Source organism: Myotis yumanensis, unplaced genomic scaffold (assembly GCF_028538775.1).
Source record: "Myotis yumanensis isolate MYYU_CA2020_CCGP unplaced genomic scaffold, mMyoYum1.0.hap1 SCAF_3, whole genome shotgun sequence".
NCBI lineage: Eukaryota > Metazoa > Chordata > Mammalia > Chiroptera > Vespertilionidae > Myotis > Myotis yumanensis.
The window spans coordinates 141,693,914-141,766,002 of NW_027223754.1; the positions used below are offsets into that span (position 1 = coordinate 141,693,914).

General features: G+C 39.9%; 2 protein-coding genes across 4 annotated transcripts; both read left to right on the forward strand.

The window, feature by feature from the left end:
- The first annotated feature begins 15,280 nt into the window (after positions 1–15,280).
- NAP1L1 (nucleosome assembly protein 1 like 1) lies at positions 15,281–50,398 on the forward strand. 3 transcript variants are annotated; one of them, XM_070409690.1, is made up of 16 exons: positions 15,281–15,385; positions 27,612–27,649; positions 31,975–32,060; positions 33,473–33,575; positions 40,186–40,327; positions 40,769–40,849; positions 41,699–41,827; positions 42,877–42,948; positions 43,986–44,125; positions 44,568–44,713; positions 44,810–44,829; positions 45,483–45,605; positions 46,248–46,277; positions 46,786–46,833; positions 48,099–48,168; positions 48,833–50,398. In XM_070409690.1, exons 2-15 carry the CDS (start codon positions 27,633–27,635, stop codon positions 48,132–48,134), a joined length of 1,173 nt encoding a protein of 390 aa, XP_070265791.1. In that variant the 5' UTR covers positions 15,281–15,385; positions 27,612–27,632; the 3' UTR covers positions 48,135–48,168; positions 48,833–50,398. The 3 variants fall into 3 exon arrangements, with proteins under 3 accessions (XP_070265791.1, XP_070265792.1, XP_070265793.1); XM_070409691.1 differs by lacking the exons at positions 46,786–46,833; positions 48,099–48,168; positions 48,833–50,398 and adding an exon at positions 46,509–46,604; XM_070409692.1 differs by lacking the exons at positions 31,975–32,060; positions 33,473–33,575; positions 48,833–50,398 and having other exon boundaries at positions 48,099–48,453.
- A 15,060-nt stretch (positions 50,399–65,458) lies between these two features.
- On the forward strand, positions 65,459–67,928 carry PHLDA1 (pleckstrin homology like domain family A member 1). Its single transcript, XM_070409693.1, has 2 exons — positions 65,459–66,666; positions 67,092–67,928. Exon 1 carries the CDS (start codon positions 65,474–65,476, stop codon positions 66,638–66,640), a length of 1,167 nt encoding a protein of 388 aa, XP_070265794.1. The 5' UTR covers positions 65,459–65,473; the 3' UTR covers positions 66,641–66,666; positions 67,092–67,928.
- Positions 67,929–72,089: the final 4,161 nt, after the last annotated feature.

Below are 72,089 nucleotides of genomic sequence, written 5' to 3' on the forward strand. Positions count from 1 at the left end.
CTGTGGACTAAAGTTTGCAGACCCGTGGTCTAGACTAACGCTGTCCCATAAAAATGTCATGCAAGCTATAAATATTATTTCAAAATTTTAGCAGCCATGCTTAAAAAAATATAAAAAGAAACAGGTGAAATTAATTTTAATAATTTTTTATTTGCCGAAACCCGTTTGGCTCAGTGGATAGAGCGTCGGCCTGCGGACTCAAGGGTCCCAGGTTCGATTCCGGTCAAGGGCATGTACCTGGGTTGCGGGCACATCCCCAGTGGGAGATGTGCAGGAGGCAGCTGATCGATGTTTCTCTCTCATCGATGTTTCTAACTCTCTATCCCTCTCCCTTCCTCTCTGTAAAAAATCAATAAAATATATTTAAAAAAATAAATAAATAATTTTTTATTTAACCCAATATGTCCAAAATATCATTTCAACATGTCATTAACATTAAAATTATTAATAAAGTATCTTAAGTTCTTTCTTTGTGCTGGCTTTGGAATCTGATGTGTATGCTACACTTTCAGTGCTCCTTAATGCAGACCAGCCACATTTTAAGTGTTCAGTAGCTGCATGCAGGTAGTAGCTATTGCATTGAATGGAGCAGCTCTAGACTCTTTGCAGGTATTGCTAGTTCCTCATCTGTTTCCCCTCTTCTCATACCTACTCATCCTCTACCTACAGAGCTTGTCCAAGGATTCGTGTTCCTTCCCCTGAATTTCAGTTATTTAGACAGAACAGCATTCGGAAACCGCCTTTGGCTGCCAGTGATGACCTTGGTCACTCCAAGGCCTATAGGTGTATATCTGTGGGGTGGGGTTGGTGATCTCTGTCTTAGTCTGTTCAGGCTGCTGGAACAAAAACACCATCTAGCATGTGAATTAAACAATAGTTCTGGAGACTTAGAAGTCTAAGATATGGTGCTGGTAGATTTGGTGTCTGATGGGGATCGGCTTCCTCATAGACTGCCATCTTCTTGCTGCTCTCACGTGGATGAGGGGACAAGGGAGCTCTCCAGGTTTGTCTCCTTCATAAGGGCACTAATACCATTCATGAGGGCTCCAATATCGTGACCTACTCACCTCCTAAAGGCTCCCACTGCCTATTACCATCAAACTGGAGGTTGGGTTTGCATGTATGAATTTGGGGGGAAGCAAACAGTCTATAGTCGTGTCCCACTGATTGCAGAGAATGTTCCAGCAATCCAGGTTCTGAAGGGCAGCCAAAATGTGTGTACACACTCCAAATGCATACCTTTTGAGGTTTTCCCACCAGCTAATTCCAGGCCCTCCTCTTTATTTCTTTGTCCAGTTATCCAGACAGTAACTATTGGATGTGAAATCCCTCTGGCCTTTTCTCTCTTTCTCTGTCTTTGTCTTGCTGGGTCTCTGTGCCTCTGTGTTGCTCTCTCTCTCTCTCCCACCTCCAAATACTGGTGCCCCCTCCACACTCACATCCACATGAAGGGAAAATATTAGTTCTTGAAGACTGTGTCATCTAGCATATTTGTAAAGAAGAAGAGAAACCTCTTTTTTTCCTAATTGGCCCATCATTTGCAATGCTACCTCATTTACTTTGGATCTGTGGCTGAAAGAGGCCACATGCTAACCTGACAAGCTCAGGGAAGGCCTGCATGGAAGTCTTGCAAACTCTAAGACTTGTTATTTAATTTCTTGTTATTTAACTTCACAAGGATGGTCTGAAATTAAAACTTTAACTAAAAGCAGTTTATGGTGGGTAGTCATGTCCTCGGCCAGTATCTTCCCTGACAAGGTCAATCTTTACCTTCACTGAGCCTATTGTCTTTTTGCATCTATGAAAGCATATCCTTGAAATGTCAGGGTAACTGGTAACTTCCCTTTTTCTGGACCCCTCAGGGCACAACCAAACGCCCTGGGTGCCAGCACAGATACCACAAATTGTTATTCCTTCATTGTTACTTTTTTTAAATTTTTTTATTGATTAAGTTATTACATATGTGTCCTTATCCCCATGTTACTCCCTATCCCCCCCACTCATGCCCTCACCCCCCTGTTGTCTGTGTCCATTGGTTAGGCCTATATGCTTGCATATAAGTCCTTTGGTTGACTTCTCCCTCTTACCCCCACCCTCCCCTACCTTACCTCTGAGGTTTGACGGTCTGATCGATGCTTCTCTGTCTCTGGATCTGTTTTTCTTCATCAGTTTATGTTGTTCATTATATTCCACAAATGAGTGAGATCATGTGATATTTATCTTTCTCTGACTAGCTTATTTCACTAAGCATAATGCTCTCCAGTTCCATCCATGCTGTTGCAATGGTAAGAACTCCTTCTTTTTTACCACAGCGTAGTATTTCATTGTGTAGATGTACCACAGTTTTTTAATCCACTCATCTGCTGATGGGCACTTAAGCTGTTTCCATCCTTCATTGTTATTGTTATCATTTTAATTGTTGACTGTTAACTATCCTGTACCCACTTAAGTAAAAGAAGTGTATCTACCATTTTAGTTTTTTTAAAAAAGATATTTTATTGATTTTTTGCAGAGAGGAAGGGAGAGGGATAGAGAGTTAGAAGCATCAATGAGAGAGAAACATCATGAGAGAGAAACTTTGATCAGCTGCCTCCTGCACACGTGCCACTGGGGATGTGCCCGCAACCCAGGTACATGCCCTTGACCGGAATCGAACCTGGGACCCTTCAGTCCACAGGCCAACGTTCCATCCACTGAGCCAAACTGGTTAGGGCTATCATTTTAGTTTTTATCCAATCCCAGAGGTTTTCCTGCTTTGCTTTCTCCCGCCTCTCTAATCTATCACCGATGGATTTCATGTAACTCACTTATGTCTCCTCCTTTGAATGTAATGTATAAAACAAGGTGAAAAACCACCATTCTCCAGAGCATTATCCCAATATGTTGAGATTTTGCTTTCTGGCAATTGTCAACAGTTTGGCTCAAATAAACTCACGAAAATTCGTTACAGGTTTGAATGGTTTTACGTTAACAGATCAATGTTTTATAATAGCTTAAAGAGTGGTGTTAGTTCCTTTCCTTCATCTTTTTACTTCCCAGTTTCTAGTTTTATCTGCATAGACCTTCCAGAGATAAACAGATTCATCACTGAGCCACTTCTTATGGCCATGTTCCTACTTACACAAAAACACATCTTAAAGCTTGTAAAGGCCCAGCCGAATTCTTAGACCAGGGCTGTATTGGTTTGAATGAGATCAAAGTGCCATATAGAGACCCAACACTACAGCATCTTAAAGCAGGTAGAGTTTCTTTCTCTGTCATGCAGCCTGGATGGAGAAGGTGGTCTAGGGCAGCAAGGTAGCCGTTAGGTTTTTCCATCACCCCCTGCGGCATGTCCTCATCTTTTTTGTTGAAGAAGCTTAGCCTCTATGACAGGCTCTATAGCTGAAAGTCAATGAGAACATGGACAAGCATATCAAATGTCTTAAAGCCCAATCCTAGAGGCAGCACATGACATTTCTGCTTATGTCCTACTGGCAAAGACTTAGTTACACAGTCATACCTCAATGTGCAGAAAGCTAAGGGGTGTAGTCTAGGGGAGCAGCTGTATAACCAGGAAGGAAAGGAGAATGAATTTAAAGGGTAAATAATAGTCTCCGTCAAGGCTACCTGGTCTGTGGGTATGGAGGTCATTCTTCTCATTTCAACTTCGTTATCTTGTACAATGATTTTCACAGTTTTATGGGATCAAACATGTTATTTCTGTTTTACAGGTGAAATAATTGAGGCATTAGGTTTTGTAACTTTCATAGACTATTGTCCTTTGTGATAGTACATTCTTTCTTCTATTATATTTATTTGGGATATATTCTCAACTAGATCATAAAATTGTGTCTCTACCATTACAAAATTCAACATCTAAGCATAGCAATTACTTAATAAATCTTTGTTAGTTGAATGACTGACTAATGATCAATATATATTTATGTGCTATTGCTAGAAGCAGACTCCTTGCTATACAGGTAAATTATTTTAATAAAAACTAATGTTTTAAAAATTCAGGTACTCAAGACAGCTACTGAGGGTTAACAGAGATGGCTAGTGCTTTTTTCTTTAATGATGAATCATGGAATCATATTTATTTAATTAGTCATTTAACCAAGTATTAACAAAAATACAAACTAGCCCAAAAAGCCAACTTTTCCATGGTTCAGTCAAAAGGTTTATTCACATAAAAACCACTTGATAAGAAGATACAGGCTTCGGTAGGTAGGGTCATTCCCTGCATTAGAACAAGAACAAGGAACTAACACTGAATAAATTGTGGGATAGGTCGTTTATATAATTTTCACAAAACCCTATTAGGTAAAGAACATATCATTATTCACAGATTCAGAAGGAGGTTATCAGGAGGGAAACTTTTCCTCTGCCCTCTTAGGTTCAGGGCATGCTGGCCTGGGAATGAAACTAACAAAAGACATTAACAGGAGGAAAGGCTTGCAATTGTTATTAATACTTAGCGTGCACAGGAGCTTACAGAAAATAAGTGAAACTCAAAGCAACAGTTATACTTAGGAGCTTAAACAAGGGAGAGGATTTTGGCTTCAAGGGATGATAAATTGTGGGGAAATGACTAGGAAATATGTGGGAGAAACTAATGGAAGCTAAGGGCTATTTCGTAAGGCCTGTTTATGCAAGTTCCTCTTGCCTGTCTTTGATGATAGGCATCCCTCTTCTCTCCCTAATAGGAGGCCACCTTCCTCAAGGGGAAATTTATAACCTGCTTTGAGGCAATAAGGGGAGGGCAGAGAACTCTTCCTGCCTCTGTTGACTTCCAATTGCTTTCCCCTCAAAATAACCTTTATGCCAAAGTGGCATATTTGGGGGTGGCATATTCTGATCCTCTTCAAGGTAGTGAGTGGAGGGCTCTGGGATTTAAATCCACCTCTGCTAGGCTCTAAAGCATCTGCTTTTTAAATGTAAACATTCAGAAAAACAGTCTGGTTTCCCTATTTTATTTACGATTATTGAAATAACTAGGGGCCTAGTGCATGAAGATTCATGCACTGGGGGTGGGTCCCTCAGCCCAACCTGCACCCTCTCCATTCTGGAAGCCCTCAGAGAAGCCCTCTCCAATCCGGGAGTTTCTGTCTGTCTTTGCAATCATATGAGCGAATTGTCTGAGACCCCCCAACCCAGTTTGGTTTGTTGCTCACAGAATAATGGAGGCATTTTTTTTTCTTTGCTTCATTGATGGAGATTTCCAGGAAGTTTTAGGATATCTTCCCTTTAATTTTTCCTAGACACTCTGATTTTACTTATGTCTCTCACCTTTGCTTTCCCTCCATCCCCCACCACAACAGTAACTTGCTCCGTGCTCACTTTGCTCTAGTGTCTAGGACAGCAGTTCTCAACCTGTGGGTCATGACCCCTTTGGGGGTCGAACGACCCTTTCACAAGGGTCGCCTAAGACCATTGGAAAACACATATATAATTACATATTGTTTTTGTGATCAATCACTATGCTTTAATTATGTTCAATTTGTAACAATGAAATTGGGGGTCACCACAACATGAGGAACTGTATTAAAGGGTCTCTGCATTAGGAAGGTTGAGAACCACTGGTCTAGGGTTATTGAAATAACTAGGAGATCTGCCTGCCACCATAACTACGATTCCCAACATTCCTGGTGCTCCCCGTGCTCTTGGTTTTCCCTTCCTGCTCACGGCCTCCCACTCTGCCAAGTCCTCCAAGCCACCAGCTCTCCCTCTCTGCTTTCCATCTGGTGGCGTGGGGAGCCAAGTTCCCCAAGCTGCTCCACTCTCTGCTGGCTCTTCCGCTCTGCTCTCTGCTTGGTGCCTGTGTATGCAAATTAACCTGCCATCTTTTGTCGGGTTAATTTGCATACTCACTCCTGATTGGCTGGTGAGCATAGCAGAGGGACGGTCAATTTACATGTTTCTAGTTTATTATATAGAACTAGAGACCCGGTGCACAAAAATTTGTGCAGGGGGGGGGGGGGGTCTCCTAGCCCGGCCTGTGCCCTCTCACAGTCTTGGACCCCTTGGGAGGTAACAACCTGCTGGCTTAGGCCTGCTCCCGGGTGGCAGAGGGCAGGCCCAATCCCTAAGTGCAACCCCTGATCTGGTTCAGAGCAGGGCCGATTGGGGAGTTGGGGCGCCACCCCGTCATGCACAGAGCAGGGCGGATCGGGAGGTTGCAATGCCACCCTCAGTCACTTTCAGGGTAGACTGATTGGGGGGTTGGGGCACCGCCCCCTGTTACACTCAAGGCAGGGTCGATGGGGAGGTTGCGGCGCCACCCCCTGTCACGCACAGAGCAGGGCCGATCAGGGGGTTGGGGCGCTGCTCCCTGTCACTCACAGAGCAGGGCCGATCAGGGGGTTGGGCCGCTGCCCCCTGTCACTCACAGAGCAGGGCCCATCAGGGGGGTTGGGGGGCTGCCCCCTGTCACTCACAGATCAGGGCCCATCAGGGGGTTGAGGAGCTCCCCCCTGTCACTCACAGAGTAGGGCCGATAGGGGAGCTGGGGCACCGCCTCCTGTCACACACAGAGCAGGGAAGATCAGGGGGTTGGGGTGCTGCATCCTGTCACACTCAGGGCAGGGCCAATGGGGAGGTTATGGCTCTACCCTGTCACACACAGAGCAAGGCCCGTGGAGGGGGGTTGGGGCGCCACCCTCTATTACCCACAGAGCAGGGCTGATCAGGGGGTTGGGGCACCACCACTGTCACACTCAGGGCAGGGCCAATGGAGAGGTTATGGCTCTACCCTGTCACACACAGAGCAGGGCCCATGAGGGCAGGGGGTTGGGGCACCGCACCCTGTCACACACAGAGCTCCAGGGCAATCAGAGGGTTGGGAGCTCCCCCCCAGCAGGCACAGAGCAGGGCCCGTGGAGGGGGGGGGGGTTGGTGGGCTGCACCCAGTCACACACAGAGCAGGGCCAATCAGGGGGTTGGTGCGTTGCACCCTGTCAAACACAGAGCTGCAGGGCAATTGGGGGATTGGGGAGCTTCCCCCATCAGGCACAGAGCAGGGCTGATCAGGGGATTTGGGCTCTGCCCCCTGTCATGCTGATCCCGGTGCCTGGAGGCCTCGCTGCTCCACTGATCCCGGTGCCGGGAGGCATATTACCCTTTTACTATATAGGATAGAGGCCTGGTGCATGGGTGGGGGCCGGCTGGTTTGCCCTGAAGGGTGTCCTGGATCAGGGTGGGGGTCCCCACTGGGGTGCCTGGCCAGTCTGGCTGAGGGGCTGAAGGCTGTTTTCCCACTGGCAGGTGACTAAAAGCTCCCAACCGCTCCTTGTTTTCTTCTTTTTATTCTGGGCCAGCTTTAGCTCTGAGGCTTCGCTGCTGAAAACATGGATACAATGTTGCGGTCCGGGGCTGACTGAAAGCCGGTTTTGTTCAGCTTCTTATTTGCAACATAGTAATAGTTGCTTAGAGTTGCAGTTGAGAGGCTGGCAAGTGAGGCGGGGAAAGTTGGAGTCTGCAGTCCCTGGAGGAAGCAAGCCTCCCTGCTCACTTCAGTGCATGGCTGCCAGCCGCCATCTTGGCTGACAGTTAATTTGCATAAGGATACGCTGATTAGCCAATGGGAAGGGTAGCGGTCGTACGCCAATTACCATGTTTCTCTTTTATTAGTGTAGATGGTTTCATCCCAAATAATAACTGTCTTTTTTTTTTTTTTTTTACTATAACATGATGCTGGTTCAAAGTGCTTTTATGTATTAGCGCATTTGATCCTCTAGTCTAGGTAGTAGAATGGCAGGATTTGCTAAACTGGTTTTACAGATGAACAAACTAAGTAATAAGGAATGTAATGACTTGACCACGGCCAAGCAACGAGTTGGTAACCCTGTTGCAACCTTGTCTAAATCTCCTGAATCCCAGAAGGTGCCTTTTTTGCCTCTTCCCTAACTGCCCAGGTTTTCCTGAATGAATTTAAATGGGATTACTTCATTTAACCACACACCTCTGGGGCTAGTATGGTGGTCACTTTTCTGAAATCCTATGACATGGGTCTGGGTCCAGGATTAGCTAGCTATGTGGATGAACTGGGAAGAAGAGAAGGTAGTAGAGACTATTATAGAGGGGCCTCCATTTCCCTGACCAGAGGCTTCTGTATGAGTTTACTCTTTACTCTTTCCCTCTGAATTTTTTATCCCCAGGGCAGAAAGAGTGATGTGTCTGATTGGGGCGCACGCCTGGGAGAAAGAACTGGGCAGGTCTGCATTCTGCCTCACTGTGGGCACAGAGGGGTCTGTGCTGTTAGTCAGAGATGAAGCCACTGCACCTACTATATCTGCAAGAAAGGTGCTCTTTATTTTTTAATATATTTTTATTGATTTCAGAGAGAAAGGAAAAGGGAGAGAGAGATAGAAACATCGATGATGAGAGAGAATCACTGATTGGCTGCCTCCTGCATGCCCCCTATTGGGGATCAAGCCCACAACCCAGGGATGTGTACTTGACTGGAATCAAACCTGGGACCCTTCAGTCCCCAGGCCAATGCTCTATCCACTTAGCCAAAGCAGCTGGGACAAAAGTGCTATTTTTGATTTCCATTTGCCTGCTTCCTTTCAATTGATCTGAAACTCAGGCAGGGAAAATAGGTTTTATTTAGAACCCAACAAGTAAATAGATTCCTTTGCTTTCCTTGTCATAAAGGAAGGTGTCCAAAATTCACCAAAAAATTGTATCTCAGCAAAGTTATAAATAATTTGATATGTGAACCAAGTTTTAACTTGTAGATGTGAAAAATGCTATGTCATTATAAATCAAAATGGGCTTGCCCACAAAAATCAGTGTTTGTTATTGGTGATTCTGGTGAAATTTGATAAGTATTTCAGAAGCTTAAAAATGTCATAAGAGCAAACTGAATATAAAAACAAAAACACCCACACCTGAACAAGTGAAATAATTATTATTCTAATAAAATATCACTAAAATTGGGGAAATGAAAGTAAAATACCTCTTTCTACCTTTTACTAGTACATTAGAGCCATTAAAGTGATTAGCAGCAGAAAAGAGCTAGGATTCTCCTCTAGTGCTCATTTTTGATACTGAAAAGACAAAGCCCACTTGGACTTTCAAACATTATTATTTGAACTGGTTATAACTCTTATTATTGAAGTCTTGGAACTCTTCTATCTGAGGGAATCAATACATCAACTTGTGTGCAATCACCACATTTCACTATCAATTCTCCCAATAATGGACACTCCAATTGTCTCCAAATAATACCCGAAAGTATTCTTGCATAGGTTAGATTGTCAAATTTTCTCTATGAAACATAGATTCCATGATAAATGTAGTATTTTCAACAGAGGATTTCTCCCTCCCTCCCCCTACCCCAATGCTTTCTTCCTTGCTTTTTTCCTTTCATTTCATTCTTTCAAATAAATATTTATTGAAGGCCTTGCCCTGCTTAGTCACTGTCTAAGTCAGGGGTATACAAAAAAAGGACACTTACCTATAGCAATTAATAATCTAGTATAGTATATGCTGAAGGAGAAGGAAACATGGAAACACACACACATACATACATACATACATATATACATAAAAAAGTTGCCTGAAAACAGATAAAAGTGTGTAGCCAGCTATGCCTTTATGTGTTAGGGTAGGTTCCCCAGAGAAGATAAAAATTTGAACTAGGTGTCTAAGGATAAGTAGAAGAGCAGAGGGCATAAAAACACTTGGCATGTTAAGGGTCTGGTGAATAGTTCAAAGTCATAAAAAGTGGGTTCATGACAATGGGTAGTGGGATTACGTGGCTAGAAAAATAAGATGGCTTCAGACTGGAATGGGCTTTATAGACCTTATATTGTCATGTAGACAAAGTGCCATTGTAGGTTTTCTTAAAAAGTAGACTTGATTAGACTTGTATTTTATTTTATTTTTTTAGATTTTTATTGTTGACACTATTGTTATAGAGACTTTTTTAAGTTATTATTATTATTTTTTAATCCTCACCCAAGGATATTTTCCCATTAATTTTTAGAAAGAGGGGAAGACAGCCGAAACCGGTTTGGCTCAGTGGATAGAGCGTCGGCTTGCGGACTGAAAGGTCCCAGGTTCGATTCCTGTCAAGGGCATGTACCTGGGTTGCGGGCACATCCCCAGTGAGGAGTGTGCAGGAGGCAGCTGATCGATGTTTCCCTCTCATCGATGTTTCTAACTTTCTATCTCTCTCCCTTCCTGTCTGTAAAAAATCAATAAAATATATTTAAAAAAAAAAAAGAAAGAGGGGAAGACAGAGAGAAATATAGAAATATCCATGTCAGAAAAACACATCGACTAGTTGCCTCCTGCAGGCACCCTGACCAGGGCCAGGCCGGGGGTTGGGGGGGGGGGGGGGGGTGGCGGGGGAGAGCCTGCAACAGAGGTATAAGCCCTTGACTGGAATCAAACACGGGACCCTTCTGTCTGCAGGCCAACACTCTATCCACTGAGCCAAAACAGATAGGGCTAGACTTGTATTTTAGAACCATAACTTTGGCAATATAGATTAGAGAGGAATAAAAGATTGATATTAGGGAGACTAAAGGCAAGGCTATTGCAAATAGTTCAGGTAAGAAATACTGAAAATCCACACTGAGGAATGACCTATTCTGCGCCTAAGTGGTCTATTTGTGAGAAACAAGGAAAAAAGTAAAATCTGGGACAGTAGGACCATATCTGGCATATAAATTAGGGAAAAACCCCCAATCATCATAAAAGGGCAACGTCAGAGATTCTTGTGGTGATGGGATGGTTCTGTATCTTGCTTGTCATGACAGATACACAAACTTATCATGTGATAACATTATATAGAACTAAACACACACACATATGTGGATCCAAGTGAAACTGGGGAAATCTGAATAAGGTTGTGGATTGTTGTTACCATTGTAAATTGGGTAAAATTTAGGTGGATCTCTCTGTGTTATGTTGTACAATGGCATGTGAATCCTCAATTGTTTAAATAAAATTTTCAATAAAAAATGACAGCAAAATAAAGATATGTTCAAATTTAAAAAAAACCTATTTATCCTTCTTTGGATATAGAGGGAGAAATTTAAGGCAACTTTTTCACAATTCTCCACTGGAATTTAGGTTGATTTTATAATTTTATGAGTTTAGATTGATTGCATTTATATAACAATTTGGAAAAAATAAAACCAACTAGGTTCAAAACTACGATATCAGTTATTTAAATATACTTGTGTCGTTTTTAGATTACAATTATTGTTCTTGCAATTAGACATTTTGCATACTTATTTATTGGGAGGGGAGAAAATAAACATTTATTCAGTACTATAAGTGAAAGTCATTGCTCTGGAGGCTTACATATTTCTCTGTTTCATGTTAATGAAGAGGCAGCCGTTATTAGAATTATTAATGCACTTTATAAATGGGGAAACCCAAGGTCAGAGTGCATAAGTACTTATGTAAGGTCACAGAGTGTTGGGATGAATGTATGCCTGTCTGACTTTCAACCCTATGTACTTTCCTATTATTTAGGGGCTGAAATACAGACACAAGCACATTTAAAATATTGTCTTTGTTATTGACTTGTCTGGTTGATCTCTTCAGTATCTGTATCCAATTTAGAAATTTAGGTTATACTCCTTTGTGGTAATTGATGTAGATTCTTTCAGCTCAGGAAAATGTTTAAAAATTTGTGGCCCTAGCCAGTTTGGCTCAGTGGATAGAGTGTTGGCCTGCAGACTGAAGGGTCCCGGGTTCGATTCTAGTCAAGGGCACATGCCCAGGTTGCAGGCTCTATCCCCAGCAGGGGGCGTGCAGGAGGCAGCCAATCAATAATTCTCTCTCATCACTGATGTTTCTATCTCTCTGTCTCTCTCCCCTCCTCTCTGAAATCAATTAAAAATAAATAAAAATTTGTGAAAAGATAGCTTTTGATAAAATATTTCACAAAAACAGTGTTAGATACTATTAGAAGACTTCAGGGAAGGTCCCTCAACCTTTAAATAAAGCAAAAACAAATACAGTAACCTTAGTAAGAGGTTGATAATGTTTAACTCTTAGTGTTTATTATATCAGGTACCATGTTATGCAACTTACGTATTGTTTAAAATTTCACATATTGTTTACATATTGTTTTACATATTGTTTAAAAACCTGGGCTGTTTGACTCTCAAAGCCATACTTCTAATTGACTAGGTTACAATGCTGTAAAAAAAAATCTATCAAGTGAAAATAATGGGGGATGAAAAAAAAGGAACTTTAAACCAAAAGTTTAGCATAGCCCAAGATCAGTGACCAGGGCCACCATTAATAGTAATTACACGAGTTAACTACGTTGTGTGACTTGGGGATCTAAGAGGGGTCAATGTACAAAGCTTACTTTAGGTTATTCATCTTCTACCCCTTTGTCTCATTTTATTTTCTTCATAGCTCTTTCACTTACTAATATCTACAATTATTTCATTACTTGTCTGCCACTTGCCCAACTTCACTAAAACATAAGCTCACTAAAAATCAAGAATCTTGTCTTTCTTGTTCAATGCTGTATTTCCAGTGTCTCAAGTTATTCCTGACATAAATATTTGTTTAACGAATGCATAAATGCTTGGCCTTCCCTGGACTTAAATGGCAGAGGTTTAGACTTACAAACTGTGGTTCAAAAGATCACATTAAAAGGCATGATTAGCAATTTGCTATTGTTTAATTTTTTTAGATTGACTAGGAAACATTGAAAGAAAGGGAGGAGGAAGCTGGGGGAGGATGCTGGAGAAGAGGGGGAAATATATATATATATAGACTATTAATGATAAGCTCTTAAACCTGGGGTTGGGAGTTGAAGCATCAGAAATTTGGGGAACTAGGTCAGTGCCTGAAATTGGTGGGGGCCCCCTGGAGTGGGATAGAAACCATCATGAAGGCTAACTACTCAGTTTGGTCTCAGACGTTGTTCTACCACCAAAAAGGTTTATGGAAAGGAAGAGAAAGCTATTTAGTTCATTTTTAATATGTGCATTACCTTGCATTGTGCATAGCTTTGATTAAAATGCAGTGCTCTTGAGACCTCCACTGAAAATAGTGCCAAATGTATGTACATATTGGGCACTGGTCCATCTAGTTTATGTATTGTGGATTCTTCATGAGGAGTCATTACTGATGTCATTATAATCCTTGTTAGCCTTACATCATTGTTGAGTAGGATGTACATAAAGAAGGTTGAAAAAAAGGTTAAAACAATAAAAATAAAGATTGAGAAAAAACAAAAGAATCACATGTGAAAAACCAAAATGAGTGGATAAACTGAGGCACCTGTAGCATAGAGTGGGAAAAGCAACTAATTTCAATGGGATTGGGGAGTGTCAAGAGAAAAAAAACCTGTATACTCTCAAATGGAATAGAGATAGTTGCTAACTGTGAGGCTTACAATAGATAACTCTGGGCAGTTTGAAGTTTCAAGGAATGCAATATTTAAAGAAGAGGTTCTCAAACATTTTGGTTTCAGGACCCTTTACACTTAAAAACCGAGGACCCCAAAGAACTTTTATGTGCATTACAGATACTGATATTTATCACATTAGAAATTAAAACAAAGACATTTTAAGAATAGTTATTTCTTATTTAAAACAATAAACCAATTAAAAATGAAAGAATCTTTTGTAGGAAAAGTGTTGACCCTAAAAAAGAAGATACTACTAAGTGCTCCCGGTGACTGACTGGGCTCAAATTTAAAAGCAGAGCGTAGCAGTGGTTTCTAAACAGGGGCTCCCTCAGGCAAACCCCAGCTCAACTGCCTGCCTCCAGCACTGACATGCCTGCCTCCAGTTCTGAGCCAACTCTGACAAAGTTCCCATTTCAATCTATAGGACTGAAGCTTCCCTTCCACAGTCAGAGCGGCGCTGCTCTATCCTCACTGGCCAATCAGAGCAGCTCCATTCTGACCAATCACACTGAGGAGTTGGAGCCTCATTTACATGAGGGTGGCCCAATCAGGGGCCAGGGGCAGGGACTTCTATAAATAAGATCCCCCGTGGCTTGGACCGCACACCTTTCCTCCCACCAAAGACTCAGGCTGAGGTTCTTCGCTGCAGAGCAGGCGCAGCCGAGGGCACCTGCCCGGGGCACCACAGCGCTGCCCGGCTGGAGAGGCCTCGCCGGGGCTGTTTCATAATTGAGCTGCTCCAATGCTGTCACAATTGAGCTGTTGGCACAAAGTTTCCCTCTTCACCAACCCCACACTGGAGTTCCTGTTGGCTTGAATGAGCCCCAACTATCATTAGTTGACAAAAGTAACCACTTTACAGAACATTGTTGCACATTTCTGCAAATCTCTCGAATGTCTGTTTTCACAGCAGATGACTGCGTGGTAACATTTGCTTGTTTTCAATGTTTCCATATCACGTGTCAGGTAACCTCTGGGAAACTCCACTGTGAGAATAAACGTGCAAAAAGCAACTGACTTTTTACTAAGCGTTTTTACATCTGACCTCCCCCCTAGAAAGCGTCTGGGAACCCGGACCACACTTTGAGAACCACTGCTTCATGAGCGACTCTTGGCCAATCCAACATCAGTGGAAAAATAGCCCCAGCCGTTCGGCAGTCTTGAGCATTTACAGGGGATCTCCTTTTTCAGAAAGATGAACCAAGTCTGTTCTCATTAGAAAGCATCCAGAGAAAACACAAACGCGTGCCTCTTTCCTCCACCAAAAGAACTGAAGCAAATATGAGGGACCACCAGTCAAGTGAAAGGATGCTGAAGTTGGGATGAGGGGCACCCGTGGAAGCCACCGAGATCCACTCTCAGGAGACGCAAAACCGGTAGAAGCCGCCGCTGAGGGGGTCAGGAGGGAAGCGCTGTTGTTCTTTGGGGGGGAGGAGAAAATGGTTACCCGGGAAAGGGAGACGCAGGAATTAGGAACCAAAATGCGCTCCCATCACGTTGGGGCGAGCCGGGAACCACACGGCTGGCGGCCCTCCTCCCTCCCCTTCACCCTCTGCCAGCATCACGCCAAGGGGAGCGAGGCGCCTAGGGACGAGACGCGAAGTTCGAGGCCTTCCCCGTGAACGAAAAGGGCTGAAATGTCCTTTTCCAGAGCAGCGGATAAAACGCCACACGGCCCGGGGTGTAGTAGGGGGCGGAAGCGGGAGCGGGGGAACCCGAGCTGCTCGCCGAGGGCTGGGAGGTCGTTAGCAAAGAAGGACGGTTCTGTTGCTAAGCGACTCGTCCTGGGCCCGCCTCCCGCTCGCGTTGCTAGGCGACGGCGAGGCCAGGGGGAGGGCGGCGGAGTGGCCCTACGTGCTGACGCTAATTGTATATGAGCGCGAGCGGCGGGCTCTCGGGTCTTTTTTAGCGCCATCTGCTCGCAGCGCCGCCTCCTGCTCCTCCCGCCGCTGCCCTGAGTCACGGACTGCGCAGCTCCGGCCGCCGGGCGCCCCGTGCTCGCCATCGGTAACGGATGGGGGCCTGAACGAGAAGGGGGGACGGGATGTCGGCCGGGCGGTCGGCGCGGAGGGGAGGATCGGAGGGACGGGGGCCTGAGCGGGGCTGCGGGGGGCAGTCCGCGGCTCCCGGCTCGTTCTGCGAGGCCAGAGCCGGGGCCGTCCGCCGAGTGTCGACCCCATCGCCCGAGAGGGCCCCGGGATCAGCCTGCGCCTCTTTTCGGGGACGGCTGAGGAGGCGCGGGGGTTGGTGCGGCCTGCGAGGGTCGGGGGCCGTGCCTGGCGGCGCCGCGGGACCCCGAGCGCCACCGGCTTCTCCGCGTGGCCGGGGGCGAGGCCGCGGCGTCGGTCGGGCGCCGGGAGGGGGCGAGGACGACGCCGCCGGCTCCCGGATCGCCGGCCCGGCTCGGGTGCAGAGCCGACGGCCGGGCTCGACGTCCCGGTTTCCTCAAAATTAATACCCGGCGGAGGCCGCTGGGGGATGGAAAGAGCGGCGGAGGCTGCGAATTCCGATGGGAGGGAGGGAGGGGCCGTGAAGGGATGAGGCCCCGGGGCGGGGAGGCTGCGGGCTCCCGGGCGCTCCGCCCCCTGGAGGGGGTGACGGCGTGGGGCGGGGAGGCCCCGGCGGTTCCCGCACACGTGGCCGCCACCTGGGGCGGGTCGGAGACCCCAGCTCCAGCAGCCCGTTCTTGCTGGAAGTTGCAGAAAGGGTGGGATGGAAGCATGAGCAGTGAACAATGAGTCCAGCCCTGGGGTGTCCGGCTCTTGACCTGCCTCTGTTTGGTCTTCATCTCTCTATGGATACAGGAGGAAAGATGAATGTCAGGTGATGGGTGGCAGGGTCTCAGGATATTTTTGTGTAACTCAGGTAGAGCTGGAATTTGGGTGGGTGTCTCGGCCAGGCTTTTCTGTTGGGGGAGGGTTGATCCTAACTCATGTAGTCCTTTAACGGCTCTAAAGGGGCAATACCACAGGCTCGCAGTGTCTTTCATTCTAGGACTTGCATTGCTTTCTCTTATTGAAGTTCCCAGAAGAGAGAGGTTCTTTGACTTGAAGCAAAACTGTGTGCTGTACAAGGAAACCAGATTACTGTAGGCTAATTAATATAAACACAAGTTAAGTTCCTGCACCACCTACCCAACTTTATAATGAAACAACATTGAGGGGAACCACCATATCCGAGGACCTGCTGTATTTAGGATTATTTAGAACTTGGGGGGGGAGGGGGGGGGAGCAGGTAGTTCAGTTGGTTAAGAGTGTTGACCTGTTATGTCAAGGTTGTGGGTTGATCCCTATCAGGGCAAATACAGGAATCAATGAATGCATAAATGGAACAACAAAATCAGTGTTTCTCCCTTTATAAAATCAATAATTTTTAAAAACTGACTGGAGGTAAAAGGTTTACAACGATCCTCTGGGAGTATTAATGAGTATCAAATGCTTGTTCAAAAATGGGCCCCATTTATACGTGCGTTTGTTTTTTAGGAAGCCTGAAGGATAGACAGAACTAAACATATAATAATCTTGACTTCATAGATTGTTTTTCTTACTTGATTTATAGCATTTAAAAATTTTGCCTGTACCAACACTTAATACAAAATGCTATTGATCATTTAAAAAATAATTAATTATACAGGACCATTGACTTTGTAAATGTTTTATTTTTTAGAGGGAGCAAAAGAGAGGGCTAGAGAGATGGAAACATCTATGAGAGACATCCATCTATTGCTTCCTGGTTGCCCCCTACTGGGGGATCTAGCACACAGCCTGGGCAATGTGCCCTGACCAGGAATCAACTGGTGGCTTCTTGGTTCATGGGTTAGCGCCCAACCATCCAGCCACACCAGCCAGGCGCTTTTGCTCACTTTATTACATACGTAACTTGTCCATGTTATCTCCAGATTATTGATTTGATTCTAAACATTAATTACATAGTCCTTTTGTAGGAAAGGGGGCTAAAAGCAGCAGAATCTGTTTGATTTCAAGATGTTAAAGAACAAAATTAAGCCGAGTACATTTGAAGATCTAATTGGCTTTTTTAAAGGATGAGCAGCATCCCATCCACCCCTTGGAGGGGTTGTACCAAGTGGAAGCTTTTTATGGGAAGAAGGGTAGGGCAAAGTTGCTATTAACAAAAAGAAAACAGGGTTTTTTTCAGCAGGGAGGTTTCTTTTTTCTTTTTTTTTTTATTGATTTCAGAGGAAGGGAGAGGGACAGACAGATAGAAACATCAATGATGAGAAAGAATCGCTGATTGGCTGTCTCCTGCACACCCCCTACTGGAGATCAAGCCTGCAACCCCTGTGCCTTTGACTGGAATCAAATCAGGGACCCCTTCAGCCCTCAGCCGGATGCTCTTTCCACTGAGCCAAACCAGCTAGGGCTGGGAGGTTTCTATTATGCAATTGTCTCTTTCCAAGGGGGTGGAGGGGGGCAAGGAGATGGTCCATGGGAGAGATTACTTAATTGGTGTTGAGCAAAAAATTCCAGATTGATTAAGATTGTTTCTAGGAAACAGTCATCATTGATGTTTCTGTCTCTCCCTTCCTCTCTGAAATCAATAAAAACATATGTTTTTATTTCTTTTCTTTTTTTAAATATATTTTATTGATTTTTTACAGAGAGGAAGGGAGAGAGATAGAGAGGTAGATCGATGAGAGAGAAACATCGATCAGCCGCCTTCTGCACATCTCCCACTGGGGATGTGCCCGCAACCAAGGTACATGCCCTTGACCGGAATCGAACCTGGGACCTTTCAGTCCGCAGGCCAACACTCTATCCACTGAGCCAAACCGGTTTTGGCTATAAAAACATATGTTTTTAAAAAGATTGTTTTTGGGAGAGGATGAAACTCCAATTAGATCAGGTATTAAATCTAGGTTTGGTATCATGGGCTTTTAGCATGAGTGAGGCCATTTTGGGCCTGTGGTTTTCTCTTTAACAATGTCAAAATACCACTGCTTACTCTGTTCACTTTTTGCTTGGTTATAAATTTGAAATACTAATGAAAGAAAGGATTAGAGGGAATGGATTCTGATTAATTTAGAAAACTAATGATCTATTCAGATCCTCAAATCTGTGATTACTTGTATTCTTAGTTGATTCTTTGACTAAATATTTTAGCTCTTATTTGAATATACATCATACATTATGAACCAAAAAAGCAAATTGGTTTTTTAGAATTGTGATGATGGTGTGAAGAAAAAGATTGGGGGATGGAGTAGTATCTATAACATTCTTTACATGAAAGAACCTATAAGTCCCATTTCATACTAATTTCATCTGAATAAGAAGTTCTTTCATGTTGGGCAGAGTAGGGGTTAGAAGGTGAGTGCTGTCGTTTTCACTCATCCTTGTAAATTGTTTAGTGCATTGACAGCAGACCACCAGATCACATTACTGGGCTTGCCACAGAAGGTAACCCATATACTTCTGGTTATCAACTGCCTTTTACTGCTACATACTTGCTCTGAAGGTTACTATATTTTGATTTTTATTGGGAAAGGAGGCTGTAATTTTGAAGAGTTTATTAGGGTTATTTTCTAAGGTAAACCAGGTACAGAAGAACACAACAGTCAGCACTTATTGGGTAATTATTCAGTAACATTTTAAATTCTGCATGTATTATTAACTGATATAGTGCTCTTGGAGGTAGGTAGTATGACCCTTTTTTTTTATTTAAATTTTTTTTAAAGGGGAGAATGATGATTTTTATTTTAATATATTTTATTGATTTTTTTTACAGAGAGGAAGGGAGAGGGATAGAGAGTTAGAAACATCCATGAAAGAGAAACATCGATCAGCTGCCTCCTGCACACCCCCTACTGGGGATGTGCCCACAACCAAGGTACATGCCCTTGACCGGAATCGAACCTGGGACCCTTGAGTCCGCAGGCTGACACTCTATCCACTGAGCCAAACCGGTTAGGGCTATGACCATTTTATTGAGAAAATTGGATAGTTGAAAGAACTTAACCAAGGATGCATAACTGAGCAATGATGATTTATGAATAGGATTTTGTATTGCTTTAAAAGGGACAGTTACCTTGACTTAAATTATTATGCTGTACATCAGTTTGGAATTCAAAAGCCCTTTTGGATTTCACTATGCTCCAAAGAAAAGCTGTGGCACTTGATGGTTTTGAAGTTGTCTTCCAACATATGTCATATTTCAGATGAATAAATTTTTTGTTTATGTTTGCATGTATTTTCAAATATCAGTCCAATCCAGTACATTTCTTTGCCATTGGATCAGATAATACCTTAGGTAATGAGATCGCTTGAACAGAAGATAGTGTTCTCAAATAGGTGTTCATTTTGGTTGGGACTAAAGTACTGAGGCCCTGGACCACTGAAAATGTTAAGGGAGCAGCAATACTTGAAAGACAGATTTATTGAAGTGCATTTGGAATGAGGTCTGAGGTAAAGGGAAATCTTTTGTTTTAAAATGTGTAGTTTGTAGTGATTGGCATAATCCATGGGGCAGTAGGCTGATAGAGAAGGCACCTTGGTATTTGGAATGGTGGATTGGGCATGGGTTTTAAAAGTCAGATTTTAATTCCTAGTTTCTTCACTTAACCTCTGGTGTGTTGCTGAGCAAGTTGCTTACTATTTTATCTGTAAATAAGAGGAAAGCTTAATCCACTATAGAATAGGCCCTATAGCCCTAACCGGTTTAGCTCAGAGGATAGAGTGTCCGCCTGCGGAGTGAAAGGTCCCAGGTTCGATTCCGGTCAAGGGCATGTACCTTGGTTGCAGGCACATCCCCAGTAGGAGGTGTTCAGGAGGCGGCTGATCAATGTTTCTCTCTCATTGATGTTTCTGACTATCCCTCTCCCTTCCTCTCTGTAAAAAATCAATAAAATATTAAAAAACAAACAAAAATAGGCCCTATAAATGTTAACTTTCCTGCTCACTGAAAGTAAGGAGAACTTACTTAGAACCACGTTTATTGCATTGATAAGTTACTTGATAGCTCATGTCTGGACATCTAACTATTATAAGTACACAAAATAATCAATTTCTGGTCTGATTCTATCACTTGCTATCCTCTTTTTCTCCACTGAAAGGTTTTCTTTGCATTCAAGTTCTCAGGTTAACATATGCTTTCAGTCCTGATGAACCTTATCTTCCATTGAGATCTATATATTATGTATTTCGGATGAGAGAGAATCATTGATTGGCTGCCTCCTGCACTCCCCCTACTGGGGATGGAGCACACAACCCAGGCATGTGCCCCTGGGAATTGGACCTGGAACCCTTCAGTCCACAGGCCGATGCTCTATCCACTGAGCCAAACCAGCTAGGGTGAACCTTTCACCTTTTCATCTCTAGTAACTAGAGGCTCAATGCACGAAATTCGTGCAAGGGGCTCAGGCCCTTGAAGCCCCGGCTTCGTCCGGAAGGTCTTCCGGATGGTGGTCTGGACTGTCGTTCTGCTGTTTGGTCTAACTAGCATATTAGCTCTTTATTATATAGGATGCTTTTCCTTAAAGTTGGTTTTCTAATGTTAATACAGTGATACCAGTTTTATTTTTTGGTTAGGATTGTGTTTCATTGACAATTTTTAATGGGGGCCTTTAGTTTAAATACTTATTTAGAAACATTTGGATATCCTTTTTGCCCCTCATTTCTTATATCTTAGACCTTCCATTTGGGATCACTTGCCTTCTGCTTGAAGAAGGTTCGTATAGAATTTATTAGTGAGAGTGCTGGAGAAATTTTTGCCTAAAAGTTTGTTTTATCTTCATACTTAAAGGATGTTTTGGTTAGGCATAATATTCTAAAAATCCTTGTCTGGCTAGCGAGGCTTACTGGTTGAGCATTGACCCGTGAATCAAGAGGTTACTGGTTGGATTCCCCATCAGAGCACATACCCAGGTTGCAGGCTTGATCCCCAGTAGGGGCCATGGAGGAGGCAGTTGATCAGTGATTCTCATCATTGATGGTTCTATCTCTTCTGCTCTCTCTCTGAAATCAATTAAAAAATATATTTAAAATCCTTTGTTATTTTCAGCATGTTAAGCATAACAGCACATTCTGTTGTCTTTTGGTATTACTGAAAAGAACCGTCTTAATTATCCTGATTGGGATTTGTAGGACTATCAGTCATTAGTTCTAGAAAATTTTTTGCTCTTAATTTCTTCAAATATTCTGCCCATTCTCTCCTCTATTCCTAGAATATGTGTTAAATCTTAGATCTAACTTGTGTTAGACTTTATTGTATCCCAAAATGCCTTTGAACTATAGTGTTTCCCATCCTTTAGTTTCCGCCATATTTTGGAAGATTTCTTCTAAGCTTGCTTCCAGCTCATTTAATTCTCTTCCTAGCTGTGTTTAGTCTGCTGTTAATCCTACCTATTTTTTTTCTAGAAGTTCTATTTATTTCTTTGCCAAATTAGCTATATCACCTTTAATAGATGACTGATCCTTATAGATAACAGATGCAGGCATTGTATTTTCAAATACAGTTAACATGGTTGTTTTTGTCTATGTTTATAGTTATACATTTGTAGCCTTTTTGACAATATTTAAATCTTTATAGACTGGTTTCTATTGTGTTCTTTTCTGTTGTCCCTATTGCTCTTGAAAATTACTTTAATGAATTATTTCAGGTCTAGGATGAAGGTGCTTTTCGCTTATATTTGGATATGCTGTCCAAGACCACTTCAAGCTCCTAGTTTGGGGTTTTGAGGGCAACACTGATGAGATGAATTTGGGCTTTTATCCAGGATAACTGGTTTATTAACCCTGAAAATTTAGCACTTTGGGGTTACTGCTTAATTGAGGAGGGTTGTCATAAAGATTCCTCAACTTGAAAAGGTCCAGAGCTTTTGATTTCACCCTACAATAGCTTAAATTTGTGGACGGCAGTTGCCCTTATGCCAAAAGGGACTTCCTTCTACTTATCTTTTTGCTTCCTCTTTTGCCTTTTGTTTGGGGTTAGGAATTCCTTACTATCTCACCCGTATTTTTTTTTGCTTTTAGGATTTTAACAAATACTGTTTTTCTTTTTTTAAAAAACATTGTTGGGGTGTGGTAAGAGGTCAACCGAAGGACTTGTATGCATGCATATAAGCATAACCAGTGGACACAAGACACTGGAGGGGTGGGGGTGGGGTGGAGTGAGGGCATATGCGGAGGGAGGGAAGTAGGGGAGGCCGGGGGAAGGTCAATGCGGGGGGAAAAGGAGACATGTACTACCATTTGTAATCTTAAACAATAAAAAATATATATATATTTATATATATATATATTTATATATTTATATATATATATATTTTATTGTTTAAGATTACAAATGGTAGTACATATATATTTTTATTGATTTCAGAGAGGAAGGGAGAGGGGGAGAGAGATTGAAACATCAATAATGAGAATCGCCTTTAACCGGTTTGGCTCGTTGGATAGAGCGTTGGCCTGCGGACTGAGGGGTCCCCGGTTCGATTCTGGTCAAGGGCATGTACCTTGGTTGCGGGCACATCCCCAGTGGGAGGTGTGCAGGAGGCAGCTGATCGATGTTTCAAACTCTATCCCTCTCCCTTCCTCTCTGTAAAAAATCAATAAAATATATTTAAAAAAATAACGAGAATCATTGATCGGCTGCCTTCTGCACACCCCCTACTGGGGGTCAAGCCAGGTCAAGCCCGAAACCCAGGCATGTGCCTTTGACCGGAATCAACCTGGGACCCTTCAGTCCCCAGGCCGGTGCTCTGTCCACTGAACCAAACCAGCCAGGGCAACAAACACTGTTTTTCATTGGTAGAATTGATCTGTATGATCTAACTGCTCACTACCAGGAATGGAAATTCTTCAGTTTTCTTAGAAAGCATTGTCATGTAGGATTAATAAAATTCTCATTGACTTTAATTATTGGCTGCAGTAAAATAATTAATGTAGGCATTAACTTAAACTTGTGTTTCTCAGTGTGATCTGATTATCTTCAGATAGCCTACTTCAGAAGCTATGTTTCTTGTTTAGAATGTGGATTTTTGGGTCTGCTTCATCAGACTTGATGATTCAGAATCTCTGAATCTCTCTCTCTTTTTTTTTTTAAATAAACTATTGCCCCAGCTCAGTAGTTTTCAACCTTCTGGCCCTTTAAATACAGTTCCTCATGTTGTGACCCAACCATAAAATTATTTTCGTTGCTACTTCATAACTGTAATGTTGCTACTGTTATGAATCGTAATGTAAACATCTGATATGCAGGATGGACTTAGGCGACCCCTGTGAAAGGGTCATTCGATCGCCAAAGGGGTCGCAACCCACAGGATGAGAACCGCTGTCCTGGCTGGTTTGGTTCAGTGGATAGAGCATTGGCCTGCAGACTGAAGGGTTCCGGGTTCGATTCTGGTCAAGGGCACATGCCTGGGTTGCGGGCTTGATCCCCAGTAAGGGGCGTGCAGGAGGCAGCCGATCAATGATTCTCTCTCATCATTGATGTTTCTATCTATCTCTTTCCTCTCCGAAATCAATAAAAAAACATTAAAAATAATAAACTATTTGTAATTTTAGATTTATGGAGGAGTTGTAGAGATAGTTCAGAGAATTCCTATATACCTCTTAACCAGTTTCCCCTAATGTTACATCTTATATTACAGTGGTATATTTATTAGTCGTTCTGTACATTTGTCAGAACTAAAAGAATCTGTTTTTTAACTGTCGTTCCAGCAAATTATTTAAGTCTTTTACATGAATTTGCTTCTTAATAAGATAAATCCAATGAGGAAAAGATTTTCTATCTAATTTTATAGATGATTAAATAAGGCCAGAAGTTTTTTTCCTAAGTGAGATTGTTACAAAGTTGATGTCAACCCAAGTGATCTGACTTCAAAATTAAGCCTACTTTAAAAAACAGAAAGTGTGGCCCTAGCCGGTTTGACTCATTGGGTAGAGCATCAGCCTGCAGACCAAAGGGTCCCAGGTGCAATTCTGGTCAAGGGCAGGTACCTTGGTTGCAGGCTCCTCCCTGCCCTGGGCCCTAGTTGGGCTCTGGTTGGGGCTCGTGCAGGAGGCAACGAACTGATGTCTTTCTCTGACATGGATGTTTCTCTGTTTTCCTCTCCCACTCTCCCTAAAAATCAATGGAAAAATATATACAGGTGAGGATTAACAAACAAAACAAAACAAAACAAAAAAAAACACAAAAAGTGTGTACAACCAAGAAATTTAATTTATTCAGAATGGACAGATTGGAGAAGGCATCTCTGAAGACATCCTGTTCTGTCTTGAATCCTTTTTAATAAAGAATCAAAAGAATTTTGTAGGACTTTGAATTCTAAGTGTAATACCACAAATTGGACACTGAGGGTTAGCAGTGTAGATGTAATATTAGATCTTGGCTGCTAAACTCAGTACCTCTTAACACTTTAAATAATAAGCATATAAGCATGTTGATATAAGGAATCATGCCTTACATCATTTTGTGAATTAAAGACTAAGGTTTTAACTTCTTAAAGATAAAAACTTCATTTTAATGTGGGGTTCTAAGCTTGATTAAAAATTTTTTTAATCTGCATTATCAGTGGCATTCAGCCGTTTTTCTGCCTTACTATAACACACTTTACCTTAAGTTTTAGTTTTCTAAAAGCAGGGTTTTTTTAAATTTGTTTTTGGTTAATCCTCACCCGAAGATATTTTACCATTGATTTTTTAGAGAGAGTGGGAAAGACAGAGAAACACATATCGATTGGTTGCCTCCTGCACGAGCCCCAACCAGGGCCCAGGCCGGGGAGGAGCCTGCAACCGAGGTACATGCCCTTGACTGGAATCAAACCCAGGTCAGTAGGCTGATGCTCTATCCATTGAACCAAACAGGCTAGGGCTTAAGTTAATACTAATCCTAAATGAGAAAGAACTTAGGCTGTGTTTTGATCAGTTCTAACAGTATTCAGGCTAACCAAGGGCATTGTTGACAGTGTTCCAGCAAGCATATCTAGGTTAGGCTAACGGGTGTGGTTGTTATCAGTGATATGACATGAAGTACATTTGAAGAGACAGGAAGGTTTAGCTGACATCGGTTGGGACCCAGACCTTTATTTAAAAAAAAATATATAAATATATATTTTATTGATTTTTTTTTTTTTTTACAGAGAGGAAGGGAGAGGGATAGAGAGTTAGAAACATCCATGAGAGAGAAACATCGATCAGCTGTCTCCTGCACACCCCCTACTGGGGATGTGCCCGCAACCAAGGTACATGCCCTTGACCGGAATCGAACCTGGGACTCTTCAGTCCACAGGCCGACGCTCTAGCCACTGAGCCAAACTGGTCAAGGTGGGACCCAGACCTTTAAACTATCTACACTAATAAAAGAGAAACATGGTAATTGGCGTACGACCGCTACCCTTCCCATTGGCTAATCAGCATATCCTTATGCAAATTAACTGTCAGCCAAGATGGCGGCCAGCAGCCATGCACTGAAGCGAGCAGGGAGGCTTGCTTCCTCCAGGGACTGCAGGCTCCAACGTTCCCCGCCTCACTTGCCGGCCTCTCAACTGCAACTCTAGGCAACTATTACTATGTTGCAAATAAGAAGCTAAACAAAACCGGCTTTCAGTCAGCCCCGGACTGCAACATTGTATCCATGTTTTCAGCAGCGAAGCCTCAGAGCTAAAGCTGGCCCAGAATAAAAAAAAAAGAAAGAAAACAAGGAGTGGTTGGGAGCTTTTAGTCAACCGCCAGCAGGAAAACAGCCCTCAGCCCCTCACCCAGACTGGCCAGGCACCCCAGTGGGGACCCCCACCCTGATCCAGGACACCCTTCAGGGCAAACCAGCCAGCCCCCACCCATGCACCAGGCCTCTATTCTATATAGTAAAAGGGTAATATGCCTCCCAGCACCGGGATCAGCGTGACAGGGTCAGTGCCCAAATCCCCTGATCAGCCCTGCTCTGTGCCTGATGGGGGGGAGCTCCCCAACCCCCTGATCGGCCCTGCTTTGTGCGTGACAGGGGGTGGCGCCGCAACCTCCCCAGCGACCCTGCCTTGAGTGTGACAGGGGGAGGTGCCCCAACCCCCCAATCAGTCTACCCTGAGCGTGACTGAGGGTGGCATTGCAACCTCCCGATCTGCCCTGCTCTGTGCATGACGGGGCGGTGCCCCAACTCCCCAATCGGCCCTGCTCTGAGCCTGACCAGGGGCTGCACCTAGGGATTGGGCCTGCCCTCTGCCACACGGGAGCAGGCCTAAGCCAGCAGGTCATTATCTCCCGAGGGGTCCCAGACTGCGAGAGGGCACAGGCTGGGCTGGGGGACTCCCCCCCCCGAGTGCACAAATTTTTGTGCACCGGGCCTCTAGTCCTATATAATGAAGAGCTAATATGCTAATTAGATGAACAGCAGAACGACCTTCTGGATGAAGCCAAGGCTGCGAGGGGCTGCGAGGGCCGAGCCCCTTGCATGAATTTCGTGCATCGGGCCTCTGGTCTGTAATAATAAAAGCGTAATATGCTAAATAGACCAGACGTCCAGAAGGGGCTGCAGGCCTCTACTCATTACATAATTTAAAAGGCTGACATTTGATATAAGGATTATTAAACTTTTTTAAAAAAGATTTTGGGGGGATCATAATGAGTATAGTAGGTGGCAAATTTTGGCTTTTAAACATGAATTTGATAAAAATTAATGCTGTTAAAAATAAAGGGGTTTGTTCTGTGAGGTACTAAGTAGCCTAAAAATTTATGCAAGAATTGACCATTCCTAGTTGTTACAGGAATTTGAATAAAGATCTTTTGTATTGTTTCTTTTCTGTGATTCTAACATAGACTCTTTAGCAATAGAGCCATTATAAAAGTCCTCACATGATAGATTCTAAATGCCTACTAGTAACTTGCTTATTTTAAGCTGTATCCTCTGAAAAGTTACTTGGGCTGCATGAAAGTCTCTGTTCCATGATTTTTCTAAAAATATATTTTTATTGATTTCAGAGAGGAATGGAGAGGAAGAGATAGAAACATCAATGATGAGATCAACTGCCTCCTTCACGCCCCCTACTGGGGATCAAGCCGGCAACCTGGGCATGTGCCCTTGACCGGAATCTAACCCGGGACCCTTCAGTCCACAGGCCAATGCTCTATCCACTGAGCCAAACCAGCTAGGGCTTAACTGATGGTTTTTTAATGGGAGTATACATTTCTTTTGGGATAGTTTTCAATGTGGTATTGATTTAAAGGGTTTTGGTTTTAAATAAATTGTATGCTTTTTTTTTTTTTAACATTGTTGTTTCTCTCCATAGATATTTGGAGTTCTTAACAACATGGCAGACATTGACAAGTAAGTGGCAGATAGTTTGTTTCTTTTTCAGATATTTGTACTGTGATGTAGTTAACAGCAGTACTAGTTATGTAGTAGGAAATATATGGTAATGACTAATGTTTAGTGCCTGCTCTTTATAAAAGTTGCATACCATGTATCCAAGACAAAATGTTGTATATAGAATCATTGTCATAAATACAGCAAACCATTTGTCAATGTTTATTCTTAGGAAAGTGCTGAGCACAATAATGAATCATAAATACTTGCAGAGTCCACTTTATCCTATATGTATTTCCCAAAGATTTTTATGCCAAACATTGTAATGTATCATACATGCAAGATAGAAAGTGTTATAAAATGTCTATGTAGAGTTTAAAGAATAATAGGGCACTGTGTGCAAGCTTTTAAAAATAGAACATTACTACTGTTAGAATGTGTGTCCCTTCTCAATTCTATCTTGGCTTTTGTCTAATTTGTTTCTTTGTTGTTTTTCTTTAGAGATTTACCACCTATAAATTCTTAATGTTTAATTCTGAAAATCTGAATAGTGGTCACACACTTAGATATATAAAGAAAAAGGCAATATTACCACTATTATTAGTTGAAGGCTTCAAAATAGGAAAATAAAGGGCTATCTGGGTCATAGTCTGGCTTTAACTTTACTGAGGCTTTTTTAACTTTTCAAGGGCTTATTTTGGAGAAGTCATTGGGCAAGGTCATGCATCCTACAAACAGGGTTAATAATATAGTGTGGATGGGTATCTTGCAGAAATATGGTCAGGAAAAATGGATGTGCTGCAGTATATGCTGCTTGTAATTTTACAGTAGCCTGCCAACTTAGAGGACAGGGAGTAGGGGTGGCATGATATTATCTACAGCTATTACAGGCAACAGCATGGAGATGGAAAGGCAGGAAAATTTTAGCACAAGGGTAACATATTGAAGTACTATACATGTAAGAATCTGACTAATTTCCCCAGGCGTGCTGTCTTCAGCATAAAAAGAAGATGGGCATGTTAGTGATCATGGCTTTCAAAGTATTATTCCCTCAATCACATTCCTCCAATCTGGATTTCTTAGATTAGCTAAGAAATTGTGCATCTATTTCTATCTTACTGAGGTTTCTTTTTGTTTCTCCTCTCTTGGGTTTGCTGTTTGTGATATCCCCTGTTTTCTTTGTTGGTTCTTTAGTTTAGTGTCTTGGAAGAGTACAAGGGAAGTAAATTATTTTAGGTGGCATGAATGAAAATGACATTTCTGCTCTTATGCATGATAATTTGTGTGTAGAATTCTAACTTAGAAATCGTTTTTCTTAAGAATTTTGAAGGCATTGCTGCTCCATTGTCACCTGGCTTCTAGTCTTGCTGTTTTGAAATTCAAAGTCATAATTCTTGATCATTTATATGTGGCACTTAAAAAAAACCTCTATACAATGTATCTTTATTCTCGAAGCTACTCTGGTTTCAGAATTCTGAAATTTTATATTATTGGAACTTTTTTTTTTTAATCTCTTGTGTTGTGCATTCATTGGTGGACCTTTAGTACCGGGGAATATTCTTATTTTTATTCTGTTTTCTCTTTCTGGATCTATTATGTTGTGTGTTGGACTGATTCTTCTAATAACCTTTTGTACTATTTTCCATCTTTGTCTCATTGCTCTTTCTAAGGAAAGCTAAAGAAACTTTATCTTTCAACTCTTGTATTGAGTTTCTAAATTTCTGTTTTCTAGTTTTCATGAGCTCCTTTGTTCTCTGTTCCTTTGTTCTTGTTTTATGGATTGTAATATATTTTCTCTGGATGCTTCCTTCCCTGTGTAGTCATATTTGCTCTTACATTTTTCTTTCCTCTGTTTCGGTCTCAATGTAAGAGGCTTTCCTCAAAAAAGAAGGTCATCATTAAGGTTGGGGTGGGGTGGGACAGGCAGTTGAAGAACTTTTTTTTAAAAAGTTGACTAGAACATTTGAGTGTTGGGGAAGGGAAAGCTTATTCATTTGGGATTTTAATGGAAGGTCTTCAGTGTGGGCATTTGTTATGAGAATCCCCAGTGACAGAATGTTTTTTTTGTTCTGTTTTTTTTTCTGGGCTGGTCAGATACACCTCAGTGAAGGATGGGTGTTCTGGGAGTCAAATTGGAAGATGACTGCTAGGAAGGGGTCTCTACATTCACTATTCTAGTGTGCATATGTCATATCTTTGATACTCGTAACTGTCTGATCCTTTCGTCCAGCTTCTCAGTTTAACCCTTTCCAGAGAAGAAACTGTCATCTGCTGTAGTGAGGGAGAGGATCTGAGAATTTAACTGCTTATCAGGTTTTGCTCTGTTCTTCCTGTTTTATCCAGATTAAGTGTTCTTTTTCAGATTCTGTGTTTGAGCTGGTTCTCAGTTTTTCCTCTGCTTAGATTTCGGTCCTCAGTGAAGTTGCTGCTCCTGAGTCTCCTTGTCTGTCCTTCAGAGTGTGTCTGTTTAAAAACCCTTTATCATAATTTTAGTGGGGATCCTGTAAGGATTGAGATCAGATGAGTATGTGCAATTTGCCATCTTAATTGTCTTTTTTTAATCCATATTTTTATTGATTTCAGAGAGGACGGGAGAAGGAGAGAGAGAGAGAAACAATCAGTGATGAATGAGCAAGAATCATTGACTGGCTGCCTCCTGCACACCCACTACTGGGAATTGAACCCACAACCCGGGCATGTGCCCTGACCTGGAATTGAACTGTGACCTGGTTCATAAGTCGATGCTCAACTACTGAGCCACACCCTTCAGGCACTTTCACTTTTTAAATTTTGAGGGGAAAAAAGTTAATTACCTCTTTTATTATTTAATTTTGGATGCTTGCAAGCCTTTGGAGAAGGAAGGCAAGAGGGGAGTTATTTAAAGCAAAAGTTAGCAAACTCTCTGTAAAGGACCTGATGTTAAATATTTTAGGCACTTTGGGCCATGTGATCTTTGTAACTACTCAGCTCTGCTGTTACAGTGTGAAAGCAGCCAAAGACAATACATAAATGAGTTAACTGGCTGTATTTCAATAAAACTTTACTTACAAAAATAGGAGTGGGCTGGATTTGGCCATGTCACATAGTTTGTGGACCCCTGTTTTACCTTTAAGATTTAGATGTTTAATGAATGGTTGAATGAAATGACACTGAAGGAAGAGCAAGTTTATACTACGTCAGAGATATTCCAGAAATGATTATTTTTGTTTTTGATGAGAAGGCTGATTTTTTTTTTTGCCCTTTAATTGAAGGGAATATAAATTTTGCTAGCAGAATACAGTTGACTTTTTCTGTACTTGTTCCCATATGAAAATTAGACAGTATTTGTCCATATATGAAAAATTTTCAAATGCTTTTCTAAACATGTAAAGTAACTAAATCACTAAACCAAATAAATAGTAAAATGTAAAATCTCTATATATTGACTTAGATATTCTTATTTCCCTTTTTAATGCTAATTATAATCTCATCTTCAGAAACTAGACTTTTAAGATGAAATGGGAAGAATGTTATCTTACTAATTTTTACCTTCTCTTCCAATGCTACCATCCTCCTGGCTTTGCTCTAAGCATAAAGTAGTCTCAGCCTTTTTAAATGTTTACTGTTTTTCCCCATCTTCACTGTGAAGTCAAGAAAAAGGATGAAAGTCCACAAAGATAATGAGTACAGACTGCTATGGTTATTGCACAGCCATCAGGGATCCAGAATTCTTCTATTTTTCGAAACTCCTTCATCCTTAGCTGCTGACTTCCATTCTCTAGGTTGCCTCATGGTCCAGTGTGGCTGCCCAGGCTCTAGTCATCACATCCATATTCTAGGGAGGAAGAAATGTAAAAAAATAAAAGGGGGCCTCTTAGCTGTTTACCATCCTATAAAGGAAGGTTTCTCAAAGTTCTATATTACTACATTTTCTCTCACTGCTAAAATCTAGTTATGTAGCCACAAGCTAGCTAAAAGGTAGGCTGGGAAATGTAAATTTTTCTAGCTTTGTGAATTGCCATCTCATATAAAATTTGGGTGCTGTTACTAAGAAAAATCAATAAATATTGGGTAGGAAGCATACTCCTGACATCACATTCTCTGAACCAAAACCTGTTAAGCCATATTTTTAAAGGTTGAAGTATAAACTTTATATTTGACCACATGCTTTTAAATGAAATTTAAAAATATTTGTACTTGTTTACATATGAAGTTAGAAAGAAAACAGAATTCCCTTTTAGATTTTCTATTTCATATTTTTGAAAGAGGCATATTAACCTAGGAAATGAATTGAAGTTTTTCTACATATTTTATATTTTTGGTAATTTGGTACATTTGAACCTTGGTGTGATACTATGATATTGTAGCAAAGAACAGTCTGAACTTGATCAAGATTTGGATGATGTTGAAGAAATAGAAGAAGAAGAAACTGGTGAAGAAACAAAAATCAAAGGTATTATTTTACATTTTTTCAGGCTCTAGTGATTACTGGCACATGTCTTCTAGAGCAGTGGTCGCCAACCTTTGGGACCTCTCGGACCACCGGTTGGCGACTGCTGTTCTAGAAGGTAGTTCTCTTTTTGATCCTTATCCACCAGCCCATACCTCAGTTTAGTAACAGTTTGTGTATGTGTGTTTGATGTTGGGGGAGGGAAGAAAGAAAGGAGGGCCAGAGGAAGATGGGGATGAAATGATGGTAAGGGAGGAAGGTGTGAGTATAGTGACCCCTCAGAAGTCACTGTGTGTGTACCCTCTGCTGCTAGAGTGACATGGCATAGTTGGGTCAAACAGCTTAGCTACCCATGAGTTTTGTCTGAATTTAGAAATGTTAGAGATGGTGGGAGTTGTTTTTGGTGGTGCTTCTAAACAAATACCATTAGTTTAAATTTACTTGAAAATGTTTCGTATTTAATATGTAGACAATATATAGTGTGTGTGGATGCCCTTTTTAATCAAACCAAAAAAGAGACACTAAAATTAGTGATGGTAGTGTGGAATTATACTGCTTTAGGTTTTGTCCTATAGATAGCCAAGAATATTAAGGTAACAGATGAATCAACTTTTCATTTTTAAGCCAGAATGAGGTTAATTGTTAAGACTAGTGAACTTAGTTTTAGCTTTCATCATGCAACATTTTCTTAAAAGATAACAGACCATGTGTCCTTAGTGGCCAGTATTGATATTCTAAAGATATGGGTTATCACAACTATACATCTAATCAAATTAATACTAGCAGTCATTTGAAAACATAATTTGAAAAATTAAATGGAAATTTTGGGTAGTGTCTGTTGAAGAAGATAGCAAACTAATTTTTGCATATATCTAGCTACATTTGGGTTAAGTATAATTTCGAGACATGCTGATAACCAAATTTTGTTTGGTTTTAGTTACAACCTTTGACTTAACTGTTAACTTTCTCTATTAAGACATATGCAGGCACATTATACAAACAAACATCAAGTAAACTGGGTTACTCATTGTACTTTTTCCCAGGCTCCAAACTGTTACTGTATTTGCAGTTTTCTGATAATGTGTTGTCTGCCTTCAAAGAATTATCGAGTCATAGATAGGCATCTGGATGAAGCTTTGAGCATCCCAAAATGCAAGATGGCTGAAACACAAGACAGTAAGAGAAGGAATACTGTTTATAGAAGTTGTGTAAATGGTCCTGAGACATGGCACACACTAGAGATCATTAGGAATCTGTACATTAGGTTTTCCTAGAGTGAATTTTCTTTAGCTTGCTGCTCATCTCTACTCATACCAGCTAGTCAGGAAACCTCATGATTGGATTGTCCTATTAAAATAGCATAATACGTTTTCATAAAATCCTTCTTTCGATGCCCCTTCCCCCTTTTTTTTAAGCGCGTCAGCTTACTGTTCAGATGATGCAAAATCCTCAGATTCTTGCAGCCCTCCAAGAAAGACTTGATGGTCTGGTAGAAACACCAACAGGATACATTGAAAGGTACAAGTTCTTTTTCATAGTTCTTATTTCTCTTTCTGTAATCAACATTGCAGGTGTATCTATTTTTAAGGCCATCTGGGACTTGTGTACATAATAGTGGAAAACTCATGTTTGTTAATATCTAGGTTTTGCTAAGTACCACCAGTTTAGAGTTGGTCTTTTTAAAGTTTAAGTTCATCTCCACAGGAAGTATACTGATCTTAGTCATTTCTGAGATTTGTTTAGAGGTTTTATTAGAAATGCACAGAATTAGAAGAAATAACAGATTTCTTATTTAATTTGTTGGCAATATAAATCATTAGTAATAGCCCAAATATTCTATTTTGCTTGCAATTTTTTATATGGCTTTATGATTTTAAGATCCATCCATATGTATCTCTAGAAGCTTCTAGCCTCTAAATGGTTCCCAGATCTCCGTGATGTTTGTCCACCATGTTTTTTATTACATGCGTTTTCTTTGATGGATAACTAGATTGACTCCAAGCTCCATCAACACAAAGTCTATTGTAATGGTCATTGTACATTTCCTCTTAAGGAACTATGTAAGAATTTTTGTGTGATATGTACTTATCAGTGGGATTGCTAGTTCTGGGCTTTGCAAGCCTTAGGTACTTCCAGCTTGCTTTCTAGGATGACTGTATCCAATATAATGAAGGTTGCTTTATCTTTGTGTCCTTTCCAACATTTGGCATCATTCAGCTTTATAGTTTTTTTACTTTTACCAATTGAAGAGGTACAGGCTTATTTTATTTAGATTTCCTGATTTCTGATGAGTTTTTCTCATAATTGTGAGGCTTTTAGGTTGCTCATTTGTATCCTTTGCCCTTTTTCCTACTTGGGCTTACTATCTTTTCCTTGTTTTGCAGGATTTCCTATGTATTCTAGATATTAATCTCTTATCAGTCATTTTTACTTACTTTACACATAACACCCTCTAGTGAACAAAATTATTACTTTTTATGTTTATTCAGTTTTTACCTATGATTTGTTCTTTTGAAGTTAAGTCTTTTCTAGTTTCTTCTCTATTTCCTATTGACTAGTTTTATCGTTAGGTCTTCAATTCCTCTAGGGTACATCTTTGTATTTAATGTGAATAGGCATTCACTTTTTTTTCTTTTTAGTGTTCTAGCACATTTATTGCATATCACTTTTTTATAAACACATGTGTTTGTCTTTGAGCAGGACTTTGCTGTTTCATTGATCTTTTTTTCCCTCTTGTTTTGTCATTGTCACACTTAATTACCATGGCTTTATAGTATGTTTTAATATCTGGCAGGATGAGTTGCTTTCTTCTGCCACCCCTCACCTCACACAAGCTCCCTACTCCCATTCCCATCATGGTTTGACCTACCTGTGCACTTTTATTGTACATATATGATTGATAGTAAGTTTATTAGGGTTCTTTCAAAAAACAAACTGAACTAAAATTTTGTTTTGCTTTGTTAATCCTCACTTAAGGATATTTTTCCGTTGATTTTTAGAGAGTGGAATGAGGGGGAGAGGGAGAGATAAAGAAACATCGATATGAGGACACATTGATTGGCTGCCTCCCACTTGCGCCCGACCATGGCCAGGGATTGAGCCTGCAACCGAGGTACATGCCTTTGACCAAAATAAACCTGGGACCCTTCAGTCTGCGGGCTGATGTTCTATCCACTGAGCCAAACCAGCTAGGCCCAAACTAAAATTTTTGATAGCTATTGCATTGAATAAATAAATATATTAGCATGGTAGGGAGTTATGTCATTTTTCATATTAAATTGTTTCATCCATATCCTTATATCTATTCAGATCAGACTCTGTGTCTTTATTACAGCTTTTCTATGTAGTCTATTCTTGGTTAATTCCTATATGCCTTAGTTGTGTTGCTGTTGTGAATAGTATCTTAATTTTCTAATGTATTTTATGACTGGCTGTTCTTGATGTAGAGAAGGAGGGCTCTTGGTTTTTTTAAAGTTGATTTTATATTGGAAATCTTGGTACACTTACTGTAGTAATTTATTCTATATTTTCTCCCACGGGTGAAAGATCTTACCTGCAAATACTGGCAGTTTTAGCTGTAATCTTCCACGTTACACTATACCACGTATTTGTTTTTCTTTCTTTATAGCACTGGCCAATATTATGGTGAGCATCAGTGTTAAAAATGGGCATCTTTGTCTTATTTCTAACCTTAACCAGGAATGAATATAAAATCTCCATTTAAATTTGTGTCTATGATTTTTATGACCATTTTTTTCTATAAGTTTAGATGGTCTTTTGACTTTTTATTTGAATCGTTAAGTACATATTAAATATATATTTTGAAATACATAGTTTGAATATCAAACTAACCTCGCATTCCTGGAATAAGCTTAATCATGATGTATTGTTACATCATTGAGTTAGGTAGTTAATACTTTTATTCAGGATCCTTATTCATTAGTGAAATGAATATATGCATGTATGTATGTACAATAAAAAAACTTTCAAGAGTGGTAATTCTATCCCTTGGTTTTAGAGCCCAATGAAATGAACATGACTGCTTTTACTTTTTTTTCTGTTTCCTGTAGTGACTTGTATAAGATAGAAATTAACTGTTTCTTGAACCACTGGTAAAACTTTTTTTTTTTAATATATTTTATTGATTTTTTACAGAGAGGAGGGAGAGGGATAGAGAGTCAGAAACATCGATCAGCTGCCTCCTGCACACTCCCCACTGGGTATGTGCCCACAACTAAGGTACATGCCCTTGACCGAGATCGAACCTGGGACCTTTCAGTCCGCAGGCCGAGGCTCTATCCACTGAGTCAAACCGGTCAGGGCAGAACTCTTAAAAAATTGACTTGGATCTTTGGGATTTGGGAAGTAGAGGTTCTAGGGAATTTTTAAATTTTTTTAATCTAATTGATCTCTTCAAGTTCTCATGCCAACTTCAAAGTTTATATTCTCCTAAAAAGTGGATGCATTTTACCAAGTTTAAAATTGATTAGTATATAATTCATGATATTTTTTAAAATCTGTTATTATTTCCCCTTTGTATTTTATATTTTGCATCTTCAGTTTTGCTAGTTGCCTCACTCTTATTTGGTTTTTAGAACCAACTTTTGATTTTTTATTTCCGTATGTATATTTGTTAATTGCTGCTCTTTCTGTGGCTTTAATGTTATTATTTCCTTCTTATTTCTAATTTTCTAATTTCTGTTTACAATTTTTTAATTGAATGCTTGTTAGTTCATTTAATTTTTTAAAGAGATTAATTTCTCTCTTTGACCTTAATATTCTGTTTTTGTAAATGTTCTGTGAATGTTAAATATGGAGATCTATATGCTTAAATTAATAGCCCAAGCTTACTCATTGTGTTGTTTGGGTTCTTCTTACTTCTCATTATTGTCTGCTTGATCTAATGATGTCTGGGAAGGATGTGTTTAAAATCTTAATTTATCTGTTCTCACTGTAAATCCATCAGTTGTGGATTGTGTTGTAATTCTGTTTGTCTGATATTAAGATAGCTTTCTTTTGGGTTTTATTTACCTGGCATGTCTTTTTCCATCCTGGTATCTTACTCTAATGTGAATATTTGCTTCTTTATTAGTAATTTCAACTCTTTACATTTCTTAAAAGTGGTAATATTTTTGGACTCAATTGCTACCATATTTTCCTTATTTTTAAATTTATTGTTTGGTTTGTCTTCTGTTTTCCATTGAATAGAACAAGTTGACTTCTGGTTTCAAAGTTAAGTGCATTCTTTTTTTTGTTCTTATAGGAGAGTGGCTCATAACCCAATACCTAATTTTATTTATTCCTATTGATTTTTTAAAATTCACCAATATCTATATTGCTTATAAATAATTTTTCTAGTCCTCTATTTCTTTCCTTTAAGGCAACAGTAAAATTTCTCAAGGTATTCGACCACCCTTACCTTATCTATAGCCTCCTGTGGATTTTTTTTAAACTTACAAATTATTTTTTAACGTTCTCAATTATCTTAAAATTTCACTTTATTCTTGTATATATACAGTATTTTCTTTTGAAGCCTTATGTCAGTGTGATTTCTTTTGTAGGTTATTTGCTTTCTTTATTAAACTCTTAGAATTTTCTTTTGTCTTTGATATTCCTAAATCTCATTAACATGTCTGGGGTTAGGGTAAAGATTTTCATATTGCTTTTTAACTTTGAGAAATTCTCTCTTTTTTTAGATATTCACCTCCTTTTGTTTTTTAGCTATTGTTAAAGTTGTCATTCATATCTCATAGCTTTTCTGTCTCTCCTATCTGGAGAGCTTTTCAACCTCAGACTTTCTTCAGTTGAACCTGTCTTGTTTATCCTATTTGTTGGTCATTTTAGTTACTGCATTTATCATAATAATCCTGTTTCAGATTTCTTGGTCTTGTCTCATTCTGCTACTATCTTCCCTCTTCTCTAAGTATATATATTCTATTGAAATTCTTAGTCTAATAATTCTGCTTCGGGTGATAAGTATTTCATTCATTCTGTACTCAAGTGTCTAGGTATTTTGGCCTTAGAGCTTGGGGATTATGATAAGTATTGAGGGAGGAATGAAGATCAGACTCTGGTTTGTGACAATCCTGTGGAGTTTAAGGAGAAGGGGATGGGATGAGCCTAAGGAGAGTTTCAGTCACTTCGGATTTAAAGTTTGCTGACAATTCTGGGCAATATTTTGGCTGCTTTGGGAGGAGGCAGTCTCCTGATTGTAATCCATTGTATCTGGATTGGAGGAAGTGGAGTCAGTGCTTGTGGGTTTTGAGTCAGTCCAGTTTTCACCAAATTCTTGCTATTCTAGAAACACTGGCACTGGGCTCTGAAGGGTGAAGGGGGGACAGCAGTGAGTGTTGAAAGGCAAGCGCAGAACTTAAAGGCTACCCACTCTGGTCATCCTAGGATCTTTTCCCAGGTGGTAGGTCAACCCCATACCAGTTAAACACAGACTTCCATCTTGGAAGTTGCTTGTGTATGTGTGAATGTATGGTATATGTACATGCACACGTGCACATCGGAGTGGGAGTAGGGGTCAGCAGCCCAATGACAGAACATTAAGCTTTTTGTTTGTAAGAAATAAAGTTGATAATGTTTTGGTATTTGTTTTTTTACTTGATTATCTTTTTTTTAAATATATTTTTATTGATTTCAGAGAGGAAGAGAGAGGGAAAGAGAGATAGAAACATCAATGATAAGATAGCATCATTGATCAGTGGCCTCCTGCACTCTCCCAACTGGGGATCGAACCCACAACCCAGGCATGTGCCCTTGACCAGAATTGAATCCAGGACTCTTCAGTCCGAGGGCCGACGCTCTATCCACTGAGCCAAACCGGCCAGGGCTTTACTTGATTAACTTAACTAAAGTGATTAAGTAAGATATTACTTGATTTACAACCATCTGTTTATGACAGGAAATTCTAATCTGGATTCTGGATCTGTTGTACAGATTTACTGAAGTTGGGTAAATTTTGAATGTTAGCATATTTTGGGGAGGTAGAGGGGTTCATACATGTAAGCATTCTTTGAGGGGCGCATTCTTTGAGGGGCTCACAGACTAGGTATGTATAACCTTTTAAAAATCTATGTGCCATAGTAAATTGTATAATATATGAATTATATCTCAATAAAGTTGTTAGAGACTACAATAGAAAATAATAGTGTAGGGTACTGTCCTATTTCCCAGTATATATATGCTCCCTTCCTTTCCCCTAATACTAACTTATACAGGTGAGATATTATTTTGTCTGTTTGTTTCTTTGTTTGTTTTAAGAAAGTTCAGTTATCATTTAGTATTATCATTCCACTAGAGGCCCATTGCACGAAGATTCGCACAATAGACCTTCCCCTGGCTGCCGACACCGGTTTTCCTCTGGCACCTGGGACCCAGGCTTTTGGTCCGGCCGCAGAGGAGAAGCCAAGCCTCAAGGCTAAGCTTCTCCGCTCCGGCTGCCATCTTTGTTGGGTTAATTTGCATACTCATCCTGATTGGCTGGTGGATATAGCGGAGTGATCACCAATTTACATATTTCTCTTTTATTGGTGTAGGTAGCTTTTTTTTTAAAAAATATAATCCTCACCTGAGGATATTTTTCCATTGACTATTTTAGAGAGGGGGAAAGACAGAGAGAACAATCAATGTGACATAAACACATCAATTGGTTGCCTCCTGCACAAGCCCTGACCAGGGTCTGGACCAGGGAGGAGCCTGCAACTGAGGTACATGCCCTTGACCAGAATCAAACCTGTTACTCTTCAGTCTGCAGGCCAATGCTCTATCCACTGAGCCAAACTGACTAGGGCCATGACTTTTTAACTTTAGAATATAAGACTGTATTTTACAGCTGAGATGCCAGTGCATAAGTACAAAGTTGAACTTGAATACAATGAAAGGTTTGGGTTGATGATATGTTTTACATTTTCCTATCAGTTTAATGTATCCGGCTAAATATCTACTTTTGAACTTTTATAGTACAGAGGCCCATGCATTTATACCTCTTAAAGATTATTTTCAGTTAGTATATCTTCACTTCAAGTAGGAAACCTATTATGCTTCAATTTCAGAATGATAAAAGAAGTGTAACTTGTGTCTTACTGGCATGTCATGTAATTGATGCTTTCTAATCTTTCAGCTTGCCTAAGGTAGTTAAAAGACGAGTGAATGCTCTCAAAAACCTTCAAGTTAAATGTGCACAGATAGAAGCCAAGTTCTATGAGGAAGTTCATGATCTTGAAAGAAAGTATGCTGTTCTCTATCAACCTTTATTTGATAAGGTAATGCTTTGTATTACTTTGTTTTAGATATGTAAAATTTGAGACGGTAATAAAGCTCCAGAAGCAAAACTTTTTTTAAAGATTTCTTATTGATTTTTAGAGAGGAAGGAAGAGAAAGAGAAAGAGAAACATCAATGTAAGAGCAAAACATCAATTGGTTGCCTTCTGCACACCCCCTTGGGATCGAGCCCATAACTTGGGCATGTGCCCTGACGGGGAATGAGGACAATGCCCAACCCACTGAGACATTGGGCCAGGGCCAGAAATAAACTTTCTTTAGACCTCTCAGCAAAAATGGTTACTAGATGTATTTGGGAAAACTATCAATAATAGCAATTCAAATTATGGTATGCATTAATTAAAACCTATGGGTTCCTAATGAGAAACAGATAGTTTTTAGCTTGGATATCATGTAAGCTTTTTTTTCTTCAATCATTTTAGCGATTTGAGATCATTAATGCAATTTATGAACCTACGGAAGAAGAATGTGAATGGAAACCAGATGAGGAAGATGACATTTCGGTTGGTACCAACTTTAATTTGGGGTGTTTTATACTTTGGGAATGAAAGCATTTCCTTCGAACTTCATGATGACATACAAAGGATTGTTCCCTTTTTTTCAAGTGAGGAAATGGAGGCTTCTAGGTGACTTGCCCACAACTAATAATGGCAGAGCTGAGACACAAATCCAGTGCTCTGTTAAATGACCCTGTTTCTCCAGAATTGCTATTTTAATGTTGGTTGCTTAAGAGAATATAATCTATATTATAAAAACCCAGTGGCCCTAATGCCATAATGACCAAAGACTGGTCACCAGGAGACTGCGTGCATGCTGAGGCATGTGCGGGTGGGTGGGGCTGCCTACGCAGCGAGGTGCCTGCGGTTGGGCAGAGACTTTGACTCTGAGTCTTGCAGCGCTGTGGGACTCGGCGAGGTCCCGGGTCTCCCGCGATTTCACATGCTGGGTCACTAGTATTTTTATAAGAAAACATCAAGGAATAAAGCATTGGACAAGGTTTATATTTCTTTTGCTTTTCCTGTTTACTATGCTTAAAAGTAATTATTTTTCATGACTTTAAAAAATTATTTTCCTAAAACTTTTTTCTACACCTCATGGTCCTGTAAACTGTGACCTACTATACTGTTCTCTTCGGGAGCAGTATGGTTGTAGCAATATTTATAAAAGTAAGGTTTGGTATGGGTAACAGCAGTGTTCACACAATTGGACTAGAACTGTTGGGGCTGAAAGTTATAATTAGTGATTGAGGGTTTGTTGGTTTCTGTACTTAACATTTAATTTAAGGGGATGTATATGATTTTATCAAGAGGTTTAATTTAGGTTTTCAGTAATGTGTGCTGTTATTTATCAAGGAGGAGCTGAAAGAAAAGGTCAAAATTGAAGATGAGAAAAAGGATGAAGAAAAACAGGACCCCAAGGGAATTCCTGAATTTTGGTTGACTGTTTTTAAGAATGTTGACTTGCTCAGTGATATGGTTCAGGTAATAATACTCATAAAAATATCAGGTTACCTCAGAGAGTGTAAACCTTTGAAATTTAAATGTTTGATGACTAGTCTCTCCATAGTTGACATTTGTAGAATGGTTGCTTTCTTTTGAAACAGCTATTGTCTGTAGAGGGGAAATTGCAGCTTTTTTTTTAATGTAACCAAATAAATTATGATTCATTTTTAAAAAATAGATAATGAAATAGTCCCTTTAATAATTGGTCATTATTGTCTGGTGCTTTCTCAGACAATAGTTTTGTGCCTTCTGTCTCAAATGTTTAGTGTGGAGGTAGGATGTGAGAGACTTAACCATTTCAATTGTCTTACCCAGAAGACCTTGTCAGTCTGAAACAGCTATTCCAAAGTACATTTGTATTTTATAAGAATGCTGTAAAAATAGTATTTTTATTGATTTTAGAGAGGACGGGAGAGGGGGAAACAGATAGAAACATCAATGATGAGACAGAATCATTGATTGGCTGCTTCCTGCATTCCACATACTACGGATAGAGCCTGCAATCCTGACTGGGAATTGAACTTTGACCTCTTGGTTCATAGGTTGATGCTGAGCCACTGAGCCACACCAGCTGGGCTATCTTTTACAGTTGTCACTTTTTCTGGGAAACATTGTCTTATAATCAGAAGCATTTCTTGAGCCACTGCCATCTGCACTATAGTACTTGTTTCCTGATATTTTGATTGTTGGAAGTTAGTATCAAGAAAAACAAATGGTCTCAAAACAATGACTCCTTAATAGAAATTCTACTTTAACCAAGTAGGAAAACATCAAGCAGAAAGAAGGAAAGGAACAAGAGTAGCTAAGAGCAGCAGTTACAATCAATCAGGAAACATTTAAAAGCAAACATGCCAATTTTAGACTTGGTTTTGTGCTCTTCAGCCCATTCAGTCTGGATAATGACGTAGTCATCGCTACATAAAACTTAACTTGAAAATGTCAGTCATTTCAGTGTTCATTGTCCAGTTGGAGAACACTCGTCCTAAAATGCCACATTACTTACTCATTTTTTTTCTTTTAATTTGAAGGAACATGATGAACCTATTCTGAAGCACTTGAAAGATATTAAAGTGAAGTTCTCAGATGCTGGCCAGCCTATGGTAAAAACTTTGAAATACTTTCAATTTTTGTAACAGATGTTTATAGATAAATAAGTGGAACTTTCTAAAAAGAGGTGTGACATTTAAGGGTTAGAGATGGGGATGAGATATTAAAAGTGATACGTGGTATACTTAATTATTGGTAGGAAATAAATGTTTAGATGTTAATAATGTGATGCAACATTTCCTCCCTCTTTATTTTATATATTTTATTGATTTTTTACAGAGAGGAAGGGAGAGGGATGGAGAGTTAGAAACATCAATGAGAGAGAAACATTGATCAGTTGCCTCCTGCACACTCCCCACTGGGAACGTGCCGGCAACCAAGGCACATACATGTCCTTGACCGGAATCGAACCTGGGACCCTTTAGTCCGCAGGCTGATGCTCTATCCACTGAGCCAAACCAGTTAGGGCAACATTTCCTCCCTCTTAACTATTTTCAAAATATAGTTTATCATTGTTTCTGGATTTAAAATGTATTAAAAAAATAATACCAAGGAAACATGAATAAAAAAATACTTATTTTGTATTAAAAGGCATGTTTCTGGGACTTACATAAAATAGAAGATACTAGAGGGGGCCCCCTAATTTCCCATTATGAGAGCTCAACCAACAGCTTTTTCCCAAAACCATCAGTAGTATAATGTAAAGTATGGGCAAAGCTACTAAAGGTTATAGATTCTTATATTGGCATGTAATAAGGTTGGGCCTTTTCTCTGTCCAGCTTAGGTTCTAGTCGAAGATTTAAAATTTCTCTTTGTGGGGATGGAGAGAGAAATGAGGACTTGGTCAGTTTATTCAGATGTGCCCAACCTATTTCATAAACCTGTTACTAAATAGTATTGTATGCTGAACTAAGATTTGTGCATCATTTTGCTTTTAACATAAAGGAGATTTATCTGACTGTTTCCCAGAGTGGGAAAAACACTGTCACTTAGAATTTTATGTTTATAAAAACTAAAGATAAAGCTTTACTTATTAAAGAATTGAAATTGATTATGTAGGAATTTAATTCGTTTTTTTACTTTTTTAAAGAGTTTTGTTTTAGAATTTCACTTTGAACCCAATGAATATTTCACAAATGAAGTGTTGACAAAGACATACAGAATGAGGTCAGAACCAGATGATTCTGATCCCTTTTCCTTTGATGGACCAGAAATTATGGGTTGTACAGGGTGAGTTTAATTTTATTATATTAACAGAATGTTAAGTTTGTATTTGTAGTACTTATGATTTGTGGTATTGGTATTTCCATGTCTGTGTGTTAGATACATACATAAATAGTTTATCTCCAAATATTTGAGTAAAATGTTATCTGAGAAATTAGCCATTTTCCTAGAATTCGTCTTGGAAAATGGCTAATATTATAGACATTTCTCCAAAGGAAGTGCAAATTTAAATTTATTATATTGTGAGTTTATGGGGATTGTAAATATGTTTATTGGAAAAATTTGGTTAGAAATAAAATTTTCCTCTTTACACTGCAATAGAAAGCACTTGGACCAATTTTGCCCTCTAAAATTTGAAATTAAATATACTATTTATTTGGGAAAGTCTTAGCAGTTGAAAGTAATGTGTTAATTGTGATAGATTTTTCTTTTTCTCTTTGTTTGGAAGGTGCCAGATAGATTGGAAAAAAGGGAAGAATGTCACTTTGAAAACCATTAAAAAGAAACAGAAACACAAGGGACGTGGGACAGTTCGTACTGTGACCAAAACAGTTTCTAATGACTCGTTCTTTAATTTTTTTGCCCCTCCTGAAGGTAAATAGTGTTTTAGTTTGCATTTTGGTGGTTGTTTTATTATAAGCTTTGTTTAATTTTTTTTATTCATTTGAATTTCTCTTCTCAATTTTGCAGTTCCTGAGAGTGGAGATCTGGTAAGCTGAATTGTTATTTAATTGTTGAATTGTTTACTGTGTATGAAATTAAAGGACTGGTTCTCAAAAAGTGGGGAGTTGGGGTAGTTGCCACTAGGTTTGTAGTGCATGGGGAAGCTCTCGATGCATCTGAACAGTTCCATTCAAAATGCTCATAGTGCTTTCACTGAGAAATGCTGAAATGCTCAAGATTTTCTTTTCTTTTGAAACTTGGCAAATACTTTGAGGGATTCCAAGTTTTCAAGACTATAGTTTTCTTCCTTATTGAAACTAGAATGTGTTTGTGAAAGCCTGAGTGAGATTCTATTATTCCACTTGGTGTTTTCCGTAACTAATATTTTAAAAGGAAAACGGCAGTTATGTAATTAAGTTGCTTTATTTATATTTTACTTTTAAGCCATAAAAAATAAACAATAACTAGTTCACTAATTTTTACTCCCCTAAATTTCTGAGTATATACACAGTTCTGCTAACTTTCTTTTTTTAAAAAAACTGTAAATGACTGGTGGGTCATACCACATTTAAGTAAGTTTTCAAATGTCAGAAAGTTAAAAGTGAAGTTGAGAGTTACTTCATGATTTAAATCCAAGAGTGTTGCATGTGCTGAATTAAGTAACAGAGTTAAATTTTGTGCTTTTGTTTTTCTTAAATAGGATGATGACGCTGAAGCTATCCTTGCTGCAGACTTTGAAATTGGTCACTTTTTACGTGAGCGTATAATCCCAAGATCAGTGTTGTACTTTACTGGAGAAGCCATTGAAGATGATGATGATGATGTGAGTGGATCTGAATCCTGCAATAAAATCATTTAGTGAGTGTATGATAGTCAGAATTGGTGAGAGGTTTAATGAATTGATGTAATTTTTAGAAAGCACAGCAGAATAATGCTATCAGGATAATTCCTGATGTCCTGTAGATAAATTTTCTGAGTTGTTTTAAATAGATTTTCTTTGGGTTCATTTATTATAGTTTTTATTTTTCTGCTAATAGGAAGACTGCTCTGAATTAGTGAAACTTCACAATGTTTGGTTAGTAATGTAGATCTATTATGCTCTTGTCTTTGACCAAATAAAACATGCCAAGAACTTTTTTTAGTGCTTAACAATAGTAGGAAGCATAGAATTTTTATTCCAAGGAATATTAATTAAAGATTTAGGTAAAGTTAGGTTGCCCTCAAAGGTTTTGGTGTCTTTTATTGCTAAATGGCAATAATTCAGATAGACATTTTGTGCCTTGTGTTCCACACCTAAGTATAAGAAAGTAATATTTACAATAAAGCTGTTACATCACATTTAATCATTCACTTTAGGGAAAATATTTTTCCTTCTTTTAGATACTAGTGGATACAATGATGGATGTAAATACTGCTGTTCTCAAAAGTTTATTCATCAAACTTGACCCTTTTTTCCTTTTTTTAGTATGATGAAGAAGGTGAAGAAGCGGATGAGGTAATGTTTACCAAATGAGCAAATAATACTGTTTAAAACATTGAGAAGCAAATTGAATGACTTATGTATTCCTTTGCTATAATCATTATTCTGTGATAATGCATAAAAACATTTTTGGAAAAATTATGATTTTAGAACCTACAGCCAAACAATGTATGTATAAGGTTTCAATAAATAAATTATAAAACTCAGAACATTTTTTTTATTTCAAATAATTCTGTTCTGCTGCAGGGTTATCAGCTCTTTGAAGAAGTCAAAAGCTGCAGTAAACTTTTCCCACGTTGGCTGCAGTAAATCTTTTCAATAAAAGCTGTCTGGATGTCTCAAGTTGTGTTGGGAAATTTTTCATAATAGAAGCTTTCATATTAAATTGCATTGTCACCAAACTCTGTAATCATGAAATTCTATTGACCTATAGAGTAATTTGTTTTAAATTCTTCCTACATTATGAGCCATTTCTTCCCTACTATGTACCTACTTCATGGATGCATTTTGAACTTTAATATAGGAAGGGGAAGAAGAAGATGAGGAAAATGATCCAGACTATGACTCAAAGGTGAGTATAATTAGTGCTGTTTTCTATTAAATTGAAGGCAGGTTAAATAAAAGTTAATATCTCAATATAAAGTTTAATTTTATCCATAAAGTCTAGGCCATTAAAGATATATATATATATATATATATATATATATATATATATATATATAAAATCCTCACTAGCATTTCAACAATACACATAATTTCAATGCATCTCTCCTAAGAAACTTATTTTAGGTTCTGACCTTATATTTTTAAATTCCAGGCTAAGTAAGCCCTAGAATTCTTTTTATTTTCACTTGTATTGATTTCAGAAAGGAAGGGAGAGGGAGAGAGAGAGAAACATCAATGATGAAAGAGTCATTGATCGGCTGCTTCCAGCACCGCCTACTGGGGATTGAGCTCCCAACCTAGGCATGTGCCCTGACCTGGAATCCAACTGTGACTTCCTGGTATATAGGTCAATGCTCAACCAGTGAGCCACACTGGCTGGGCTAGGATTCAATTTTAATGGCATACTATCATGTACATTTTTTTTTTTTTTTACTTTTTTTTAGAAACATTTTAAATCACAGCTTATGGTTTTAGGCTGTTTCCCCTCCAAAGGAAAGCTTATAAACAAAGGTCAGCTTTTAAACCATCTGAATGTAGGAGTACTTGAGAATTAGGGGAGCAGTACTGCTTGTTAGATTCTACCAACCACCTCCCTTTTCCATCTGAGTCCCAGAAATTTGTCATATCAGGGTTAGTAAAGGCCTTTATTTTCTCAAAAAATACATGGTACATTTTATCAGGATTCCTTTGAAACTGGTTTCTCTTTAATTCACTCGTTTGCTAAATGCTACAAAATATCCAGAAGATACTTTAACGTACTGGGCAGGTAAGAGGAGATAGTTAAAAATCAAATTAAATATTCCAACACATATGACTTACTCCTAACAGCTAAATTATGAATGGAATTAGTATTTTTTGAGTAATCTATAAAAAGGCAAAAATAATGGCTATTACAACTAACAAATTGCTTGGTTATTTAATTTTTCAAGATTATGGCTCTGTCTCATTTTATGGAGTTCATTCAATAGTATAAAACTTGGATTTTATTTTAGCATTTTCATGATCTGCTAATGTTTGAATAATAATTTGCTATCATTGCTAATACCCCTTTTTTGATTTGCCAAATTTTTGACAGCGGTGAGATAATGTGATAAGGTCATTAATTACTAATGAAATATTAACTGAAGCTAGTAGGAAAAAATAGATTGACTTGTTGTTTTCCTTTAACAGAAGGATCAAAACCCAGCAGAGTGCAAGCAGCAGTGAAGCAGGATGTATGGCCTTGAGGATAACCTGCACTGTAATAGCCTAAATACAACTATTATTTACAGACTTATGTTTTTGTATTTTCTTGGTAGACTCAATAATTTTTTTAAAGGGAAGGAATTGATATTTTAAAGACAATTTTGTTCTACCTAGCATTTTAAATTTAGTTTTTCTGCCAGATATGTTGAATGCAGAAATTCTCTCACACATTTTCATTCATTGCTACATAGTTTGGTTCTTCTGGGGTATTTTTATCATGTAACTGTTAGATACAGCTATGAAAATAAACAAACTATTAAATGAAACAGATTTTTTTGTTTTCCTAATTTTTTTCCTGAAGAACCAAAGTATTTTTTCAGCTGATAGTTAAGTGGATTTAAATTTTGTCTTTCATTACTTTGTTATAGAGATGCAGTGCCTATACTGAAACAATTCATTTTAAAAACAAACTGGTCAAGACAATCTGTGGTTAAGAATTTCCAGTAAGACCACATCTATTAACTTTGATTGTTTAATGGATTTTTAATATTTTAGGTGACATAATTAACTATAAAGAACCCTAACTCAATTGTATGGTTATTGGTTAGTTACCATAGGGAGACAAATGAAACCTAGTATTTTCAGACATTAAGCTTTATTATTTTAACTGTACTTTTAAATTTAACCTCCATTAACTAAACATCTCTTCTTTGTGGTAGGGTCTACCTTCTGCTTCCCTGGAAAGGATGAATTTTCATCATTTGACAAGTTCATTTCAAGTTTTTTGTTGTTTCTTTGTTTGTTTGCTTGTTTGTAGCCTAAAATAAAAATGTCAAATATAATTTTAGTTCTCACAAGATAATGTCTTACAGTTTTGTACTAATTCAGGCAGAAGTGAAGCCTTAGCTTGAATTAAGTATTGTGCCCAGTTTACTATTATATTGAAGAAAAGGGTGCCAACTCTGGACGAGGTATACTACATTTAATAAGAAAGTATAAAAAAAAAGACAAATGGTGTAATTTTTTTTAAAGAGTAAGTTAAGTTTTATTTCCTTTGGTTAGAATGAAAGAAGGCCTCAAGCCTCTGATGAATTCCAATTCTTACTGTTTAAAATATGAGTATGTTGTTTACCCATGCTTCTGTTTACTATGTATTAAAATGGGTAGTACTGTTTACTTAACTACCTCACATGTGTTAGACATATTAACTTAAATTATATATGAAATGTTTCTCAACCTATTGAAAGCTTAAAAATTTGGAACTTTTTGCGCCACAAGTATGATATTCAGCCTTTTAGTCTACCACAGTTTGCTAAATAAACCAGAAAACAAAAGTTAAGTACTTTACTCTGGATCTGGTCAGGCAGTGCTCTTTTAGTGGCTCCTTATTTAATAGAAGTGGATGGATAACCAACTATTTCAAAGGTCCAAGGATCGTTTTAGGTATTTTTGTTATGAACATAGAGATCATGGTTCTAAAATAGAAGTAAAACCGTTTTTAAGGGGGTTGGGGGAATCCCACTAAATTTGATACTGTAGAGCCACATTTAAAATACCTCAGGCTAATTACTGTTGATTTTTTCTGGTGAACTTAAAGTTTTGGCAGTGAGGGTGGACTAATTAGATTGTAATTGGAAAACAGCTTAGAGTTTCTGCTTGTAATAAAATAACATTAGGTTCATTTTTAGAAATGATAGAGCTTCCATTTTGAAAATTTAGTATTATGGTCTTAGAATGTGAATGAATACATTTTGTTATTTGTATAGTACTATCTTTTTCACTCCTGAGATTTTAATTAACTGCTGGAAATCCTTAACCAATTGCAATAGTTTATGGGGGGCGGTGCGGGGGGATGCCATGAAAACACCTGATGTTTTTCCTCTTGATTTTCAAAATGATTTTGGTTGCTTTGATTAGACCTTCTGTGCTAATGTTTTTTTTTTGTACCTATAGCTCATTTGAACACATCTGAACTTTTAAAAAATGTTAACCTAAAGATAGGTTCTCATTTTTATATGAACTTTAAGTAGCAAAACCACTATATTCTTTTTTTTCATTAGGAAATAGCTATTGCCAAAGTGAGGGAGAAGATACTATTTCATCTTGTTATATAAGGGCAATGTGATTTGCAGAGGAATTGCTCTCTATTAATAAAGTTGGGGTTTCAAGGGATATCAGTGTTCATCTCTGCCATCTTTCCAGTTCCAAAAGGTTCTATTCCATTCAAGAAATTTGAGATATGTAATTGGAAGACCTTAATAAAATTTGCATTTAATTTTATAAAATGTACTGGTGATGTTTTGGGTGGTTTTTAAATAAAAAATACTACCTTTTTGTAAGAACAGAGTAGAGATGTTTAGAGTTGGCTATTCTGTGCTTAGACCATGATGGTCTGTAAATTTGATTACTTTTAAATTATGAGCAACCTCCCAAGCCCTGCTGAGTGGAGTTTCTATTGGAAGACTAAAAGGGACTTGCACAGTTCTATAGATTTTACTGGGTTAACTGTAGACATTTTTGAGATGACTTCAAGCTTTTAGTAATTAGTTTTCTCTAGCCCAGGCATTGGCTGCCAAGTTCTCATTCCCCCCTGCCACCGCCACCCCCTCCCCCCCCCAATATAGTAAATGGTAAAATCCAATCTGATCACTTAAAAAGTAATACTTTGAAAACATTTGACATTTTACAGTCATTCAAATTGGTAAGCAGAGAACAACAATTCCATAAACCAATTACTAGTAGTTTTTAGTTTAACATGGATGTCTGAAAGTTAAATGTATGGAATTTCTCAGAATTCTTTTATCTAATTCATTGAAGCAGTATGGTGACAAAAATATCTTTAATAGTGTGGAATTGGCTTAGAATAGTACTTAAGGAAAACGGGCTTCTATTTCCTTTTTTAGCTCATTTAATAAATACACCTGAAAAGGAGACATTAGCTTTGATAGAAATACTTTCATTATTTTTTAATAGGTTAATGAGATTGATTTGGTATATACGTCCTCTAAGATAATTGAATTAACTATGTTACTACTGCTTTTCAGACTGAATTTGTGGGTTTATCCGAGTTGTAGACAATTCCCATTATTAAAAATATAAAACTTTTGAATTGTGAAAGCATCAGACCATGCAGAAATATTAAGCTAATATTAAAATATTATTTAAATATTTTATTTCAGGGCATGGTTTAGCATTTGAGTCCATTTTTATGGGATGATCTTATAAAAATTGTAGCATTTATATTTTTAACTGTTTAAACCAGATGTTATCTTAAATGTACAGAATAAACGATTGGCTTAGAGGAAGCATACATTCTTTTTAGGAGCCTTTGAAAAGAAAAAGCATGTGAATTTAGTATAGGTGTTTTTTTTTAATCTTCACTCTATATTGGTAATTGTAAACCATTTTGTTTTGAAAATACTCATAATTTAGGTAACTTGCTACTTAAAACACTCTAATAGCTGAAAATTAAATGGTGAAATTAACAGATTAATTTTTAGCTGTGTAGTGATGATTTTTTGTATGCTGGTTTAAAAATCCAGTTATTAAACAGTAAATTGGATAAAATTTAACCAAGTTCTTGGACTGATTAAGAACTTCAGAGAAATGGAAACATCTTTGTTGGAGTGTGAAATTATTGAAGGATAAGTGTTTATCCATGAGAAATTTTGATTGTATTTCGTTGATTACATTTTCAAAAAATACAGCATTCTTTGTATCTTGTGTGTAAGTATAAAATGAGAAACAGAGCCTAATAATTTAGAAATAATAAATTGTCAGCAGGAAATAAGTCCTTAATGCAGTTGTTTAATTTTGAAACTTGGGGTGAAATGTTGCTTAAAAATCAAAGCAGTGCTTTTATATCTTCATGTATTTTAAACTTAAAAGCAAGAACTGGGGACAAGTGATGAAAAATAAAAGGACCAGAAGTTGGCAGATTGCAGCAAGAGTTAATGATAGTAATATTCATAATTTTTCATAATGAAATTAGGCAGTTGTAGCTCAGCTTTTCATGGAGTGGTAAAATAGTTACTTTTGTGGGGTTTTTTGGTTAATCCTCACCTGAGGATGTTTTTCCATTGATTTTTAGAGATCGTGGAAGGGAGGAGGGGAAGACAGAGCTAGAAACTATTGGTTGCCTCCCACATGAGGCCCCTCTGGGGTTGTACAAATTGAACTGGCTAGGGTGAAAATTGTTACTTTTTAAAGTGTTTAAAACACTGGGAAACTACCTTAGTATTTCAAAAGTGAAATCTTCCAAGAATTTTTAAACTAAGATAAGGACATTTATGCTAGTGGCCTCAAGGCTAATTAGAGGTTGCTCTGTCAAAAGCAGGGCAAATTTCCTTTTATCTGCAATAAAGTAAAATACCAGGATTTTGGCAGAAGGGGGTGCTTATCAATGTTTCTTTTTTTCTAACAGTTGAAAGAATTTCTGTATGTTCTTTACTCATCACCATTTATTGATTTTGCTACATAAATTTATATTGTGTATGCATTTTTTTTAAAAACTTTGACAAAGTTGCAGACATGCCCTTTCACCCTCTAAATGCAGCGGTTGCTCATTACTGGAGACATTCTTAGAGAATCACAGAACAATTAAAAATCAGGAGAACTTACTATGCAATCACAGTTCATTTTGATGCTTAAATCATCCCAGATTTGACCAGTAGTATTTCCAAGCTGGTTCCTCTGCACGTTTGGTATGTTTTGCATCAATTGAACACTTAATATACTTCAGTTCCAAAAAGACTGGGGGCTTCTCTTAGACTTTTTCTGTCCCAGCCCTGAAATTGGGTATTTCTCTAAGGATTTCTGGAACCTTTTAAGGGAATGGTATTTAGAATCCAAGTCTGGGTGCTGGGTGTGTTTATTTCTGGGGTGTCCTCGTTTCAATAGACTTAGGAAACATCAGAAACTAACACACTGGATACTTCAAAGTTAGTGGAACACAATGGGATTCCTAACCTTGCCCAAGTCCATATTTATAACTACCTTCATGAGTAAAAAAATAACATCTAATTTTAAGACTAACCCGGTAGGCCCTAAACAAATGATTGACATATTTAATGGACATTGCAATAAAATAGTTCTTACATTGCAAAGTAGAATGGTTAAACAGCCTTTAGAGTCCATTTATGTTTATTCAGGCTGGGTTTTTTAAAAAATTTTTATTGATTTCAGAGAGGAAAGGAGAGGGAGAGAGAAAAATATCAGTGATGAGAGAATCATTGATTGGCTGCCTCCTGCACGCCCCCTACTGGGGATCGAACCTGGGACCCTTCAGTCCACAGGCTCTATCCACTGAACCACACCAGCTAGGGCCAGGCTCTGTTTTAATAAGTTGTGAAAGATTTGTTAGCACTGAGGACATACTAGTACTTGCAGAATACTTAGAATATGCATAATGAGTTTTTAATAAGGTGTGCATTCTAACAAAATCTTAAGTTAGTGATTAAGATCAATCTTTAAATTGATGTTAGCCTTTAATTTCAGAAGTAGTTGGAAGAGGCCTGTTTCTTTTGTTCTAAAGGTAAAATCACTCCTGGCTAAGAGGTGCCCTGTTTGATGTACAGATTTAGACTGCATAATAAACATTTTGAAGATTTTCATGTAGAATTTGAAGAAAATTTGCCACACTTAAAGTCAGTTTAAGGATCTAATTTTTAAAAAATGCATGTTGCCCTATTCGGTTTGGCTTAGTGGATAGAGGCCTGCTCACTGAAGGGTCCCAGGTTCGATTCTGATTAAGGGCACATGCCTGGGTTGCAGACTTGATCCCAATAGGGGCCGTGCAGGAAGAGGCAACCAATCAATGATTCTCATTGATATTTCTATTGCCCTCTCCTCTCTGAAATAAAAAATGTTTTCATATGCTGATTTATTTTGTCTTTGGCTGAGTCCTGAAGTGATTTAGGGTAAAACTAAGAAGTCATAATTTGTCAGCCTGTCCTGTACATCCCTAACATCTACCTGGACCCCTGGATATGGACTATGAGAGGTATCTGTTGAGATCCGATGTGATTTTCGGCTTGGATCAGGCTAGTCAATACAAAAGTGTTCCAAAACAATACAGGCTGGATTTCTTTGCTGTTTAGTTGCCTTGGTGAGTAGATCTAGAACTTTTAGAGTAGCGGTTCTCAACCTGTGGGTCGCGACCCCTTTGGGGGTCAAACGACCCTTTCACAGGGGTTGCCTAAGACCATCGGAAAACATATAATTACATTGTTTTTTGTTATTAATCACTATGCTTTATGTTCAATTTGTAACAAAATACATCCTGCACATCAGATATTTACATTACAATTCATAACAGTAGCAAAATTACAGTTATGAAGTAGCAACGAAAATAATTTTATGGTTGGGGGTCACCACAACATGAGGGACTGTATTAAAGGGTCGCGGCATTAGGAAGGTTGAGAACCACTGCTTTAGAGCAACTTGGGCAGCAGCAACCCAACCTATCTTGCCTGCATTTGCAATTTCAGCTCTGCTTGGCTGTCTTTTCATTCACTTTCTGCAACTGATCTTTGTGTATATGTTTTATTAGTTCAACATGATCACCTTTTTATTTACTCTTCAGTTCTGAACTGGTTCTATTAGTTCAAGAAGTGCTCTAGGGATACTTGCTCACCATTGGGTTTCCTAGTTTCTAATATTGGACTTTGAAGATGGTAAGTATATAGCAAAATTTTGTATGTACGTTACTCAGGGTTTATCTGCACTCCCTCCAGTGTACCAACCATCCTATATAATAAAAGCCTAGTATGCTGAGTGTCCAAATGTTCAACCAGTTGCTATGATGGGCACTGATCACCAGGAGGCAGATGCTCTGACCAGTAGGTTAGATTGCTGCTGGGTCCGGCTGGCCGATTGGGGCTGGGTAAGATGGGCTGGACATGCCCTGGAGCCCTCCCGCGGTCCTTTCCCGGTCCCGATTGTGCACTGGTGGGGTCCCTTGGGGGATGTTGGAGAGCTGGTTTCAGCCAATCTCCTCAGGCCAGGCCGAGGGAACCCACCAGTGCACAATCCATGCACTGGGCCTCTAGTAATACTATATGGGGCCATGTAGCAAGTTAAATCAATTCTCATTATTTCAATTTTATGTCAACCAAGATACTCCAAGATCCTTTGTAGTTGTCACATTCCTACAGAGTCGCTTTTGAGGAAACCAATAAAACAGCTGGACTGTGAATATTGTTCATAAACTCAGTGGGACTATTACAGTGTGGACAGTGTATCAACAGTTGCAGTTACCTAGTACTGCATAAGGAGAGCACTACCAAAACTTAAAGCATTAACAAGATTTGTTTGGCTGACTGGATAGTTCATTTCCGACCAGTCTCAGCAGTGGCAGGTTTTAAAGGGAAGCAAATGGAATCATCTGAAGGTTCTTCATGTACAGGTGGTTGATGTTAGATGAAACTTCAGCTGGGATGTGGTCAGAGCTCTACCTAGACATTGTCTCACAGGATGATGATTGGTTTTCAAGAGTGAGTCAACAGTATCCTTTTTGTGGCCTATCCTGAGAAGTCATCGCTTCTGTACTGTATTGGTTATAGAGTCAGTCACTGAGGTTTAATGGGAGGGGACTACACATTGCTGGAGGAATGGTAAGATTTTGGAAAAGTTAACTGGAATCTTCTGCCATGAATTGTCTTTTTTGGAAAATACTGTTGGCTACAATAGTATTGATACAGCAAAAGCTGCAATAGTTTTCCAAAATAACCAGAAACATAAACGTTAAATTGTATATTGTACTAGAGGCCCGGTGCACGAAATTCATGCATGGGTGTGTGTGTGGGGCGGGGGTATGGGGGGTGTGGGGGGGAGGTCGTCCCTCAGCCCAGCCTGCAATGAAGCCAGTGTCCCTTGCCCCGGCCTCTGGCCCAAGCCCCCTCCCCTCCCTCCACGCGGCCGGGGCCCCTCCCCTCCCCTCCCTCCTCCTGGACCCTGGGCTCACATTGCTAGGGTGACACAGCCAACAGCCCACCCTGGCCACTATGGGCACCGCCATCTTTGTCGCAGAGTGATGATTAACATATTACTCTTATTAGATGAGATACCTGTTTATGGAGAAAAATTGTCTATCGTATTGGAATCACTTGAATTTGTTATACACAATTTTCTATGAATCATAAAAATGTCTTGATAAGTAAAGAAACCTCAAGTGGTATAAGATGATAATTAAATACAGATTTCTAAGGTTGGGTATAATATACAGTGAGGGGCTCAGAGAAAAACTTCATTGCTATACTATTTGTATTTTAAACTAGGTGGGATATTTGCTTTTGTAGCATTATAAATCTTTTAAAATAATTTCTTTTAAAATATATATATTTTTATTGATTTCAGAGAGGAGGGAGATAGAAACTTCATGATGAGAGAATCATTGATCAGCTGCATCCTGCACACTCCCTACTGGGGATCGACCCCACAATCCAGGCACATGCCCTTGACTGAAATTAAACCTGGGACCCTTCAGTCCGCAGGCCAATGCTCTATCCACTGAGCCAAACCAGCTAGGGCTTTTATTAATCAGCATTTTTGGAAGACCCACGTGTACTTAATCAGTTAAGACAATAGAAATAATCTCTTATTTAATCTTCATACTTGTTTACCAATGGTAATTATTCCCTCTATATGTAAGGATAGAAGTTCAATGACTTTTTAAAAAATCCTCACCAGAGGATATGTTTTTTTTAAATGTTTATTGATTTTTAAAGACAGAAGGAGAGGGATAGAAACATCCATGAGAAACATCATCCAGCAGCTGCCTGCTGCACTCTCCCCTACTGAGGTTCAAGTCCTCAGTCCCAGCATGTGCCCTGACTGGCAAACGTAAATGAAATCTCATTAAAAATGAAATAAATGTTTTAGTTTCTGACCTGTTAAGGGATTCCAATAGTTATTCAAATAACGATTTATTTAAATCAGGTAGTTTGTAGCTATGAATCATGTGGTCATATTGTTGCCTTTAACATGAGAAGTTGCTTTTTTTTCTTATAGATTTAGTGGCAGTGTGGAAACTTGCCATAAAAAGATTTCTTGAGTTCTGTCTTTGGTAAAAGCGTCCCCTACCTTTCTGGGCCTGGCTACCTGACAGAATTCTTTAGTCCTTTTCACTCCTCAGCCCTTGGTCAATTATCCTATCACCTGTGACACAACCTCCACCCCCGCTCTCCCCACCCCCAATCGTTAGCCTACAAGCCCAAGTTCCTCTTCTACAGTAAACTTGCTATTTACAGCACCCAGGCAAGTTTATCATATCATCTATCTTCCTTTGTCCTCAAGCTTTTGGAAAGAATGATGTGTACTCACTGCTTCTACTTTTCTTCCTCTAAAGCCAAGAAAAGGACCTTGCTCATTTACTGATCTTTTTTACAGATATCAATAATGATCAAATTGAATAGTCTGTTCTCTCAGACTATACAAAATGTTGTAATAGAAGACTGCAAAAGAAGGAGGGGTCCTTGGAATCTAGTTCCGTAAATGGAAGATTTGCCCAAGAGGCTATCAATCCGATATTTGGTTGCAAACAACAGGAGCATTTACCTACTGGAGTAGAAGAGGACTTAGGAAAGCATATTAGGTGCTTTGGAGCTCTTAATGGAGGGCAGAGGCTTGGATGCTTTTCAGCCAGTGCAATACTCAAAGTAAGCTTAAACTTAAGTTCAGTGCTTCCACGGTCAGTCATGGAATATCTGCTGCTGCTCTTGTGGCCACACCTGAAGACTCAGAAGTCAGAGTATCAATACTTTTGAGTAATAGTAGTTGTAAGACTCCATGACATTGGTTCTTTGTCTCCTTCATTGGACTACCTTCCCCCTGCTCAAAGGTACTATCTTCTATGTGCTGAACTTAAAGCAAAAAAAAGAGAGCCAAAGCCCTGCTCCGTTTTATCCACTGATTTTTTGTCACTTCAAAGCTAGTATTACCCTAACAAGTAATACATCACCAGACTCCTTGAACTGTTATTTGTTGACCATCTTCAATAAAATGTCGCCCTAGCTAGTTAGGTTCAGTGGATAGGGCGATGGCTTGCAGACTGAAGGGTCCTGGGTTCGATTCCGGTCAAGGGCACATGCAGGGGTTGTGGGCTCCATCCCCAGTGTGGGGCAAGCAGGAGGCAGCTGGTGAATGATTCTCATCATTGATGTTTCTATCCTCCCTCTCTGAAATCAATAAAAATATATTTTAACAATAAAATGTCTATTCAGCCTGCCTGCCCTGTTTTGAGTAAGCAATATATTTCTAACCAGAACTAACATTTAATCTCCTTAACCTTAGTGCTGTCGATCCACAATCAGCAATCTCCATCATGACATATGGTGCCACAAGGCACAATGATTAACCCTTTGCACTCCGCTGTCCCCTCTCAGGGGACATCGGAATTCTAGCATATCGGTTGTCCCCTCTCAGGGGACATTGCAGTTTATTAGTGATTACGGGGAATTGAGTTATTTCAACGCAACTTTTTGAGACATGCATGTTTCCCTGAAGTTTTATCTTGAAATGGCACAAGAAATTAAATCAAAATATCGTAAAATTACTGAGATACATACAAGAAATGTCAGCGGGTTTTGTGTCGGATTAAACAATAAACTACATATTCCCGATGTGGGACAAAGAAAACGGGACTGCATTGTGTGTTCTAACAGGAAAACACCTGGTGGCAGGCGTCAGACCACTTATTACTGTCAAACATGCACTAATCAGCCTGCAATGCATATTGGGGAGTGTTACAAAACTTATACTGTACAAAATTATAAACAATAAAATATTGGTTTTTTTGCAAATATACATTCCTCGATGTCACCCAATTCATATAAGTCCAATATCATTATAATACGTTACTTGGTTCCAAAATTATACTAAATAATACGAGAGTCTGTAAATGCACGTTTCCGCCGCAAAGTAGCGTCGAGTAGCTGGTAGCCAATGTCCAGAATGGTTTGGAGTGCAAAGGGTTAAAACACTTTCAAGATATTAAGTAATCAGATTGGAAGTAGAAATATGACTAGGAAGGAATTAACGCAGTAAAAAAATCTAAGAGGTGGGATTTGAACTGGGCTTTGAACAAAGTGTTAAGAGGATTTGGGAAAGCAGATAGCACAAGTAAGCTCACTTTGAGTTGACACTTTAGACTAAAGTGTAAAGGTAAGTAGGAGTTATTCTGTGTGTGTGAGGTGGGGGATGGCTGGGAGGTCATGCCAGGGTAAGGAATTAAAATGTTCTTAGATACAGTAGGAGGCAACAACGTTTTCTGTCATACTTAAGGAATAGAACTGGTAGCAACACAACATATAGGATAGTGTGTAATCACGAATTGGGCTATTACAAGAGACTAGATGAGAGCACCAGGAACCTGAATTAGGCTATAAAAAGGACAGACAACTAGTGCTTGATCTGCTAACGGGTTGTAATGGGTTAAAACTTGAATAGAGCATTAAACACTACTATTCCGACTTGCTCTAAGTTGTGTTACACAAATTGGTCACTAGGAGGCATCAGTTCATTCTAGTTAGACAAAAAGGAAGGTGTCTAAGCTAATGCACTTAAGAATTCCAGATAGTTTAGTATTCAATTGGAGAGAGTTAACATTTAACCTTTTCCGCTTGGCATTTGGAAATTATGATTGATTTCTAGTGAATGGTATGTAAAACTGAAGAAGTGAATGGCTAAGAAGTTAAATTGCAGTCAAAGTGGGCATTTATACACTGAGAGTCACTTGTTATTGTAGTTTTTTTGGCTTTTTTGAAAGACACTTGAACTTTGCTGTACCTATATCTTTAAAAATCTGTCAAGTTATTGCATATTGCAAATTGGAGAGTTTAATAGATTAAAGGTTTTTATGACATTGCAATCAAGATATAAGTGAAAGTAAGCAGTTCTTAGTAACTTTTCAAGTCCTCTGAAATCAGATGTTTTTAAGCCAGTATTAATTAATGGATTCTTAAGCAAGTATTTGGCCATTTAACTGGTAAGCAAAACTGCTATCAAGTCAATTCCATTACTGTTTCTTGTCCAATGATTACTTTTACTAGAAACCAATAAGATGATGGTTTATATAAATACCTATGAAATTGCTTGTGGCTTTGAAAAGGAAATATTTGTAGGATTTATTTTAGATAGCATCTATAGAGTAAATAGCATTTACATTCTGAGGCCTAGCATGTGTAGTAGTTACCCATTTAAAAAATTATGCCAAATATATATTGGTATGGCAAAATTTGAAAGCTTTTTAAATGAAATTTCTTACAGCTTGAGAAAATTTAAAAATAGGATGCATTATGAAAAATCCATTAAAAACATTGGTTTTATGTCCGAGGCTTCTGATTCCACTGAAAATTTCTACATCTGATGAGTCTTTATTGTGTACCAAGAAGTGTACTAGGTGATTGGAATGATCCTTTACCTCTTGAAGAGTTTACATTCTAGAGCAGAAATAAGCAATAGGCATAACAACTCAGTAGTATTTTAGGGGGTAATACATGCTATGGGGGGATTAAGGGGAATTGGGTGGTTGCAATTTTTAGAGTGATTAGGGTAGGCCTTGTTGAAGGAACATTTGAGCAAGGACTTGAAGTGATTAGGATGACCCTGACTGCTGTTATAACAGTGTTAGGATCAGGGAGACAAGTTAGGAGCCCATTGCAGTAATTTAAGGGAGAGAGAATGGTGATCCCATTAACCAGGGTGATAAGAAAGAAAAAGGACGAAATGTAGATGTAGCTTGAAGACTTAACTGGTGGGATTTCCTAGCAATTTGTGGATTGGGTGTCAAGAGACATGAGTAAAAGATAACTGCAAGGCAGGCATATGCTTATAAAATTTGCAATCCTGGGACAAGAGTACAATGGAGATATACCAATGATTGAATATTTAAAGTTCGTCAAATGAAAACACCCCTATCTTGACAAATATACCTTCATAAGTACTTGGGGCCAGATTTACATTTCAGATTCTTTTTTTTAAATATATGTATTTTTATTGATTTCAGAGAGGAAGGGAGAGGGGGAAAGATAGAAACATCAATGTTGAGAGAATCATTGATTGGCTGCCTCCTGCTCGCCCCACACTGGGGATTGAGCCCACAACCCAGACATGTGCCCCGACTGGGAATTGAACCGTGACCTCCTGATTCATAGGTAAATGCTCAACCACTGAGCCACGCGGGCTGGGCAAATTTCAGATTCTTTTAAGTCCAGTGCCAGAACATTACTTGCGAGCAGAGCTGATCCTCATCTTCCTTCTCTTCCCATCCCTGGCTCTGAGTTCTATGGCAGCAGCCGCCCCCCCCCCCACCCCCCCCCCCCCACCCCCCCCGCCCAACACACATCCTAGCCTGCATGTTCAAAATTCACCCTCCTTCCACACCAGTGCACGCACGGGTGATATAATGCATACTCTGGAACAGTTGAGGTCGTTTAGGCAGGGTCACTGCGATCCTGAGTACCTGGGGTACAGTCTAGAATGAGTGTGCTCCAGATAGAAATGTCCTTTTGACTCTTCTAAAGTTCAGGGCTCTGAGCAAAGGCTCTCTTTTCTTGTTTCAAGGGCAGTACTGCTCTAAGGTTTTTGGCCTGAACAACTGTACAGATGGTATTGCTATTAACGGAGAAGGGGGCTGCAGGTGGAGATCAGCGTGAGGAGATAAGCTTGGGAACACATATATCTGAGTTCTCTATTAGACATCCAAATAGTACAGTAGGGAAGGGTAAAAGGGAAATTTTCAACTTACAGTAATACTGGCCTGCAATATATCAAAACTGAAGGCTGTTTTAACTATAACCATTCTAACAAGTTAAAGCTGTTAAAAATCCATGACCTCTAAGTGACTCCAGACCCTTACTGAACGAATTCCATCCAGAAATTTTTTAACCCATCGTATATAAACCTATGAACATACTTTCTAGAGCATTGCTTATCAATTTTGTATTAGCAAACACTCTGTGAACCCTGCTTTCTTTTTAAAAATATATATTATTGAGTTCAGGGAGGGAGGGAGAGGGAGAGAAAAAACATCAATGATGAGAGAGAATCATTGACCTGCTGCCTCCTGCATGCCTCCTACTGAGGATTGAGCCTGCAACCTGGGCTCATGCCCTTGACCGGAATAAAACCCAGAATCCTGCAGTCCACAGGCTGACGCTATATCCACTGAGACAAACCAGGTAGGGTTGAACCCTGCTTTCTATGATATAAAATCCCCTCATAGCCCTAGCCGGTTTGGCTTAGTGGATAGAGTGTCAGCCTGTGGACTGCAGGGTACAGGGTTCGATTTCCGGTCAGGGCACATGCCCAGATTAAGGGCTCGATACCCCGTAGGGGGCATGCAGGAGGCAGCCAATCAATGATTCTCTCTCATCTATGTTTCTATCTCTCTCCCTCTCACTTCCCCTCTGAAATCAACAAAATATATTTTAAAATAAATAAATAAAATCCCCTCATACTTTTTCTTCTAGTGAACTACTCAGTGAATGTCTTCACTAGTATGTGTTCCCTTGCCTGGCATGTTAGTATTATTACTTTTTAAAAATGTTGGTAGTCTTATTCTGTGTGTGTGTTTCTTTTTCATGAGCAATTTCTTTAAGAAAATATATTGATTTCAGAGAGGAAGTGAGAGGGAGAGATAAAAAGAAACATCAATGACAAGAGAGAATCCTCGATCCACTGCCTCCTGCACGCTCCCTACTGGGAATTGAGCTCAAAACCTGGGCATATGCCCTGACCAGGAATTGAACAGTAACCACTTGGTTCATAGGTTGATGCTCAACCACTGTGCAACACTGTCCGGGCTGGTAGTCTTTGGTTTATTCTTTGGCAACAAGTAGTTGGATATTAATTTAGGGGTCTTTGGCATATAGATATTATTGAAAATGATGAGACTCTAATATGAAAAGATTGGGACAAAGTGGATAACCCTGTAGAAGAGACTGAGACAGTGACCAGGGAGGTGTCCTTGAAGCCAAATGAAGAACTGTATCCAAAAGGTGAAAATGATAAACTGTGTCAGATGCTAATAGACAATTTGATGCAGCCAGCCGTTAATATATAATTTGAATTAGCCATTTCAGATTTGTTTACCAGAGCAATTATTTTGTTAGCTAGCTTTCTAAATTTTAGCAACTTCTAAGTGATGCTTGTAGATTTTCATTATATCTACACTGAACTTGTGGTGTTTCTTTAGAACAGTTATTTCTTAAAATTCATATTTTGTGAATTTATTTCATCGCCAATATGATCATTTTTGTGAATTGGTGGTGATCAAAGCTGTCACCCATCTACAAGATTCCTATACTACTGAGATTTCCAGTAATCAATGCCCTGTGGTCAGAGAGAACACGTACTTCTGAGTTGGTCACAGTCACTAAGTCATGAAATATTCAACTGGAAATTCCGAGTTTTAAAGTCTCTAATTATAATAAAATAAGTGCTTTTGAAAATCGTGCTTGTTTGGACATCCTGAAGAAATTTAAATAAAATGTGTGTGTTGCATCTTGATAAACTGCAGATTGGATAACACCAATATATTGAGTTTCTCCTAAGAAAATGGTTTGGGCTTCCAGATTACATCTTATTTTTCACCCAATCAAGTTTGTATTGTACTACTTTTTTTTTCATATAAAATGTCTTTCCCAAATTCACCTGCCCTCGGGGACTCTGAATTACACACTTAAAGGAGGTATTCTTTCCAAATGAGCTGAAGAATGGCATTCTGTTAAAAGATGAACAGCTGGTCATGCAGAAATTCTCTGGAATGCTCACTTGTCCTACAAAGACAAGGAAAGAACTGAGATGTGCAGTGTAGTGTTATTGTTATACAGAATTGCTTATCTTTTTTTATTTTTACATCATCTTACCAAAAATCTATAATTTAAAAAATTGCCCTTTTCTTTAAAAGACTGCTAGTCCATTAAATAATGTGAAGATCCTGAGAACCTGCCAACTGCACATTCAGTGGGACTCAGGATTGTGCTGGAATTGTCTCATTTGCCAAGACACTGTTTCTTAGATTAAGATTCAGGATCCTCCTGTTCAAAAATTACCCTTTGTTCTTGATTACCTTGGGGTTAAGTTCGAATTTCTTATTATAGCACAAAGGATTTGACTCTTGCTCATCTCCAAGTTCATCTCTCACTTCTTCCCCTATTGAGTTCTTTGTTCCAGCCATAAGAAACTAGCAGATGAGCTAAGCTCTCCCTTCTTCCTGGCACAAGCAGCAGCCCTTCCTTTTACCGTGGCCAATTCTGATTTGTCCACTCCTGGTTTATTTCTTCTTCGAGTGATTCTTCTTCATATCCTCAAGGTCAGTACATAGGGGTTCTCTGTTTATTCGTGGATGAATCTCCCCACCAAGAGGTTTGGTTTCAGTTTGTGCTCTTTATTCTAGTTTGTTTCTCAGAATTTCTGTAAAAATTGTTTGAAGGTGGAAGTAGGAGAGAGCTAGGGGCAAGGACAGCATTACCTTCCCCAGGTCACATATAAATGAGATTACAAAACAGAGATCTGGCCCCGTTAGGCATTTGTAGAGAGAGGGGCCCACGGAGACCAATCTGCCCTTGGAAGCGCTCAGCTGTGCCTTGTGGTGTGGAGTCTCAGCACAGGACAGTCCCGGGATTTTAGTTAGAGTTGAGTTACTGTTGTGAGATGTTGCAGACTGTCCAGGTGGGTCCAGAAGCGAGCTGGAGAATTCGTGTCCAAGGTGAGGATAGTCTCTAGAAGAGCCTGCGCTCCCGGACGGAAGGGAGGCGAGATGCCATCTGAGGTCGCCTTCCTCCACCCCTTCCAAATGGGACGGACGGGAGCGCTGTTGCTTCAACAATTGCCCTCTCTGTCCCAAGAAGACACAGTTAATGACCGCGAGCAAACGAGGGTAAAGACACCGTGTCCTCTCGGCCTTGTGCACTGAGATGTTTACGTAGGGAGGGCACACCTCCGCGGATCCCACGGCTCGCGGGCCTCCTGCTCAGCCCCCTCGCCCGCCCCGGCCAGGACTTCGGCTCCGCGGGACTGCGGAGCCCGGCGCGATCGCCGGGCTGGGTGCCCAGGGCGGAGGGAGAGGCTGGGGCCCCGGGCGCTGTCTGGTCGCTGTGCCCACCTCGAAGCCCCATCTTCATTTTCGGAGGCTCTTAGCAGACGGCCCCGCCGGCCGGGGAGAGGCGGGCCGGTGGAGAGGGCCTCTCAGCGCCCGCTGGGAGTTGGCATTTGCCGCCCCTGAAGGAGAAGGGGAGTTTCCGGGGCTCGGGTCGCCGCCGTCACCCTCTGGAAGGAGCGCGGAAGCGAGGGGGCGGTGAGAGGCGGGGCGAGGGAGCGGGGGGCGTGGGCGCGGCCGGCTTTGGACCAGCCCCAAGTGAATGAGGCGTGCGCCCGCGGCAGAGCGCCTCTCGGAGCTGGGCTTTCCCCCGCGGGGCGGGCACCAAGAGCCGCCTTTTCCGCTGAGTGTCACTCGGGGGTGGGGAAGATGGCCCATTCAAAAGCGCCGCGAGGGGGCCCGGCCAGTGCCCTTCAGTGAGCGCTCGCAAGAGGACGGCCGAGGCCCGGCGGCTCGCAGCTCCGGGACCTGGTGGAGCATCAGGACGCGGCTGCCCCTCTGCCCGAACCCCGAGCCGCCGTCGCTCTGCTTCCTGCGCGTCAGCCTCCTCTGCGCGCTCCGGGCGGGCGGCCGCCGCGGGAGCCGCTGGGGCGAGGACGGAGCGCGGCTGCTGCTGCTGCCCCCGGCCCGGGCGGCTGGAATTGGAGAGGCCGAGGCGAGCGGCGCCCCCTCCTATGCCGGGAAGATGTTGGAGAGCAGCGGCTGCAAGGCGTTGAAAGAAGGTGTGCTGGAGAAGCGCAGCGACGGGCTGTTGCAGCTCTGGAAGAAAAAGTGCTGCATCCTCACCGAGGAGGGGCTCCTGCTCATCCCGCCCAAGCAGCTGCAGCACCAGCAGCCGCCGCCGCCGCCGCCCGGGCAGGGGCCCGCGGAGCCGTCCCAGCCCGGGGGCCCCACCGCGGCCATCCTCGAGCCGCCGGCCAAGCTCAAGGAATTGCACTTTTCCAACATGAAGACCGTGGACTGCGTGGAGCGCAAGGGCAAGTACATGTACTTCACTGTGGTGATGGCCGAAGGCAAGGAGATCGACTTTCGGTGCCCGCAGGACCAAGGCTGGAACGCCGAGATCACGCTGCAGATGGTGCAGTACAAGAACCGTCAGGCCATCCTGGCGGTCAAGTCCACCCGGCAGAAGCAGCAGCATCTGGTCCAGCAGCAGCCTCCGCAGCCGCAGCTTCCCTCCCAGCCCCAGCCCCAGCCCCAGCCCCAACCCCAGCCCCAGCTCCAACTCCAACCACATTCCCAATCCCAGCCGCAGCCTCAACCCAAGCCTCAACCCCAACCCAAGCCGCAGCCCCAACAGCTCCACCCGTATCCGCATCCACACTCGCATCCGCACCAGCACCCGCATCAGCTACCGCACCCGCACCAACAACCGCTCTCGCAGCCGCACGGCCACCGGCTTCTCCGCAGCACCTCCAACTCCGCCTGAAGGGGGCAGCACCCGGGCAAGACGAGGTAAGGCCCCGGCAACTCCGGCTCCCGAGGGCCGTGCGAGGATTGGGTCTCGGGCCGTTAGAAGGAGTTGGAAGTGTGTTCACGGGTTTGGCTCTTGGGTGGAAAAATGAGAAGTTCTTTCAAGTTTCTGGGTAGGTGGAAAGAAGCGAAGCAGGCTAGAGCCAGGAGAAGCCGGGCAGAGAAGTGAGCGCGGGGGACTCGGGCTAGGCAGGGAGGCCCGCTGACCGCCACCTGCCCACCCACCCTGCCCGCACGCGTTCAGCGGGGTGCGCCCAGCCGCACCGCTGCCTCTTGCCGTGTCTGGCACTGGAGGGAGCGACCCCGGGGTCCTAGCGAGCACGCTCTGTCCGTCTGATCGGCCCGGAGAGAACTGGGTCTTGGAGGAACCTGAGCCACCTACTTCATTCGGTGTCCTTTCTTTCCAGGTTTTGAGGACTCGAGGAAGTGGGACGAGAGCACCTTTCTGTTGTCTTCGTTTGGATGGAAAACAAGTGTCCCTGCTCTGCACCAGACCAAGTAGTTTGGACATCAGCCGACCGATAACTTGCAATTCCTCTTAGTTTTCTGCATACTTTTCCTCATCGCAATGCAGGAAACGATTTCAAGGCTAGAAGGCTTTATTTATGAACCTTTGAAAGGATCTCCCAGTATGGTGGACCTTCTAGGAGCGAAGATGTACTGTAATTTTATTTTAATGTATTTTGATTTATGATTATTTATTAGTTTTTTTAAAAAAATATTTGTTCTAAGACATTTCTGAATGTAGGCCGTTTTCCAGAAAAGGAACTTTATTTTCAAAAACCTATTAGTACGTTCTAATCTTGGAAAGGAAAAAAGGGAGGTGTAGGGGAAAACATTAAGACTTCATTCATTCATTATTCCTAGGTCAATTTCAGAACCCGGACACACTCATTGTTATGCCAGGTGGTTGAAATTAAACTCTGTGATATAACTTTTTTTTTGAGATTATTTTTTTTTCCCTTTAGACTCTGTGTTGTGTAGAATAGAAGTTTAAAGAAGCTAAATGTTCAGAATTGTGTAATTGTGAAAATCTGTTTTTCTAAAAGGAAATGAGTAGTAATGACACCTAATTCGAAATATTTAAAACATAACCCACCTGATGGCAGGATGATCTTGAATGTGTGGTAGGGCTATGTCTACTGTAGGAAAAACCTTGCTTATGCCATCTGTGAAGGGTTTAATAAGGAGATATTTATGGTTTATGAGTATAAATGCATTAAGTGTTTCATTTCAAAAAACATAATGGGGTGGGGGGGGGGGGCGGGGGGAGGGAATCATTCAGCTTGTCTGAGAGAACTTTTTTGTGTTCTGTCCACACTAGAGATTACCCTTCGCCAAGGGCTTTGCACCCTTTAAGGAACCACATTTCCTTACTTTATTCTAGAAGCATATCCTAGAATCTTAGAGTTTAAAAATACAGTTTGTAACTATTTCAAAGGTCTAAGAGTCATAACTTTTTGTTTTCTTACTGAAAATAATGTTAATCAGAGAAACCGATTGTTTTGCTTTTTATTGCTCTGTGAGAAATTGGAGGGTTATATGTTTTGTTGTTAGGTTAACTAAACTCAGAAATTGACAAAGGAAGGACTGGATAAACACCGGGTTTTCAGTAGGAAAACAACCCCAGTCTTGTTTTAGCAGCCACTTGTTCCTGAGGGGTTTGGGGGGGGGGGGGGGTGCTTTTAAAGGTGGAACAAACCCTCTTCTGTGTTAAATCAAAAGGATGGTCAGAATCCACAAGGGCAGATGCTACTTCAGTTTAAAACGAGCCATAGATGATACAAAATCCTCTTGGGGCTGAAAATCACTTCCTATCTGCATGGCTTTACTAACGGTCCTCTGTTTTCCATTATCTTTTGCAAAGTCTTGATCAGTATTTTTCCAGCGTCCAAATTGGAAGGTCGATATTAGGCCGATGCTAAATTATGTAGTCAAGAAATGAAAGCAGAATTTTATGCTAGAGATACCTTTATTCTCCTTCCATCTGGAAAGGAGTTTCATGGTCAAATTACTTGTTAGTGCAATATTTAAATGATGGAATTTTGAGGCCATAACTCTAATCCAAAAAGTTGCAGGGGTAATCTAAAACTTGAGCAAATGGCAAGTAGAACTTAAGGGGACTCCCACTTCCAGAGGCTGTTTAAGTTGTGGCTGTGAACATTTGCTGCAAAGATTTAAAAAATCATACACACACACACACACACACACACACACACACACATACACACATACATACATATGATGGGCAGCTCAGAGAGTCAAATCTAAAGAGTTCTTAAGCCAAGTTTGGTTCAGCTTCTTTGGTACCCCTGCTGTAATTTTAAGATAATGCCTCATTGTACCAGTGTTTTAATATATGTAGATCATATAACCCCTATGAAACCACAGCTTCTTTTTTTTTTAGATAGAAGGATTTTTCTTCCAATTCTTGTGCTATAAAAAAAGATAATATTTATACCAAGTAGTTTTAAAATTAAGATTCATTAAGCTTAAATATAGGCTAAGTATTGGCTGGTGGAATTTTTCCACCACCATGTCTGTGGTTCTTAATGGGCCATCAAAATCATGGTTCCTTGTCCTGTCTTTCCACAGCCCTTAGTCCTTGGTCTGCTGTGATATTTATGTTGAGTTGACCCTCTTAGTGCCTCTCTAGTTTGAAGGTCTCTTAATATTTAACTGTGAAAACTCAGAAATGAGAAAGGAGAGAAGTAGGATGGTTTTTGTGTTTTGACACTTTGAAATTATTATGGTTGAATAATTTTCCAGAACAAAGAAACAACTATGCTTAACAAAGCGCAACAAAACAAAACAAAATACAAATGCAAAGCATTTTGCGTGTCAGTGGTTTTATTCTACCTGTAAAAAAGTAATGTTAAACACTTAAGGTATTACAAGGCCTAACCAATCACCTTTATGGAAAAAGATAAAAGTATTTCTTTTAACCCAAGAAAAAGAAGGAAAGGATAGGTCTAACAAAAAACTCACCCCTTAAATAAACATAAAATGTAAAAAGTTGGGAAATTTAAAGGATTTTCCATCTGGAAACTGAACTTTTGTCTTGGAACTTCTGTTGGTGCCAAGCCTTGTACGCAGCTCAATAACTATTTGTTGGGAATAATGAATGAAAGAAGGAAAAAATGTAACATCCCAGCACCCAGGAGGTGGTTTCTCTTTCTCTTGCCTCACACTGAGCTTCCTTTACACTCATTTCATTCCCTGAGAAAAGCTAATCCTGGACAAGCTGCACAACATGAGGAAGCTCCTTAGGCATAGTTTCTTAGTGGAAATCAGATCTGCTTATGCCCTGCAGGGAATGCTGAGGTCAGAGTAAATGCCTATAAAGGGCTCTTTCAAAATGAACATTTCCCTCATAGAGGAAGCTGGAATTTCCTCATATGGAAATCAAACCAACTTTATTTCACTTAACATTTTTTCAAATGGAGGTAGAAAAACCCAACTCATTCCCCTCATATGTAAACACTGTTAAGAAGTCTGGCTTAAGTTCAAAGGCATTTTTTGGTGTGTCTGTGTGTGTGTGTGTGTGTGTGTGTGTGTGTGTGTGTTTTAAACTCTGTCCTCATATACCCATTTCTCTTAAAGATTCCTCATTTTAAATCTGACACTACAAGTTTGTTGCTAGTGTGGAAGTTCAAACACATCACTTGTTTTCGGTCCCCAGGGAAAGTGACTTGGTTTTAGCTTGTCTCCAAGTGTTTATAATATGTTCAATGGCAGGTTTAGAAGAGGGGTCTAAGACTATATGTGAAAACTAGATCAATCCCATGAAATATAGAGCTTTGTAGGATGAGGATGGGCTTGTGAACATTCATTCTTCTCTTTGTTTTTTGTTGGTAAATGTAAACAAACTTCCTTTTGCTTTACCAGTAAAATGCCTTCAGCCGACTAAAATTTAAATTTGGAAGTTACAGAGCGTGATATTGAATACATCAGTGATTCTTATAAGAGAATTATGCCAATTTACCCCAAACAACCTGAGATGTATTAATTATGAAATTGTGTAGGGTGGGTTTTTAATAACTACTTTCTAAAGTTTGGGCACAATTTGAAGGGTGACTTTTTGATCTGTATGTTGTACAGCCAATCTAGAATTACATCACATTAGATGACAAAGTGATCTGTAACTTCATTGGCAGGACATCTGCTAAATGGAGTGTAGGATCCAACAGGGTTTTCTTAGGGCATTATTGTCCAGTGAAGGAAGCAGAGGACTCTGGGTCATTAGCAGCATCTTCATAAAAGCTGGAGAGGCCTACTCCCTATCGCTCTGAAGCTGGCCTACTGGTGAGGAATTGGTTTTTAATAATAGGTGGTCCGTCCAGATCACTGTATTTATTTTGAGAAGGAAGATAAAATGATTGTCTGTTACATTCCACTGTTGGCTTTCTGCTTAGTTTCAGAATATGCAAGTACCGGCTTCTGAAAAACAAGTATCACAATGTACCAAATGCTTTACTATCACATTCCTGAACTTAAGTATGCTCATAATTTGTGTAAATATGTCTCTTAAATGATTTGGGGAGATGTGATTTATTTTTCATATTTTAAAAATGCATTCCATTTTAAATAAAGTATCGAATGAGATGACTGATCTGTGGACCCTTTGAAGGCCTTGCTGACTGGGCATAGACACTATGCTTTCCTATGGGAGAAGGGTTCTAAAGGGCTTGTCTGTTGAAAAGCCCTTGACCATTCTGAGAAGAAAAAAACCATCTGGGGGATTGGAAATTTACTTTTAAAAACATTAGCTGGGCATTTTGAATATAGGATATAAAAATTCACTTAGATCTTTTGGGAAAATAATTACCTTTCAGAATGCTAATGAATTCGAGTTGAATTTTCCATAATGCCCCAGAGGATAAGAAATGGTTCCAGTTATTGGCTTGAATTACTTGAGTCCCAGAAAGATTCTAGTCCTTCTATGTCTCTTGAGAGGGTAGAGCTTGACTCAGAGAATCACTCTTCAAACAGGTATCTATAAAGCTTCCTGTTTTATGTTGAGAGCAGAATAGAGGCTTGATTCTTTAAAGGAAAATAGCATAATTTTACAATCTCCATTGGCATCTAAAAAAACCTTTAAATCTCAAGACTTTAACATAGAAAACTTGAAAGTATTTTTCATTTCTCTACTGTTTTAAGCAGGATTTTTTTTAAGCAAGATTTTTTATTTTTATTTTTTAAAGAAGAAATGAACCCTGGCCAGGTAGCTCAGTTGGTTAGAGCAGGTTCAATCCCCGGTCAAGGCATATACAAGAACAACCAATGAATGCATCAATAAGTGGAACAAGAAATCAATGTTTCTCTGTCTGTCTCTCTCCTTTCCTCTCTCTCCCCCTCTCTCAAATCAATAAATAAATAAAAAAGAAGAAATGAAACCTAAGAAG

What these genes read in the sequence shown, in the direction of transcription:
- NAP1L1 (XM_070409690.1), top strand. An exon ending in CCAACAGGATACATTGAAAG is followed by an intron (nt 33,576 to 40,185) that starts GTACAAGTTCTT and finishes CTAATCTTTCAG; the next exon opens with CTTGCCTAAGGTAGTTAAAA. An exon ending in TTCCTGAGAGTGGAGATCTG is followed by an intron (nt 44,830 to 45,482) that starts GTAAGCTGAATT and finishes TTTCTTAAATAG; the next exon opens with GATGATGACGCTGAAGCTAT.
- PHLDA1 (XM_070409693.1), top strand. Translation starts at nt 65,474, where the DNA reads ATGAGGCGTGCGCCCGCGGCAGAGCGCCTCTCGGAGCTGGGCTTTCCC.